The 68,271-nt window shown below is 63.5% G+C and overlaps 11 non-coding genes across 11 annotated transcripts; all 11 read right to left on the reverse strand.

Moving 5' to 3' along the window:
• Positions 1 to 5,511: 5,511 nt before the first annotated feature.
• Positions 5,512 to 5,630, reverse strand: LOC131863486 (5S ribosomal RNA). The gene has a single exon (XR_009362387.1). It is a non-coding gene; the product is annotated as a 5S ribosomal RNA (ribosomal RNA).
• A 5,917-nt stretch (positions 5,631 to 11,547) lies between these two features.
• Positions 11,548 to 11,666, reverse strand: LOC131863487 (5S ribosomal RNA). Its single transcript, XR_009362388.1, has one exon. It is a non-coding gene; the product is annotated as a 5S ribosomal RNA (ribosomal RNA).
• A 5,915-nt stretch (positions 11,667 to 17,581) lies between these two features.
• Positions 17,582 to 17,700, reverse strand: LOC131863489 (5S ribosomal RNA). Its single transcript, XR_009362390.1, has one exon. It is a non-coding gene; the product is annotated as a 5S ribosomal RNA (ribosomal RNA).
• Positions 17,701 to 23,621: 5,921 nt separating this feature from the next.
• LOC131863490 (5S ribosomal RNA) lies at positions 23,622 to 23,740 on the reverse strand. The gene has a single exon (XR_009362391.1). It is a non-coding gene; the product is annotated as a 5S ribosomal RNA (ribosomal RNA).
• A 5,915-nt stretch (positions 23,741 to 29,655) lies between these two features.
• Positions 29,656 to 29,774, reverse strand: LOC131863491 (5S ribosomal RNA). The gene has a single exon (XR_009362392.1). It is a non-coding gene; the product is annotated as a 5S ribosomal RNA (ribosomal RNA).
• Positions 29,775 to 35,689: 5,915 nt separating this feature from the next.
• LOC131863492 (5S ribosomal RNA) lies at positions 35,690 to 35,808 on the reverse strand. The gene has a single exon (XR_009362393.1). It is a non-coding gene; the product is annotated as a 5S ribosomal RNA (ribosomal RNA).
• Positions 35,809 to 41,723: 5,915 nt separating this feature from the next.
• Positions 41,724 to 41,842, reverse strand: LOC131863493 (5S ribosomal RNA). The gene has a single exon (XR_009362394.1). It is a non-coding gene; the product is annotated as a 5S ribosomal RNA (ribosomal RNA).
• A 5,915-nt stretch (positions 41,843 to 47,757) lies between these two features.
• On the reverse strand, positions 47,758 to 47,876 carry LOC131863494 (5S ribosomal RNA). Its single transcript, XR_009362395.1, has one exon. It is a non-coding gene; the product is annotated as a 5S ribosomal RNA (ribosomal RNA).
• A 5,896-nt stretch (positions 47,877 to 53,772) lies between these two features.
• On the reverse strand, positions 53,773 to 53,891 carry LOC131863495 (5S ribosomal RNA). The gene has a single exon (XR_009362396.1). It is a non-coding gene; the product is annotated as a 5S ribosomal RNA (ribosomal RNA).
• Positions 53,892 to 59,807: 5,916 nt separating this feature from the next.
• On the reverse strand, positions 59,808 to 59,926 carry LOC131863496 (5S ribosomal RNA). Its single transcript, XR_009362397.1, has one exon. It is a non-coding gene; the product is annotated as a 5S ribosomal RNA (ribosomal RNA).
• Positions 59,927 to 65,841: 5,915 nt separating this feature from the next.
• LOC131863497 (5S ribosomal RNA) lies at positions 65,842 to 65,960 on the reverse strand. Its single transcript, XR_009362398.1, has one exon. It is a non-coding gene; the product is annotated as a 5S ribosomal RNA (ribosomal RNA).
• Positions 65,961 to 68,271: the final 2,311 nt, after the last annotated feature.

A 68,271-nucleotide genomic window follows, 5' to 3' on the forward strand; every position in this document is an offset into this window, starting at 1 on the left:
AGGGATCAAGCACCAAAACACAAGTTTCGGGATGCAAAATGGGACCCAAGGACCACAAATGCGTTCCAAGACCCATGATGGGTCCACGAGAACAAAAATGTGTTCCGAGACTTAATAAACAAATATTGGGTTTTAGGAGAAGAAACATGCTCTGATGCCCAAAACGAGAATCGACCCCGAAAAGGCCACAGGCCAAAAGTGGGATGCGAGACAAAAAAAAATGGGACCCGAGGACCAAAATTGGGTTCCCAGGTCGAAGACAGGGCAACCGGACAAGAAACGACCTCTAAGGCTCGAAATGAGTCCCGACGACTAAAACTTGACAAGAAGCACCCATCAGGCACCCAACTCGACACCCATGGGATGCCGACCCACCCGGGCTTCCACCTAGCACACCTTGGCACCCACCCACCCTCGCACCCAACCTCGCACCCAACTTAGCACCTTTGAACCCACATTGGCACTCACCCTGACCCTGGCACCTTGGAACCCACATTGGCACTCACCTTGACCCTGGCACCCACCTTTGCACTCACCTTGGGACCCACCCTGGCTCCCACCTCGGCACCCACCCAGACACCCACCTTGGTTCCTTGGCACCCACCTTGGATCCTTGGCACCCACCCCGACACCCACCTTGGCACGCAACTTGGCTACTTGCCACCCACCTTGGCTCCTTGACGCCCACCCCGACAACCACCCCGTGACCTACCCTGGCTAGGGTTGGTGCACACCCACCCTGGTGCCCACCTTGGCACCCACCCCATGACCCACCTTGGCACGCACCTTAGTACCCACCCCGTTACCCACCCTAGGACCCACCCCGTGACCCACCTTGGCCAGGGTGGGTGCCTTGGTGCGCACAACTTGCCTGGGCTGCACACCAGGGCGGGCTCAAGATGGCACCCGCGTTCCGTTTTTTTCACTATCTTTCAAAACGGAAATTTTAAAATCTCGTTTTTTTTTTTTTTTTGCCTTTTCTGGAAATTAGTGAAGGCAGCGCATCAAAGGTGCGCAATGCTGGTGCGAACCCGGGAGCGCTCCGATGTGTGCTCCAAGGTGCGGCGTGCACGAAGTCCGAGCCCGGCTTGCCCCGGGTGCGCACCTCGCGTGCACCTTCGCCGGGGTGAGCACCTTGGCTGGGTTGCGCGCCCTGGTGCGCACCAAGGAGCGCTCTGAAGTGTGCTCCAAGGTGCGGCGTGCACGAAGTCGGAGCTCGGTTTGCCCCGGGTGTGCACCTCGGGTGCGCACCTCGCGTGCACCTTCGCTGCGGTGGGCACCTTGGCTGGGTTGCGCGCCTTGGTGGGCACCATGCAGTGCACGAAGTCGGAGCCCGGTTTGCCCCGGGCGCGCACCTCCGCCAGGGTGGGCACCTTGGTGCGCACAACTTGCCTGGGCTGCGCACCAGGAAGGGCTCAAGATGGCACCCGCGTTCCGTTTTTTTCACTATCTTTCAGAACGGAAATTTTAAAATATCGTTTTTTTTTGCCTTTTCTGGAAATTAGTGAAGGCAGCGCATCAAAGGTGCGCAACGCTGGTGCGAACCTGGGAGCGCTCCGATGTGTGCTCCAAGGTGCGGCGTGCACGAAGTCGGAGCCCGGTTTGCCCCGGGTGCGCCCTGGTGGGCACCATGGTGCGCACCAAGGAGCGCTCCGAAGTGTGCTCCAAGGTGCGGCCTGCACGAAGTCGGAGCCCGGTTTGCCCCGGGCGTGCACCGCGGGTGGGCACCTTGGTGCGCATGCCTTGCCTGGGCTGCGCACCAGGGCGGGCTCAAGATGGCACCCGCGTTCCGTTTTTTTCACTATCTTTCAAAACGGAAATTTTAAAATCTCATTTTTTTTTGCCTTTTCTGGAAATTAGTGAAGGCAGCGCATCAAAGGTGCGCACCTCGCTGCCCACCACGGTGCGCAACGCCGGTGGGCACCCGGGAGTGCTTCGAAGTGTGCTCCAAGGTGCTGCGTGCACGTTGTCGGAGCCCGGTTTGCCCCGGGTGCGCACCTCGCGTGCACCTTCGTCGGGGTGGGCACCTTGGCTGGGTTTGCCCCGGCTGCGCTCCGAAGCGGGGTTATTGGAGCGCCGCCTCTTTTTTTGTCGGAGCGTTTGGTGGGGTTTCTCGCATTGGCTCTTCCCAGGCCCGGTTGCCACCCTGGCGCGCACGAAGTCGGAAGTAGGGTTAATTGCCCGGGTGCGCACCTTTGCCAGGGTGGGCACCTTACCTGGGCTGTGCACCAGGGCGGGCTCAAGATGGCACCCGCGTTCCGTTTTTTTCACTATCTTTCAAAACGGAAATTTTAAAATCTCCTCTTTTTTTTGCCTTTTCTGGAAATTAGTGAAGGCAGCGCATCAAAGGTGCGCACCTCGCTGCCCACCTTGGTGTGCTCTGAGGTGCGCACCCGGGAGCGCTACGAAGTGTGCTCCAAGGTGCGGCGTGCACGTTGTCGGAGCCCGGTTTGCCCCGGGTGCGCACCTCGCCTGCACCTTGGCCGGGGTGGGCACCCTGGCTGGGTTTGCCCAGGGTGCGCTCCGAAGCGGGGTTACTGGAGCGCCCCCTCTTTTTTTGTCAGAGCGTTTGGTGGGGTTTCTCGCATTGGCTCTTCCCAGGCCCGGTTGTTGGGTGCGCTCCCACCCTGGCGCGCGCGAAGTTGGAAGTTGGGTTAATTGCCCGGGCGCGCACCTTCGCCAGGGTGGGCACCTTGGTGCGCACACCTTGGCTGGGCTGCGCACCAGGGCGGGCTCAAGATGGCACCAGCATTCCCTTTTTCTCACTATCTTTCAAAACGGAAATTTTAAAATCTCGTTTTTTTTTGCCTTTTATGGAAATTAGTGAAGGCATCGCATCAAAGGTGCGCACCTCGCTGCCCACCTTGGTGTGCTCCGAGGTGCCCACCACGGTGCGCTCCGAGGTGCCCACCACGGTGCGCAACGCCGGTGCGAACCCGGGAGCGCCCCGATGTGTGCTCCAAGGTGCGGCGTGCACGAAGCCGGACCCCGGTTTGCCCCGGGTGCGCACCTCGCGTGCACCTTGGTGCGCACACCTTGGCTGGGTTGCGCGGCCTGGTGGGCACCATGGTGCGCACCAAGGAGCGCTCCAAAGTGTGCTCCAAGGTGCGGCGTGCACGAAGTCCTAGCCCGGTTTGCCCCGGGTGCGCACCTTCGCCGCGGTGGGCACCATGGCGTGCACGAAGTCGGAGCCCGGTTTGCCCCGGGTGCGCACCTCGCGTGCACCTTCGCCGGGGTGGGCACCTCGGCTGGGTTGCGCGCCCTGGTGCGCACCAAGGAGCGCTCCGAAGTGTGCTCCAAGGTGCGGCGTGCACGAAGTCGGAGCCCGGTTTGCCCCGGGTGCGCACCTTCGCCGCGGTGGGCACCCTGGTGCGCACCATGGCGTGCACGAAGTCGGAGCCCGGTTTGCCCCGGGTGCGCACCTCGCGTGCACCTTCGGCGGGGTTGCGCGCCCTGGTGCGCACCAAGGAGCGCTCCGAAGTGTGCTCCAAGGTGCGGCGTGCACGAAGTCGGAGCCCGGTTTGCCCCGGGTGCGCACCTCGCGTGCACCTTCGGCGGGGTTGCGCGCCCTGGTGGGCACCATGGTGCGCACCAAGGAGCGCTCCGAAGTGTGCTCCAAGGTGCGGCGTGCACGAAGTCGGAGCCCGGTTTGCCCCGGGTGCGCACCTCGCGTGCACCTTCGCCGCGGTGGGCACCATGGCGTGCACGAAGTCGGAGCCCGGTTTGCCCCGGGTGCGCACCTCGCGTGCACCTTCGCCGGGGTGGGCACCTCGGCTGGGTTGCGCGCCCTGGTGCGCACCAAGGAGCGCTCCGAAGTGTGCTCCAAGGTGCGGCGTGCACGAAGTCGGAGCCCGGTTTGCCCCGGGTGCGCACCTCGCGTGCACCTTCGCCGCGGTGGGCACCATGGCGTGCACGAAGTCGGAGCCCGGTTTGCCCCGGGTGCGCACCCCGCGTGCACCTTCGCCGGGGTGGGCACCTCGGCTGGGTTGCGCGCCCTGGTGCGCACCAAGGAGCGCTCCGAAGTGTGCTCCAAGGTGCGGCGTGCACGAAGTCGGAGCCCGGTTTGCCCCGGGTGCGCACCTCGCGTGCACCTTCGCCGCGGTGGGCACCTTGGCTGGGTTGGGCACCATTGAGCGCTCCGAAGTGTGCTCCAAGGTGCGCACCATGGCCCTCCAAGGTGCGCAGCATGGCGTGCACGAAGTCGGAGCCCGGTTTGCCCCGGGTGCGCACCTCGCGTGCACCTTCGCCAGGGTGGGCACCTCGGTGCGCACACCTTCTCAATGTTTTCTTGCCTTTTCTGGAAATTGGTGAAGGCAGCGCATCAAAGGTGCGCACCTCGGTGTGCTCCGAGGTGCGAACCCGAGAGCGCTCCGAGGTGCCCACGAAGTCGAAAGTCGGGTTAATTGCATTGTTTTCCCCGGGTGCGCTCCGAGGTGCGCAACATCGGTGCGCACCAAGGAGGGCTCCGAAGTGTGCTCCACCGATGTGCGCACATCGGAGCTCGTTGCCCGGGGCGAAACAACTGCAATTACCGACTTTCGACTCTCCTGTGGCGCACCTGCGCACGAAGCGGATCTCGGGTTGCCCTCGGGTGCACACCTCGCCAGGGTGCGCACCTTTGATGCGCACGCCTTGGCTGGGCTGCGCACCTTGGTGGGCGCCATGGTGCGCACCTTTCGTGCGCTCCAAGGTGCGCACGAAGTCGGAGCTCGGTTTGCCCCGGGTGCGCACCTTGGTGGGCGCCATGGTGCACTCCGAGGTGCCCAAGATTGGTGCGCACCAAGGAGCGCTCCGAAGTGCGCTCCAAGGTGCGCAGGTGCGCGCGAAGTCGAAAGTTGGGTTAATTGTCCGGTTTGCCTCGGGTGCGCACCTTGCGTGCACCTTCGCCAGGGTGGGCGCCTTGGTGCGCACACCTTGGCTGGGCTGCGCACCCGGGCGCGCACACCTTGGCACCCGCGTTTCCTTCATTTTAAATTTTTTTTTTTTACAATCTCTCAAGTGGGAAATTCTATAATCTCAACTTTTTTTGCCTTTTCAGGAAACTTTTGAATGGAGCGCATCATTGGTGCGCTCCGAAGTGTGCTCCAAGGTGCGCACCTCTGGTGTGCTCCAAAGCTCTCTCCAGCTGCGTGCACCTGCCCCGGCCGCGCACCCGGCCCCGCCCAGCTTCGCTCACCTGTCCCGGGCGTCTGGTGCGGAACCTTAGAGTAAGAAACATCACCGTGCACCTTGGCCAACGTGCGCGACTCGACCGAGCGCGCACTGGCCGAGGTGCACACCGATTTCACCTGGGTGCGCGCGCAGCACCTCGGGCGCACCGGGGTGCGCGCACAACGCCCGGGTTGCACCGTGGCCTGTGTGCTCGGGGCGCCTCGGGTGCGCGCTCGGTGTCGCCCCCGCGCGCGCGGTAGTGCGGGCAGCGCACCCCGGCCCGGCCCGGCCCCGACGAGAACGCAAACGGGCAAAAGGTTTATTCAAATAGCATTGCGACGCCCGGCGAAAAACTAAGAAAGGGTGCAACACCGGGACTTCCCGGGAGGTCACCCATCCCAGTACTACTCCGGCCCAAGCGCGCTTAACTGCGGAGTTCTGATGGGATCCGGTGCACTAACGCTGGTATGATCGCACCCGTTATGAGCTTGTCGCAGTGTGTACTTAGCAAACCGCGACCCACGTGCGAATCCACCCCGGCCACCCACCCCCGTCGAGGTGCACACCCTCCCTCGCGAAGTGCGCCCCGTTCGCCAAGTGTGAGCCCTGCCCGGGTGCGCGCACCTTGCTAGGGCGTCGGGTGTGCACCCGGCCCGGCCTACGTGCGTGCACCTGGACGGGGCGTCGTGTGCGTGCAGTGTCCCGTCTGCAACGCGGTGCCCACACACCACCTCGGGCGCAACGACCTGCGCTCACATGTGGGCCGAGTGCACCTTGGTGCATGTTCGGGGCGCCTCGGGTGCACGCTCGATCTTGCCCCGGTGCACCAAGGCGCTCGGTTTGCCCCGGGTGCGCACTTGGTGCAAGGTGGGCACCCAAAATAGGGATCAAGCACCAAAACACAAGTTTCGGGATGCAAAATGGGACCCAAGGACCACAAATGCGTTCCAAGACCCATGATGGGTCCACGAGAACAAAAATGTGTTCCGAGACTTAATAAACAAATATTGGGTTTTAGGAGAAGAAACATGCTCTGATGCCCAAAACGAGAATCGACCCCGAAAAGGCCACAGGCCAAAAGTGGGATGCGAGACAAAAAAAAATGGGACCCGAGGACCAAAATTGGGTTCCCAGGTCGAAGACAGGGCAACCGGACAAGAAACGACCTCTAAGGCTCGAAATGAGTCCCGACGACTAAAACTTGACAAGAAGCACCCATCAGGCACCCAACTCGACACCCATGGGATGCCGACCCACCCGGGCTTCCACCTAGCACACCTTGGCACCCACCCACCCTCGCACCCAACCTCGCACCCAACTTAGCACCTTTGAACCCACATTGGCACTCACCCTGACCCTGGCACCTTGGAACCCACATTGGCACTCACCTTGACCCTGGCACCCACCTTTGCACTCACCTTGGGACCCACCCTGGCTCCCACCTCGGCACCCACCCAGACACCCACCTTGGTTCCTTGGCACCCACCTTGGATCCTTGGCACCCACCCCGACACCCACCTTGGCACGCAACTTGGCTACTTGCCACCCACCTTGGCTCCTTGACGCCCACCCCGACAACCACCCCGTGACCTACCCTGGCTAGGGTTGGTGCACACCCACCCTGGTGCCCACCTTGGCACCCACCCCATGACCCACCTTGGCACGCACCTTAGTACCCACCCCGTTACCCACCCTAGGACCCACCCCGTGACCCACCTTGGCCAGGGTGGGTGCCTTGGTGCGCACAACTTGCCTGGGCTGCACACCAGGGCGGGCTCAAGATGGCACCCGCGTTCCGTTTTTTTCACTATCTTTCAAAACGGAAATTTTAAAATCTCGTTTTTTTTTTTTTTTTTGCCTTTTCTGGAAATTAGTGAAGGCAGCGCATCAAAGGTGCGCAATGCTGGTGCGAACCCGGGAGCGCTCCGATGTGTGCTCCAAGGTGCGGCGTGCACGAAGTCCGAGCCCGGCTTGCCCCGGGTGCGCACCTCGCGTGCACCTTCGCCGGGGTGAGCACCTTGGCTGGGTTGCGCGCCCTGGTGCGCACCAAGGAGCGCTCTGAAGTGTGCTCCAAGGTGCGGCGTGCACGAAGTCGGAGCTCGGTTTGCCCCGGGTGTGCACCTCGGGTGCGCACCTCGCGTGCACCTTCGCTGCGGTGGGCACCTTGGCTGGGTTGCGCGCCTTGGTGGGCACCATGCAGTGCACGAAGTCGGAGCCCGGTTTGCCCCGGGCGCGCACCTCCGCCAGGGTGGGCACCTTGGTGCGCACAACTTGCCTGGGCTGCGCACCAGGAAGGGCTCAAGATGGCACCCGCGTTCCGTTTTTTTCACTATCTTTCAGAACGGAAATTTTAAAATATCGTTTTTTTTTGCCTTTTCTGGAAATTAGTGAAGGCAGCGCATCAAAGGTGCGCAACGCTGGTGCGAACCTGGGAGCGCTCCGATGTGTGCTCCAAGGTGCGGCGTGCACGAAGTCGGAGCCCGGTTTGCCCCGGGTGCGCCCTGGTGGGCACCATGGTGCGCACCAAGGAGCGCTCCGAAGTGTGCTCCAAGGTGCGGCCTGCACGAAGTCGGAGCCCGGTTTGCCCCGGGCGTGCACCGCGGGTGGGCACCTTGGTGCGCATGCCTTGCCTGGGCTGCGCACCAGGGCGGGCTCAAGATGGCACCCGCGTTCCGTTTTTTTCACTATCTTTCAAAACGGAAATTTTAAAATCTCATTTTTTTTTGCCTTTTCTGGAAATTAGTGAAGGCAGCGCATCAAAGGTGCGCACCTCGCTGCCCACCACGGTGCGCAACGCCGGTGGGCACCCGGGAGTGCTTCGAAGTGTGCTCCAAGGTGCTGCGTGCACGTTGTCGGAGCCCGGTTTGCCCCGGGTGCGCACCTCGCGTGCACCTTCGTCGGGGTGGGCACCTTGGCTGGGTTTGCCCCGGCTGCGCTCCGAAGCGGGGTTATTGGAGCGCCGCCTCTTTTTTTGTCGGAGCGTTTGGTGGGGTTTCTCGCATTGGCTCTTCCCAGGCCCGGTTGCCACCCTGGCGCGCACGAAGTCGGAAGTAGGGTTAATTGCCCGGGTGCGCACCTTTGCCAGGGTGGGCACCTTACCTGGGCTGTGCACCAGGGCGGGCTCAAGATGGCACCCGCGTTCCGTTTTTTTCACTATCTTTCAAAACGGAAATTTTAAAATCTCCTCTTTTTTTTGCCTTTTCTGGAAATTAGTGAAGGCAGCGCATCAAAGGTGCGCACCTCGCTGCCCACCTTGGTGTGCTCTGAGGTGCGCACCCGGGAGCGCTACGAAGTGTGCTCCAAGGTGCGGCGTGCACGTTGTCGGAGCCCGGTTTGCCCCGGGTGCGCACCTCGCCTGCACCTTGGCCGGGGTGGGCACCCTGGCTGGGTTTGCCCAGGGTGCGCTCCGAAGCGGGGTTACTGGAGCGCCCCCTCTTTTTTTGTCAGAGCGTTTGGTGGGGTTTCTCGCATTGGCTCTTCCCAGGCCCGGTTGTTGGGTGCGCTCCCACCCTGGCGCGCGCGAAGTTGGAAGTTGGGTTAATTGCCCGGGCGCGCACCTTCGCCAGGGTGGGCACCTTGGTGCGCACACCTTGGCTGGGCTGCGCACCAGGGCGGGCTCAAGATGGCACCAGCATTCCCTTTTTCTCACTATCTTTCAAAACGGAAATTTTAAAATCTCGTTTTTTTTTGCCTTTTATGGAAATTAGTGAAGGCATCGCATCAAAGGTGCGCACCTCGCTGCCCACCTTGGTGTGCTCCGAGGTGCCCACCACGGTGCGCTCCGAGGTGCCCACCACGGTGCGCAACGCCGGTGCGAACCCGGGAGCGCCCCGATGTGTGCTCCAAGGTGCGGCGTGCACGAAGCCGGACCCCGGTTTGCCCCGGGTGCGCACCTCGCGTGCACCTTGGTGCGCACACCTTGGCTGGGTTGCGCGGCCTGGTGGGCACCATGGTGCGCACCAAGGAGCGCTCCGAAGTGTGCTCCAAGGTGCGGCGTGCACGAAGTCCTAGCCCGGTTTGCCCCGGGTGCGCACCTTCGCCGCGGTGGGCACCATGGCGTGCACGAAGTCGGAGCCCGGTTTGCCCCGGGTGCGCACCTCGCGTGCACCTTCGCCGGGGTGGGCACCTCGGCTGGGTTGCGCGCCCTGGTGCGCACCAAGGAGCGCTCCGAAGTGTGCTCCAAGGTGCGGCGTGCACGAAGTCGGAGCCCGGTTTGCCCCGGGTGCGCACCTTCGCCGCGGTGGGCACCCTGGTGCGCACCATGGCGTGCACGAAGTCGGAGCCCGGTTTGCCCCGGGTGCGCACCTCGCGTGCACCTTCGGCGGGGTTGCGCGCCCTGGTGCGCACCAAGGAGCGCTCCGAAGTGTGCTCCAAGGTGCGGCGTGCACGAAGTCGGAGCCCGGTTTGCCCCGGGTGCGCACCTCGCGTGCACCTTCGGCGGGGTTGCGCGCCCTGGTGGGCACCATGGTGCGCACCAAGGAGCGCTCCGAAGTGTGCTCCAAGGTGCGGCGTGCACGAAGTCGGAGCCCGGTTTGCCCCGGGTGCGCACCTCGCGTGCACCTTCGCCGCGGTGGGCACCATGGCGTGCACGAAGTCGGAGCCCGGTTTGCCCCGGGTGCGCACCTCGCGTGCACCTTCGCCGGGGTGGGCACCTCGGCTGGGTTGCGCGCCCTGGTGCGCACCAAGGAGCGCTCCGAAGTGTGCTCCAAGGTGCGGCGTGCACGAAGTCGGAGCCCGGTTTGCCCCGGGTGCGCACCTCGCGTGCACCTTCGCCGCGGTGGGCACCATGGCTGTGCACGAAGTCGGAGCCCGGTTTGCCCCGGGTGCGCACCCCGCGTGCACCTTCGCCGGGGTGGGCACCTCGGCTGGGTTGCGCGCCCTGGTGCGCACCAAGGAGCGCTCCGAAGTGTGCTCCAAGGTGCGGCGTGCACGAAGTCGGAGCCCGGTTTGCCCCGGGTGCGCACCTCGCGTGCACCTTCGCCGCGGTGGGCACCTTGGCTGGGTTGGGCACCATTGAGCGCTCCGAAGTGTGCTCCAAGGTGCGCACCATGGCCCTCCAAGGTGCGCAGCATGGCGTGCACGAAGTCGGAGCCCGGTTTGCCCCGGGTGCGCACCTCGCGTGCACCTTCGCCAGGGTGGGCACCTCGGTGCGCACACCTTCTCAATGTTTTCTTGCCTTTTCTGGAAATTGGTGAAGGCAGCGCATCAAAGGTGCGCACCTCGGTGTGCTCCGAGGTGCGAACCCGAGAGCGCTCCGAGGTGCCCACGAAGTCGAAAGTCGGGTTAATTGCATTGTTTTCCCCGGGTGCGCTCCGAGGTGCGCAACATCGGTGCGCACCAAGGAGGGCTCCGAAGTGTGCTCCAAGGTGCGCACGATTCGGAGCTCGGTTTGCCCGGGGTGCGCACACCTTGGCTGGGTTGCGCACCCTTTGTGCGCTCCAAGGTGCGCACGAAGTCGGAGCTCGGTTTGCCCCGGGTGCGCACCTTCGCCAGGGTGCGCACCTTGATGCGCACGCCTTGGCTGGGCTGCGCACCTTGGTGGGCGCCATGGTGCGCACCTTTCGTGCGCTCCAAGGTGCGCACGAAGTCGGAGCTCGGTTTGCCCCGGGTGCGCACCTTGGTGGGCGCCATGGTGCACTCCGAGGTGCCCAAGATTGGTGCGCACCAAGGAGCGCTCCGAAGTGCGCTCCAAGGTGCGCAGGTGCGCGCGAAGTCGAAAGTTGGGTTAATTGTCCGGTTTGCCTCGGGTGCGCACCTTGCGTGCACCTTCGCCAGGGTGGGCGCCTTGGTGCGCACACCTTGGCTGGGCTGCGCACCCGGGCGCGCACACCTTGGCACCCGCGTTTCCTTCATTTTAAATTTTTTTTTTTTACAATCTCTCAAGTGGGAAATTCTATAATCTCAACTTTTTTTGCCTTTTCAGGAAACTTTTGAATGGAGCGCATCATTGGTGCGCTCCGAAGTGTGCTCCAAGGTGCGCACCTCTGGTGTGCTCCAAAGCTCTCTCCAGCTGCGTGCACCTGCCCCGGCCGCGCACCCGGCCCCGCCCAGCTTCGCTCACCTGTCCCGGGCGTCTGGTGCGGAACCTTAGAGTAAGAAACATCACCGTGCACCTTGGCCAACGTGCGCGACTCGACCGAGCGCGCACTGGCCGAGGTGCACACCGATTTCACCTGGGTGCGCGCGCAGCACCTCGGGCGCACCGGGGTGCGCGCACAACGCCCGGGTTGCACCGTGGCCTGTGTGCTCGGGGCGCCTCGGGTGCGCGCTCGGTGTCGCCCCCGCGCGCGCGGTAGTGCGGGCAGCGCACCCCGGCCCGGCCCGGCCCCGACGAGAACGCAAACGGGCAAAAGGTTTATTCAAATAGCATTGCGACGCCCGGCGAAAAACTAAAAAAGGGTGCAACACCGGGACTTCCCGGGAGGTCACCCATCCCAGTACTACTCCGGCCCAAGCGCGCTTAACTGCGGAGTTCTGATGGGATCCGGTGCACTAACGCTGGTATGATCGCACCCGTTATGAGCTTGTCGCAGTGTGTACTTAGCAAACCGCGACCCACGTGCGAATCCACCCCGGCCACCCACCCCCGTCGAGGTGCACACCCTCCCTCGCGAAGTGCGCCCCGTTCGCCAAGTGTGAGCCCTGCCCGGGTGCGCGCACCTTGCTAGGGCGTCGGGTGTGCACCCGGCCCGGCCTACGTGCGTGCACCTGGACGGGGCGTCGTGTGCGTGCAGTGTCCCGTCTGCAACGCGGTGCCCACACACCACCTCGGGCGCAACGACCTGCGCTCACATGTGGGCCGAGTGCACCTTGGTGCATGTTCGGGGCGCCTCGGGTGCACGCTCGATCTTGCCCCGGTGCACCAAGGCGCTCGGTTTGCCCCGGGTGCGCACTTGGTGCAAGGTGGGCACCCAAAATAGGGATCAAGCACCAAAACACAAGTTTCGGGATGCAAAATGGGACCCAAGGACCACAAATGCGTTCCAAGACCCATGATGGGTCCACGAGAACAAAAATGTGTTCCGAGACTTAATAAACAAATATTGGGTTTTAGGAGAAGAAACATGCTCTGATGCCCAAAACGAGAATCGACCCCGAAAAGGCCACAGGCCAAAAGTGGGATGCGAGACAAAAAAAAATGGGACCCGAGGACCAAAATTGGGTTCCCAGGTCGAAGACAGGGCAACCGGACAAGAAACGACCTCTAAGGCTCGAAATGAGTCCCGACGACTAAAACTTGACAAGAAGCACCCATCAGGCACCCAACTCGACACCCATGGGATGCCGACCCACCCGGGCTTCCACCTAGCACACCTTGGCACCCACCCACCCTCGCACCCAACCTCGCACCCAACTTAGCACCTTTGAACCCACATTGGCACTCACCCTGACCCTGGCACCTTGGAACCCACATTGGCACTCACCTTGACCCTGGCACCCACCTTTGCACTCACCTTGGGACCCACCCTGGCTCCCACCTCGGCACCCACCCAGACACCCACCTTGGTTCCTTGGCACCCACCTTGGATCCTTGGCACCCACCCCGACACCCACCTTGGCACGCAACTTGGCTACTTGCCACCCACCTTGGCTCCTTGACGCCCACCCCGACAACCACCCCGTGACCTACCCTGGCTAGGGTTGGTGCACACCCACCCTGGTGCCCACCTTGGCACCCACCCCATGACCCACCTTGGCACGCACCTTAGTACCCACCCCGTTACCCACCCTAGGACCCACCCCGTGACCCACCTTGGCCAGGGTGGGTGCCTTGGTGCGCACAACTTGCCTGGGCTGCACACCAGGGCGGGCTCAAGATGGCACCCGCGTTCCGTTTTTTTCACTATCTTTCAAAACGGAAATTTTAAAATCTCGTTTTTTTTTTTTTTTTGCCTTTTCTGGAAATTAGTGAAGGCAGCGCATCAAAGGTGCGCAATGCTGGTGCGAACCCGGGAGCGCTCCGATGTGTGCTCCAAGGTGCGGCGTGCACGAAGTCCGAGCCCGGCTTGCCCCGGGTGCGCACCTCGCGTGCACCTTCGCCGGGGTGAGCACCTTGGCTGGGTTGCGCGCCCTGGTGCGCACCAAGGAGCGCTCTGAAGTGTGCTCCAAGGTGCGGCGTGCACGAAGTCGGAGCTCGGTTTGCCCCGGGTGTGCACCTCGGGTGCGCACCTCGCGTGCACCTTCGCTGCGGTGGGCACCTTGGCTGGGTTGCGCGCCTTGGTGGGCACCATGCAGTGCACGAAGTCGGAGCCCGGTTTGCCCCGGGCGCGCACCTCCGCCAGGGTGGGCACCTTGGTGCGCACAACTTGCCTGGGCTGCGCACCAGGAAGGGCTCAAGATGGCACCCGCGTTCCGTTTTTTTCACTATCTTTCAGAACGGAAATTTTAAAATATCGTTTTTTTTTGCCTTTTCTGGAAATTAGTGAAGGCAGCGCATCAAAGGTGCGCAACGCTGGTGCGAACCTGGGAGCGCTCCGATGTGTGCTCCAAGGTGCGGCGTGCACGAAGTCGGAGCCCGGTTTGCCCCGGGTGCGCCCTGGTGGGCACCATGGTGCGCACCAAGGAGCGCTCCGAAGTGTGCTCCAAGGTGCGGCCTGCACGAAGTCGGAGCCCGGTTTGCCCCGGGTGTGCACCGCGAGTGGGCACCTTGGTGCGCATGCCTTGCCTGGGCTGCGCACCAGGGCGGGCTCAAGATGGCACCCGCGTTCCGTTTTTTTCACTATCTTTCAAAACGGAAATTTTAAAATCTCATTTTTTTTTGCCTTTTCTGGAAATTAGTGAAGGCAGCGCATCAAAGGTGCGCACCTCGCTGCCCACCACGGTGCGCAACGCCGGTGGGCACCCGGGAGTGCTTCGAAGTGTGCTCCAAGGTGCTGCGTGCACGTTGTCGGAGCCCGGTTTGCCCCGGGTGCGCACCTCGCGTGCACCTTCGTCGGGGTGGGCACCTTGGCTGGGTTTGCCCCGGCTGCGCTCCGAAGCGGGGTTATTGGAGCGCCGCCTCTTTTTTTGTCGGAGCGTTTGGTGGGGTTTCTCGCATTGGCTCTTCCCAGGCCCGGTTGCCACCCTGGCGCGCACGAAGTCGGAAGTAGGGTTAATTGCCCGGGTGCGCACCTTTGCCAGGGTGGGCACCTTACCTGGGCTGTGCACCAGGGCGGGCTCAAGATGGCACCCGCGTTCCGTTTTTTTCACTATCTTTCAAAACGGAAATTTTAAAATCTCCTCTTTTTTTTGCCTTTTCTGGAAATTAGTGAAGGCAGCGCATCAAAGGTGCGCACCTCGCTGCCCACCTTGGTGTGCTCTGAGGTGCGCACCCGGGAGCGCTACGAAGTGTGCTCCAAGGTGCGGCGTGCACGTTGTCGGAGCCCGGTTTGCCCCGGGTGCGCACCTCGCCTGCACCTTGGCCGGGGTGGGCACCCTGGCTGGGTTTGCCCAGGGTGCGCTCCGAAGCGGGGTTACTGGAGCGCCCCCTCTTTTTTTGTCAGAGCGTTTGGTGGGGTTTCTCGCATTGGCTCTTCCCAGGCCCGGTTGTTGGGTGCGCTCCCACCCTGGCGCGCGCGAAGTTGGAAGTTGGGTTAATTGCCCGGGCGCGCACCTTCGCCAGGGTGGGCACCTTGGTGCGCACACCTTGGCTGGGCTGCGCACCAGGGCGGGCTCAAGATGGCACCAGCATTCCCTTTTTCTCACTATCTTTCAAAACGGAAATTTTAAAATCTCGTTTTTTTTTGCCTTTTATGGAAATTAGTGAAGGCATCGCATCAAAGGTGCGCACCTCGCTGCCCACCTTGGTGTGCTCCGAGGTGCCCACCACGGTGCGCTCCGAGGTGCCCACCACGGTGCGCAACGCCGGTGCGAACCCGGGAGCGCCCCGATGTGTGCTCCAAGGTGCGGCGTGCACGAAGCCGGACCCCGGTTTGCCCCGGGTGCGCACCTCGCGTGCACCTTGGTGCGCACACCTTGGCTGGGTTGCGCGGCCTGGTGGGCACCATGGTGCGCACCAAGGAGCGCTCCGAAGTGTGCTCCAAGGTGCGGCGTGCACGAAGTCCTAGCCCGGTTTGCCCCGGGTGCGCACCTTCGCCGCGGTGGGCACCATGGCGTGCACGAAGTCGGAGCCCGGTTTGCCCCGGGTGCGCACCTCGCGTGCACCTTCGCCGGGGTGGGCACCTCGGCTGGGTTGCGCGCCCTGGTGCGCACCAAGGAGCGCTCCGAAGTGTGCTCCAAGGTGCGGCGTGCACGAAGTCGGAGCCCGGTTTGCCCCGGGTGCGCACCTTCGCCGCGGTGGGCACCCTGGTGCGCACCATGGCGTGCACGAAGTCGGAGCCCGGTTTGCCCCGGGTGCGCACCTCGCGTGCACCTTCGGCGGGGTTGCGCGCCCTGGTGCGCACCAAGGAGCGCTCCGAAGTGTGCTCCAAGGTGCGGCGTGCACGAAGTCGGAGCCCGGTTTGCCCCGGGTGCGCACCTCGCGTGCACCTTCGGCGGGGTTGCGCGCCCTGGTGGGCACCATGGTGCGCACCAAGGAGCGCTCCGAAGTGTGCTCCAAGGTGCGGCGTGCACGAAGTCGGAGCCCGGTTTGCCCCGGGTGCGCACCTCGCGTGCACCTTCGCCGCGGTGGGCACCATGGCGTGCACGAAGTCGGAGCCCGGTTTGCCCCGGGTGCGCACCTCGCGTGCACCTTCGCCGGGGTGGGCACCTCGGCTGGGTTGCGCGCCCTGGTGCGCACCAAGGAGCGCTCCGAAGTGTGCTCCAAGGTGCGGCGTGCACGAAGTCGGAGCCCGGTTTGCCCCGGGTGCGCACCTCGCGTGCACCTTCGCCGCGGTGGGCACCATGGCGTGCACGAAGTCGGAGCCCGGTTTGCCCCGGGTGCGCACCCCGCGTGCACCTTCGCCGGGGTGGGCACCTCGGCTGGGTTGCGCGCCCTGGTGCGCACCAAGGAGCGCTCCGAAGTGTGCTCCAAGGTGCGGCGTGCACGAAGTCGGAGCCCGGTTTGCCCCGGGTGCGCACCTCGCGTGCACCTTCGCCGCGGTGGGCACCTTGGCTGGGTTGGGCACCATTGAGCGCTCCGAAGTGTGCTCCAAGGTGCGCACCATGGCCCTCCAAGGTGCGCAGCATGGCGTGCACGAAGTCGGAGCCCGGTTTGCCCCGGGTGCGCACCTCGCGTGCACCTTCGCCAGGGTGGGCACCTCGGTGCGCACACCTTCTCAATGTTTTCTTGCCTTTTCTGGAAATTGGTGAAGGCAGCGCATCAAAGGTGCGCACCTCGGTGTGCTCCGAGGTGCGAACCCGAGAGCGCTCCGAGGTGCCCACGAAGTCGAAAGTCGGGTTAATTGCATTGTTTTCCCCGGGTGCGCTCCGAGGTGCGCAACATCGGTGCGCACCAAGGAGGGCTCCGAAGTGTGCTCCAAGGTGCGCACGATTCGGAGCTCGGTTTGCCCGGGGTGCGCACACCTTGGCTGGGTTGCGCACCCTTTGTGCGCTCCAAGGTGCGCACGAAGTCGGAGCTCGGTTTGCCCCGGGTGCGCACCTTCGCCAGGGTGCGCACCTTGATGCGCACGCCTTGGCTGGGCTGCGCACCTTGGTGGGCGCCATGGTGCGCACCTTTCGTGCGCTCCAAGGTGCGCACGAAGTCGGAGCTCGGTTTGCCCCGGGTGCGCACCTTGGTGGGCGCCATGGTGCACTCCGAGGTGCCCAAGATTGGTGCGCACCAAGGAGCGCTCCGAAGTGCGCTCCAAGGTGCGCAGGTGCGCGCGAAGTCGAAAGTTGGGTTAATTGTCCGGTTTGCCTCGGGTGCGCACCTTGCGTGCACCTTCGCCAGGGTGGGCGCCTTGGTGCGCACACCTTGGCTGGGCTGCGCACCCGGGCGCGCACACCTTGGCACCCGCGTTTCCTTCATTTTAAATTTTTTTTTTTTACAATCTCTCAAGTGGGAAATTCTATAATCTCAACTTTTTTTGCCTTTTCAGGAAACTTTTGAATGGAGCGCATCATTGGTGCGCTCCGAAGTGTGCTCCAAGGTGCGCACCTCTGGTGTGCTCCAAAGCTCTCTCCAGCTGCGTGCACCTGCCCCGGCCGCGCACCCGGCCCCGCCCAGCTTCGCTCACCTGTCCCGGGCGTCTGGTGCGGAACCTTAGAGTAAGAAACATCACCGTGCACCTTGGCCAACGTGCGCGACTCGACCGAGCGCGCACTGGCCGAGGTGCACACCGATTTCACCTGGGTGCGCGCGCAGCACCTCGGGCGCACCGGGGTGCGCGCACAACGCCCGGGTTGCACCGTGGCCTGTGTGCTCGGGGCGCCTCGGGTGCGCGCTCGGTGTCGCCCCCGCGCGCGCGGTAGTGCGGGCAGCGCACCCCGGCCCGGCCCGGCCCCGACGAGAACGCAAACGGGCAAAAGGTTTATTCAAATAGCATTGCGACGCCCGGCGAAAAACTAAAAAAGGGTGCAACACCGGGACTTCCCGGGAGGTCACCCATCCCAGTACTACTCCGGCCCAAGCGCGCTTAACTGCGGAGTTCTGATGGGATCCGGTGCACTAACGCTGGTATGATCGCACCCGTTATGAGCTTGTCGCAGTGTGTACTTAGCAAACCGCGACCCACGTGCGAATCCACCCCGGCCACCCACCCCCGTCGAGGTGCACACCCTCCCTCGCGAAGTGCGCCCCGTTCGCCAAGTGTGAGCCCTGCCCGGGTGCGCGCACCTTGCTAGGGCGTCGGGTGTGCACCCGGCCCGGCCTACGTGCGTGCACCTGGACGGGGCGTCGTGTGCGTGCAGTGTCCCGTCTGCAACGCGGTGCCCACACACCACCTCGGGCGCAACGACCTGCGCTCACATGTGGGCCGAGTGCACCTTGGTGCATGTTCGGGGCGCCTCGGGTGCACGCTCGATCTTGCCCCGGTGCACCAAGGCGCTCGGTTTGCCCCGGGTGCGCACTTGGTGCAAGGTGGGCACCCAAAATAGGGATCAAGCACCAAAACACAAGTTTCGGGATGCAAAATGGGACCCAAGGACCACAAATGCGTTCCAAGACCCATGATGGGTCCACGAGAACAAAAATGTGTTCCGAGACTTAATAAACAAATATTGGGTTTTAGGAGAAGAAACATGCTCTGATGCCCAAAACGAGAATCGACCCCGAAAAGGCCACAGGCCAAAAGTGGGATGCGAGACAAAAAAAAATGGGACCCGAGGACCAAAATTGGGTTCCCAGGTCGAAGACAGGGCAACCGGACAAGAAACGACCTCTAAGGCTCGAAATGAGTCCCGACGACTAAAACTTGACAAGAAGCACCCATCAGGCACCCAACTCGACACCCATGGGATGCCGACCCACCCGGGCTTCCACCTAGCACACCTTGGCACCCACCCACCCTCGCACCCAACCTCGCACCCAACTTAGCACCTTTGAACCCACATTGGCACTCACCCTGACCCTGGCACCTTGGAACCCACATTGGCACTCACCTTGACCCTGGCACCCACCTTTGCACTCACCTTGGGACCCACCCTGGCTCCCACCTCGGCACCCACCCAGACACCCACCTTGGTTCCTTGGCACCCACCTTGGATCCTTGGCACCCACCCCGACACCCACCTTGGCACGCAACTTGGCTACTTGCCACCCACCTTGGCTCCTTGACGCCCACCCCGACAACCACCCCGTGACCTACCCTGGCTAGGGTTGGTGCACACCCACCCTGGTGCCCACCTTGGCACCCACCCCATGACCCACCTTGGCACGCACCTTAGTACCCACCCCGTTACCCACCCTAGGACCCACCCCGTGACCCACCTTGGCCAGGGTGGGTGCCTTGGTGCGCACAACTTGCCTGGGCTGCACACCAGGGCGGGCTCAAGATGGCACCCGCGTTCCGTTTTTTTCACTATCTTTCAAAACGGAAATTTTAAAATCTCGTTTTTTTTTTTTTTTTGCCTTTTCTGGAAATTAGTGAAGGCAGCGCATCAAAGGTGCGCAATGCTGGTGCGAACCCGGGAGCGCTCCGATGTGTGCTCCAAGGTGCGGCGTGCACGAAGTCCGAGCCCGGCTTGCCCCGGGTGCGCACCTCGCGTGCACCTTCGCCGGGGTGAGCACCTTGGCTGGGTTGCGCGCCCTGGTGCGCACCAAGGAGCGCTCTGAAGTGTGCTCCAAGGTGCGGCGTGCACGAAGTCGGAGCTCGGTTTGCCCCGGGTGTGCACCTCGGGTGCGCACCTCGCGTGCACCTTCGCTGCGGTGGGCACCTTGGCTGGGTTGCGCGCCTTGGTGGGCACCATGCAGTGCACGAAGTCGGAGCCCGGTTTGCCCCGGGCGCGCACCTCCGCCAGGGTGGGCACCTTGGTGCGCACAACTTGCCTGGGCTGCGCACCAGGAAGGGCTCAAGATGGCACCCGCGTTCCGTTTTTTTCACTATCTTTCAGAACGGAAATTTTAAAATATCGTTTTTTTTTGCCTTTTCTGGAAATTAGTGAAGGCAGCGCATCAAAGGTGCGCAACGCTGGTGCGAACCTGGGAGCGCTCCGATGTGTGCTCCAAGGTGCGGCGTGCACGAAGTCGGAGCCCGGTTTGCCCCGGGTGCGCCCTGGTGGGCACCATGGTGCGCACCAAGGAGCGCTCCGAAGTGTGCTCCAAGGTGCGGCCTGCACGAAGTCGGAGCCCGGTTTGCCCCGGGCGTGCACCGCGGGTGGGCACCTTGGTGCGCATGCCTTGCCTGGGCTGCGCACCAGGGCGGGCTCAAGATGGCACCCGCGTTCCGTTTTTTTCACTATCTTTCAAAACGGAAATTTTAAAATCTCATTTTTTTTTGCCTTTTCTGGAAATTAGTGAAGGCAGCGCATCAAAGGTGCGCACCTCGCTGCCCACCACGGTGCGCAACGCCGGTGGGCACCCGGGAGTGCTTCGAAGTGTGCTCCAAGGTGCTGCGTGCACGTTGTCGGAGCCCGGTTTGCCCCGGGTGCGCACCTCGCGTGCACCTTCGTCGGGGTGGGCACCTTGGCTGGGTTTGCCCCGGCTGCGCTCCGAAGCCGGGGTTATTGGAGCGCCGCCTCTTTTTTTGTCGGAGCGTTTGGTGGGGTTTCTCGCATTGGCTCTTCCCAGGCCCGGTTGCCACCCTGGCGCGCACGAAGTCGGAAGTAGGGTTAATTGCCCGGGTGCGCACCTTTGCCAGGGTGGGCACCTTACCTGGGCTGTGCACCAGGGCGGGCTCAAGATGGCACCCGCGTTCCGTTTTTTTCACTATCTTTCAAAACGGAAATTTTAAAATCTCCTCTTTTTTTTGCCTTTTCTGGAAATTAGTGAAGGCAGCGCATCAAAGGTGCGCACCTCGCTGCCCACCTTGGTGTGCTCTGAGGTGCGCACCCGGGAGCGCTACGAAGTGTGCTCCAAGGTGCGGCGTGCACGTTGTCGGAGCCCGGTTTGCCCCGGGTGCGCACCTCGCCTGCACCTTGGCCGGGGTGGGCACCCTGGCTGGGTTTGCCCAGGGTGCGCTCCGAAGCGGGGTTACTGGAGCGCCCCCTCTTTTTTTGTCAGAGCGTTTGGTGGGGTTTCTCACATTGGCTCTTCCCAGGCCCGGTTGTTGGGTGCGCTCCCACCCTGGGCGCGCGCGAAGTTGGAAGTTGGGTTAATTGCCCGGGCGCGCACCTTCGCCAGGGTGGGCACCTTGGTGCGCACACCTTGGCTGGGCTGCGCACCAGGGCGGGCTCAAGATGGCACCAGCATTCCCTTTTTCTCACTATCTTTCAAAACGGAAATTTTAAAATCTCGTTTTCTTTTGCCTTTTATGGAAATTAGTGAAGGCATCGCATCAAAGGTGCGCACCTCGCTGCCCACCTTGGTGTGCTCCGAGGTGCCCACCACGGTGCGCTCCGAGGTGCCCACCACGGTGCGCAACGCCGGTGCGAACCCGGGAGCGCCCCGATGTGTGCTCCAAGGTGCGGCGTGCACGAAGCCGGACCCCGGTTTGCCCCGGGTGCGCACCTCGCGTGCACCTTGGTGCGCACACCTTGGCTGGGTTGCGCGGCCTGGTGGGCACCATGGTGCGCACCAAGGAGCGCTCCGAAGTGTGCTCCAAGGTGCGGCGTGCACGAAGTCCTAGCCCGGTTTGCCCCGGGTGCGCACCTTCGCCGCGGTGGGCACCATGGCGTGCACGAAGTCGGAGCCCGGTTTGCCCCGGGTGCGCACCTCGCGTGCACCTTCGCCGGGGTGGGGCACCTCGGCTGGGTTGCGCGCCCTGGTGCGCACCAAGGAGCGCTCCGAAGTGTGCTCCAAGGTGCGGCGTGCACGAAGTCGGAGCCCGGTTTGCCCCGGGTGCGCACCTTCGCCGCGGTGGGCACCCTGGTGCGCACCATGGCGTGCACGAAGTCGGAGCCCGGTTTGCCCCGGGTGCGCACCTCGCGGTTGCACCTTCGGCGGGGTTGCGCGCCCTGGTGCGCACCAAGGAGCGCTCCGAAGTGTGCTCCAAGGTGCGGCGTGCACGAAGTCGGAGCCCGGTTTGCCCCGGGTGCGCACCTCGCGTGCACCTTCGGCGGGGTTGCGCGCCCTGGTGGGCACCATGGTGCGCACCAAGGAGCGCTCCGAAGTGTGCTCCAAGGTGCGGCGTGCACGAAGTCGGAGCCCGGTTTGCCCCGGGTGCGCACCTCGCGTGCACCTTCGCCGCGGTGGGCACCATGGCGTGCACGAAGTCGGAGCCCGGTTTTGCCCCGGGTGCGCACCTCGCGTGCACCTTCGCCGGGGTGGGCACCTCGGCTGGGTTGCGCGCCCTGGTGCGCACCAAGGAGCGCTCCGAAGTGTGCTCCAAGGTGCGGCGTGCACGAAGTCGGAGCCCGGTTTGCCCCGGGTGCGCACCTCGCGTGCACCTTCGCCGCGGTGGGCACCATGGCGTGCACGAAGTCGGAGCCCGGTTTGCCCCGGGTGCGCACCCCGCGTGCACCTTCGCCGGGGTGGGCACCTCGGCTGGGTTGCGCGCCCTGGTGCGCACCAAGGAGCGCTCCGAAGTGTGCTCCAAGGTGCGGCGTGCACGAAGTCGGAGCCCGGTTTGCCCCGGGTGCGCACCTCGCGTGCACCTTCGCCGCGGTGGGCACCTTGGCTGGGTTGGGCACCATGAGCGCTCCGAAGTGTGCTCCAAGGTGCGCACCATGGCCCTCCAAGGTGCGCAGCATGGCGTGCACGAAGTCGGAGCCCGGTTTGCCCCGGGTGCGCACCTCGCGTGCACCTTCGCCAGGGTGGGCACCTCGGTGCGCACACCTTCTCAATGTTTTCTTGCCTTTTCTGGAAATTGGTGAAGGCAGCGCATCAAAGGTGCGCACCTCGGTGTGCTCCGAGGTGCGAACCCGAGAGCGCTCCGAGGTGCCCACGAAGTCGAAAGTCGGGTTAATTGCATTGTTTTCCCCGGGTGCGCTCCGAGGTGCGCAACATCGGTGCGCACCAAGGAGGGCTCCGAAGTGTGCTCCAAGGTGCGCACGATTCGGAGCTCGGTTTGCCCGGGGTGCGCACACCTTGGCTGGGTTGCGGCACCCTTTGTGCGCTCCAAGGTGCGCACGAAGTCGGAGCTCGGTTTGCCCCGGGTGCGCACCTTCGCCAGGGTGCGCACCTTGATGCGCACGCCTTGGCTGGGCTGCGCACCTTGGTGGGCGCCATGGTGCGCACCTTTCGTGCGCTCCAAGGTGCGCACGAAGTCGGAGCTCGGTTTGCCCCGGGTGCGCACCTTGGTGGGCGCCATGGTGCACTCCGAGGTGCCCAAGATTGGTGCGCACCAAGGAGCGCTCCGAAGTGCGCTCCAAGGTGCGCAGGTGCGCGCGAAGTCGAAAGTTGGGTTAATTGTCCGGTTTGCCTCGGGTGCGCACCTTGCGTGCACCTTCGCCAGGGTGGGCGCCTTGGTGCGCACACCTTGGCTGGGCTGCGCACCCGGGCGCGCACACCTTGGCACCCGCGTTTCCTTCATTTTAAATTTTTTTTTTTTACAATCTCTCAAGTGGGAAATTCTATAATCTCAACTTTTTTTGCCTTTTCAGGAAACTTTTGAATGGAGCGCATCATTGGTGCGCTCCGAAGTGTGCTCCAAGGTGCGCACCTCTGGTGTGCTCCAAAGCTCTCTCCAGCTGCGTGCACCTGCCCCGGCCGCGCACCCGGCCCCGCCCAGCTTCGCTCACCTGTCCCGGGCGTCTGGTGCGGAACCTTAGAGTAAGAAACATCACCGTGCACCTTGGCCAACGTGCGCGACTCGACCGAGCGCGCACTGGCCGAGGTGCACACCGATTTCACCTGGGTGCGCGCGCAGCACCTCGGGCGCACCGGGGTGCGCGCACAACGCCCGGGTTGCACCGTGGCCTGTGTGCTCGGGGCGCCTCGGGTGCGCGCTCGGTGTCGCCCCCGCGCGCGCGGTAGTGCGGGCAGCGCACCCCGGCCCGGCCCGGCCCCGACGAGAACGCAAACGGGCAAAAGGTTTATTCAAATAGCATTGCGACGCCCGGCGAAAAACTAAAAAAGGGTGCAACACCGGGACTTCCCGGGAGGTCACCCATCCCAGTACTACTCCGGCCCAAGCGCGCTTAACTGCGGAGTTCTGATGGGATCCGGTGCACTAACGCTGGTATGATCGCACCCGTTATGAGCTTGTCGCAGTGTGTACTTAGCAAACCGCGACCCACGTGCGAATCCACCCCGGCCACCCACCCCCGTCGAGGTGCACACCCTCCCTCGCGAAGTGCGCCCCGTTCGCCAAGTGTGAGCCCTGCCCGGGTGCGCGCACCTTGCTAGGGCGTCGGGTGTGCACCCGGCCCGGCCTACGTGCGTGCACCTGGACGGGGCGTCGTGTGCGTGCAGTGTCCCGTCTGCAACGCGGTGCCCACACACCACCTCGGGCGCAACGACCTGCGCTCACATGTGGGCCGAGTGCACCTTGGTGCATGTTCGGGGCGCCTCGGGTGCACGCTCGATCTTGCCCCGGTGCACCAAGGCGCTCGGTTTGCCCCGGGTGCGCACTTGGTGCAAGGTGGGCACCCAAAATAGGGATCAAGCACCAAAACACAAGTTTCGGGATGCAAAATGGGACCCAAGGACCACAAATGCGTTCCAAGACCCATGATGGGTCCACGAGAACAAAAATGTGTTCCGAGACTTAATAAACAAATATTGGGTTTTAGGAGAAGAAACATGCTCTGATGCCCAAAACGAGAATCGACCCCGAAAAGGCCACAGGCCAAAAGTGGGATGCGAGACAAAAAAAAATGGGACCCGAGGACCAAAATTGGGTTCCCAGGTCGAAGACAGGGCAACCGGACAAGAAACGACCTCTAAGGCTCGAAATGAGTCCCGACGACTAAAACTTGACAAGAAGCACCCATCAGGCACCCAACTCGACACCCATGGGATGCCGACCCACCCGGGCTTCCACCTAGCACACCTTGGCACCCACCCACCCTCGCACCCAACCTCGCACCCAACTTAGCACCTTTGAACCCACATTGGCACTCACCCTGACCCTGGCACCTTGGAACCCACATTGGCACTCACCTTGACCCTGGCACCCACCTTTGCACTCACCTTGGGACCCACCCTGGCTCCCACCTCGGCACCCACCCAGACACCCACCTTGGTTCCTTGGCACCCACCTTGGATCCTTGGCACCCACCCCGACACCCACCTTGGCACGCAACTTGGCTACTTGCCACCCACCTTGGCTCCTTGACGCCCACCCCGACAACCACCCCGTGACCTACCCTGGCTAGGGTTGGTGCACACCCACCCTGGTGCCCACCTTGGCACCCACCCCATGACCCACCTTGGCACGCACCTTAGTACCCACCCCGTTACCCACCCTAGGACCCACCCCGTGACCCACCTTGGCCAGGGTGGGTGCCTTGGTGCGCACAACTTGCCTGGGCTGCACACCAGGGCGGGCTCAAGATGGCACCCGCGTTCCGTTTTTTTCACTATCTTTCAAAACGGAAATTTTAAAATCTCGTTTTTTTTTTTTTTTTGCCTTTTCTGGAAATTAGTGAAGGCAGCGCATCAAAGGTGCGCAATGCTGGTGCGAACCCGGGAGCGCTCCGATGTGTGCTCCAAGGTGCGGCGTGCACGAAGTCCGAGCCCGGCTTGCCCCGGGTGCGCACCTCGCGTGCACCTTCGCCGGGGTGAGCACCTTGGCTGGGTTGCGCGCCCTGGTGCGCACCAAGGAGCGCTCTGAAGTGTGCTCCAAGGTGCGGCGTGCACGAAGTCGGAGCTCGGTTTGCCCCGGGTGTGCACCTCGGGTGCGCACCTCGCGTGCACCTTCGCTGCGGTGGGCACCTTGGCTGGGTTGCGCGCCTTGGTGGGCACCATGCAGTGCACGAAGTCGGAGCCCGGTTTGCCCCGGGCGCGCACCTCCGCCAGGGTGGGCACCTTGGTGCGCACAACTTGCCTGGGCTGCGCACCAGGAAGGGCTCAAGATGGCACCCGCGTTCCGTTTTTTTCACTATCTTTCAGAACGGAAATTTTAAAATATCGTTTTTTTTTGCCTTTTCTGGAAATTAGTGAAGGCAGCGCATCAAAGGTGCGCAACGCTGGTGCGAACCTGGGAGCGCTCCGATGTGTGCTCCAAGGTGCGGCGTGCACGAAGTCGGAGCCCGGTTTGCCCCGGGTGCGCCCTGGTGGGCACCATGGTGCGCACCAAGGAGCGCTCCGAAGTGTGCTCCAAGGTGCGGCCTGCACGAAGTCGGAGCCCGGTTTGCCCCGGGCGTGCACCGCGGGTGGGCACCTTGGTGCGCATGCCTTGCCTGGGCTGCGCACCAGGGCGGGCTCAAGATGGCACCCGCGTTCCGTTTTTTTCACTATCTTTCAAAACGGAAATTTTAAAATCTCATTTTTTTTTGCCTTTTCTGGAAATTAGTGAAGGCAGCGCATCAAAGGTGCGCACCTCGCTGCCCACCACGGTGCGCAACGCCGGTGGGCACCCGGGAGTGCTTCGAAGTGTGCTCCAAGGTGCTGCGTGCACGTTGTCGGAGCCCGGTTTGCCCCGGGTGCGCACCTCGCGTGCACCTTCGTCGGGGTGGGCACCTTGGCTGGGTTTGCCCCGGCTGCGCTCCGAAGCGGGGTTATTGGAGCGCCGCCTCTTTTTTTGTCGGAGCGTTTGGTGGGGTTTCTCGCATTGGCTCTTCCCAGGCCCGGTTGCCACCCTGGCGCGCACGAAGTCGGAAGTAGGGTTAATTGCCCGGGTGCGCACCTTTGCCAGGGTGGGCACCTTACCTGGGCTGTGCACCAGGGCGGGCTCAAGATGGCACCCGCGTTCCGTTTTTTTCACTATCTTTCAAAACGGAAATTTTAAAATCTCCTCTTTTTTTTGCCTTTTCTGGAAATTAGTGAAGGCAGCGCATCAAAGGTGCGCACCTCGCTGCCCACCTTGGTGTGCTCTGAGGTGCGCACCCGGGAGCGCTACGAAGTGTGCTCCAAGGTGCGGCGTGCACGTTGTCGGAGCCCGGTTTGCCCCGGGTGCGCACCTCGCCTGCACCTTGGCCGGGGTGGGCACCCTGGCTGGGTTTGCCCAGGGTGCGCTCCGAAGCGGGGTTACTGGAGCGCCCCCTCTTTTTTTGTCAGAGCGTTTGGTGGGGTTTCTCGCATTGGCTCTTCCCAGGCCCGGTTGTTGGGTGCGCTCCCACCCTGGCGCGCGCGAAGTTGGAAGTTGGGTTAATTGCCCGGGCGCGCACCTTCGCCAGGGTGGGCACCTTGGTGCGCACACCTTGGCTGGGCTGCGCACCAGGGCGGGCTCAAGATGGCACCAGCATTCCCTTTTTCTCACTATCTTTCAAAACGGAAATTTTAAAATCTCGTTTTGTTTTGCCTTTTATGGAAATTAGTGAAGGCATCGCATCAAAGGTGCGCACCTCGCTGCCCACCTTGGTGTGCTCCGAGGTGCCCACCACGGTGCGCTCCGAGGTGCCCACCACGGTGCGCAACGCCGGTGCGAACCCGGGAGCGCCCCGATGTGTGCTCCAAGGTGCGGCGTGCACGAAGCCGGACCCCGGTTTGCCCCGGGTGCGCACCTCGCGTGCACCTTGGTGCGCACACCTTGGCTGGGTTGCGCGGCCTGGTGGGCACCATGGTGCGCACCAAGGAGCGCTCCGAAGTGTGCTCCAAGGTGCGGCGTGCACGAAGTCCTAGCCCGGTTTGCCCCGGGTGCGCACCTTCGCCGCGGTGGGCACCATGGCGTGCACGAAGTCGGAGCCCGGTTTGCCCCGGGTGCGCACCTCGCGTGCACCTTCGCCGGGGTGGGCACCTCGGCTGGGTTGCGCGCCCTGGTGCGCACCAAGGAGCGCTCCGAAGTGTGCTCCAAGGTGCGGCGTGCACGAAGTCGGAGCCCGGTTTGCCCCGGGTGCGCACCTTCGCCGCGGTGGGCACCCTGGTGCGCACCATGGCGTGCACGAAGTCGGAGCCCGGTTTGCCCCGGGTGCGCACCTCGCGTGCACCTTCGGCGGGGTTGCGCGCCCTGGTGCGCACCAAGGAGCGCTCCGAAGTGTGCTCCAAGGTGCGGCGTGCACGAAGTCGGAGCCCGGTTTGCCCCGGGTGCGCACCTCGCGTGCACCTTCGGCGGGGTTGCGCGCCCTGGTGGGCACCATGGTGCGCACCAAGGAGCGCTCCGAAGTGTGCTCCAAGGTGCGGCGTGCACGAAGTCGGAGCCCGGTTTGCCCCGGGTGCGCACCTCGCGTGCACCTTCGCCGCGGTGGGCACCATGGCGTGCACGAAGTCGGAGCCCGGTTTGCCCCGGGTGCGCACCTCGCGTGCACCTTCGCCGGGGTGGGCACCTCGGCTGGGTTGCGCGCCCTGGTGCGCACCAAGGAGCGCTCCGAAGTGTGCTCCAAGGTGCGGCGTGCACGAAGTCGGAGCCCGGTTTGCCCCGGGTGCGCACCTCGCGTGCACCTTCGCCGCGGTGGGCACCATGGCGTGCACGAAGTCGGAGCCCGGTTTGCCCCGGGTGCGCACCCCGCGTGCACCTTCGCCGGGGTGGGCACCTCGGCTGGGTTGCGCGCCCTGGTGCGCACCAAGGAGCGCTCCGAAGTGTGCTCCAAGGTGCGGCGTGCACGAAGTCGGAGCCCGGTTTGCCCCGGGTGCGCACCTCGCGTGCACCTTCGCCGCGGTGGGCACCTTGGCTGGGTTGGGCACCATTGAGCGCTCCGAAGTGTGCTCCAAGGTGCGCACCATGGCCCTCCAAGGTGCGCAGCATGGCGTGCACGAAGTCGGAGCCCGGTTTGCCCCGGGTGCGCACCTCGCGTGCACCTTCGCCAGGGTGGGCACCTCGGTGCGCACACCTTCTCAATGTTTTCTTGCCTTTTCTGGAAATTGGTGAAGGCAGCGCATCAAAGGTGCGCACCTCGGTGTGCTCCGAGGTGCGAACCCGAGAGCGCTCCGAGGTGCCCACGAAGTCGAAAGTCGGGTTAATTGCATTGTTTTCCCCGGGTGCGCTCCGAGGTGCGCAACATCGGTGCGCACCAAGGAGGGCTCCGAAGTGTGCTCCAAGGTGCGCACGATTCGGAGCTCGGTTTGCCCGGGGTGCGCACACCTTGGCTGGGTTGCGCACCCTTTGTGCGCTCCAAGGTGCGCACGAAGTCGGAGCTCGGTTTGCCCCGGGTGCGCACCTTCGCCAGGGTGCGCACCTTGATGCGCACGCCTTGGCTGGGCTGCGCACCTTGGTGGGCGCCATGGTGCGCACCTTTCGTGCGCTCCAAGGTGCGCACGAAGTCGGAGCTCGGTTTGCCCCGGGTGCGCACCTTGGTGGGCGCCATGGTGCACTCCGAGGTGCCCAAGATTGGTGCGCACCAAGGAGCGCTCCGAAGTGCGCTCCAAGGTGCGCAGGTGCGCGCGAAGTCGAAAGTTGGGTTAATTGTCCGGTTTGCCTCGGGTGCGCACCTTGCGTGCACCTTCGCCAGGGTGGGCGCCTTGGTGCGCACACCTTGGCTGGGCTGCGCACCCGGGCGCGCACACCTTGGCACCCGCGTTTCCTTCATTTTAAATTTTTTTTTTTTACAATCTCTCAAGTGGGAAATTCTATAATCTCAACTTTTTTTGCCTTTTCAGGAAACTTTTGAATGGAGCGCATCATTGGTGCGCTCCGAAGTGTGCTCCAAGGTGCGCACCTCTGGTGTGCTCCAAAGCTCTCTCCAGCTGCGTGCACCTGCCCCGGCCGCGCACCCGGCCCCGCCCAGCTTCGCTCACCTGTCCCGGGCGTCTGGTGCGGAACCTTAGAGTAAGAAACATCACCGTGCACCTTGGCCAACGTGCGCGACTCGACCGAGCGCGCACTGGCCGAGGTGCACACCGATTTCACCTGGGTGCGCGCGCAGCACCTCGGGCGCACCGGGGTGCGCGCACAACGCCCGGGTTGCACCGTGGCCTGTGTGCTCGGGGCGCCTCGGGTGCGCGCTCGGTGTCGCCCCCGCGCGCGCGGTAGTGCGGGCAGCGCACCCCGGCCCGGCCCGGCCCCGACGAGAACGCAAACGGGCAAAAGGTTTATTCAAATAGCATTGCGACGCCCGGCGAAAAACTAAAAAAGGGTGCAACACCGGGACTTCCCGGGAGGTCACCCATCCCAGTACTACTCCGGCCCAAGCGCGCTTAACTGCGGAGTTCTGATGGGATCCGGTGCACTAACGCTGGTATGATCGCACCCGTTATGAGCTTGTCGCAGTGTGTACTTAGCAAACCGCGACCCACGTGCGAATCCACCCCGGCCACCCACCCCCGTCGAGGTGCACACCCTCCCTCGCGAAGTGCGCCCCGTTCGCCAAGTGTGAGCCCTGCCCGGGTGCGCGCACCTTGCTAGGGCGTCGGGTGTGCACCCGGCCCGGCCTACGTGCGTGCACCTGGACGGGGCGTCGTGTGCGTGCAGTGTCCCGTCTGCAACGCGGTGCCCACACACCACCTCGGGCGCAACGACCTGCGCTCACATGTGGGCCGAGTGCACCTTGGTGCATGTTCGGGGCGCCTCGGGTGCACGCTCGATCTTGCCCCGGTGCACCAAGGCGCTCGGTTTGCCCCGGGTGCGCACTTGGTGCAAGGTGGGCACCCAAAATAGGGATCAAGCACCAAAACACAAGTTTCGGGATGCAAAATGGGACCCAAGGACCACAAATGCGTTCCAAGACCCATGATGGGTCCACGAGAACAAAAATGTGTTCCGAGACTTAATAAACAAATATTGGGTTTTAGGAGAAGAAACATGCTCTGATGCCCAAAACGAGAATCGACCCCGAAAAGGCCACAGGCCAAAAGTGGGATGCGAGACAAAAAAAAATGGGACCCGAGGACCAAAATTGGGTTCCCAGGTCGAAGACAGGGCAACCGGACAAGAAACGACCTCTAAGGCTCGAAATGAGTCCCGACGACTAAAACTTGACAAGAAGCACCCATCAGGCACCCAACTCGACACCCATGGGATGCCGACCCACCCGGGCTTCCACCTAGCACACCTTGGCACCCACCCACCCTCGCACCCAACCTCGCACCCAACTTAGCACCTTTGAACCCACATTGGCACTCACCCTGACCCTGGCACCTTGGAACCCACATTGGCACTCACCTTGACCCTGGCACCCACCTTTGCACTCACCTTGGGACCCACCCTGGCTCCCACCTCGGCACCCACCCAGACACCCACCTTGGTTCCTTGGCACCCACCTTGGATCCTTGGCACCCACCCCGACACCCACCTTGGCACGCAACTTGGCTACTTGCCACCCACCTTGGCTCCTTGACGCCCACCCCGACAACCACCCCGTGACCTACCCTGGCTAGGGTTGGTGCACACCCACCCTGGTGCCCACCTTGGCACCCACCCCATGACCCACCTTGGCACGCACCTTAGTACCCACCCCGTTACCCACCCTAGGACCCACCCCGTGACCCACCTTGGCCAGGGTGGGTGCCTTGGTGCGCACAACTTGCCTGGGCTGCACACCAGGGCGGGCTCAAGATGGCACCCGCGTTCCGTTTTTTTCACTATCTTTCAAAACGGAAATTTTAAAATCTCGTTTTTTTTTTTTTTTTGCCTTTTCTGGAAATTAGTGAAGGCAGCGCATCAAAGGTGCGCAATGCTGGTGCGAACCCGGGAGCGCTCCGATGTGTGCTCCAAGGTGCGGCGTGCACGAAGTCCGAGCCCGGCTTGCCCCGGGTGCGCACCTCGCGTGCACCTTCGCCGGGGTGAGCACCTTGGCTGGGTTGCGCGCCCTGGTGCGCACCAAGGAGCGCTCTGAAGTGTGCTCCAAGGTGCGGCGTGCACGAAGTCGGAGCTCGGTTTGCCCCGGGTGTGCACCTCGGGTGCGCACCTCGCGTGCACCTTCGCTGCGGTGGGCACCTTGGCTGGGTTGCGCGCCTTGGTGGGCACCATGCAGTGCACGAAGTCGGAGCCCGGTTTGCCCCGGGCGCGCACCTCCGCCAGGGTGGGCACCTTGGTGCGCACAACTTGCCTGGGCTGCGCACCAGGAAGGGCTCAAGATGGCACCCGCGTTCCGTTTTTTTCACTATCTTTCAGAACGGAAATTTTAAAATATCGTTTTTTTTTGCCTTTTCTGGAAATTAGTGAAGGCAGCGCATCAAAGGTGCGCAACGCTGGTGCGAACCTGGGAGCGCTCCGATGTGTGCTCCAAGGTGCGGCGTGCACGAAGTCGGAGCCCGGTTTGCCCCGGGTGCGCCCTGGTGGGCACCATGGTGCGCACCAAGGAGCGCTCCGAAGTGTGCTCCAAGGTGCGGCCTGCACGAAGTCGGAGCCCGGTTTGCCCCGGGCGTGCACCGCGGGTGGGCACCTTGGTGCGCATGCCTTGCCTGGGCTGCGCACCAGGGCGGGCTCAAGATGGCACCCGCGTTCCGTTTTTTTCACTATCTTTCAAAACGGAAATTTTAAAATCTCATTTTTTTTTGCCTTTTCTGGAAATTAGTGAAGGCAGCGCATCAAAGGTGCGCACCTCGCTGCCCACCACGGTGCGCAACGCCGGTGGGCACCCGGGAGTGCTTCGAAGTGTGCTCCAAGGTGCTGCGTGCACGTTGTCGGAGCCCGGTTTGCCCCGGGTGCGCACCTCGCGTGCACCTTCGTCGGGGTGGGCACCTTGGCTGGGTTTGCCCCGGCTGCGCTCCGAAGCGGGGTTATTGGAGCGCCGCCTCTTTTTTTGTCGGAGCGTTTGGTGGGGTTTCTCGCATTGGCTCTTCCCAGGCCCGGTTGCCACCCTGGCGCGCACGAAGTCGGAAGTAGGGTTAATTGCCCGGGTGCGCACCTTTGCCAGGGTGGGCACCTTACCTGGGCTGTGCACCAGGGCGGGCTCAAGATGGCACCCGCGTTCCGTTTTTTTCACTATCTTTCAAAACGGAAATTTTAAAATCTCCTCTTTTTTTTGCCTTTTCTGGAAATTAGTGAAGGCAGCGCATCAAAGGTGCGCACCTCGCTGCCCACCTTGGTGTGCTCTGAGGTGCGCACCCGGGAGCGCTACGAAGTGTGCTCCAAGGTGCGGCGTGCACGTTGTCGGAGCCCGGTTTGCCCCGGGTGCGCACCTCGCCTGCACCTTGGCCGGGGTGGGCACCCTGGCTGGGTTTGCCCAGGGTGCGCTCCGAAGCGGGGTTACTGGAGCGCCCCCTCTTTTTTTGTCAGAGCGTTTGGTGGGGTTTCTCGCATTGGCTCTTCCCAGGCCCGGTTGTTGGGTGCGCTCCCACCCTGGCGCGCGCGAAGTTGGAAGTTGGGTTAATTGCCCGGGCGCGCACCTTCGCCAGGGTGGGCACCTTGGTGCGCACACCTTGGCTGGGCTGCGCACCAGGGCGGGCTCAAGATGGCACCAGCATTCCCTTTTTCTCACTATCTTTCAAAACGGAAATTTTAAAATCTCGTTTTGTTTTGCCTTTTATGGAAATTAGTGAAGGCATCGCATCAAAGGTGCGCACCTCGCTGCCCACCTTGGTGTGCTCCGAGGTGCCCACCACGGTGCGCTCCGAGGTGCCCACCACGGTGCGCAACGCCGGTGCGAACCCGGGAGCGCCCCGATGTGTGCTCCAAGGTGCGGCGTGCACGAAGCCGGACCCCGGTTTGCCCCGGGTGCGCACCTCGCGTGCACCTTGGTGCGCACACCTTGGCTGGGTTGCGCGGCCTGGTGGGCACCATGGTGCGCACCAAGGAGCGCTCCGAAGTGTGCTCCAAGGTGCGGCGTGCACGAAGTCCTAGCCCGGTTTGCCCCGGGTGCGCACCTTCGCCGCGGTGGGCACCATGGCGTGCACGAAGTCGGAGCCCGGTTTGCCCCGGGTGCGCACCTCGCGTGCACCTTCGCCGGGGTGGGCACCTCGGCTGGGTTGCGCGCCCTGGTGCGCACCAAGGAGCGCTCCGAAGTGTGCTCCAAGGTGCGGCGTGCACGAAGTCGGAGCCCGGTTTGCCCCGGGTGCGCACCTTCGCCGCGGTGGGCACCCTGGTGCGCACCATGGCGTGCACGAAGTCGGAGCCCGGTTTGCCCCGGGTGCGCACCTCGCGTGCACCTTCGGCGGGGTTGCGCGCCCTGGTGCGCACCAAGGAGCGCTCCGAAGTGTGCTCCAAGGTGCGGCGTGCACGAAGTCGGAGCCCGGTTTGCCCCGGGTGCGCACCTCGCGTGCACCTTCGGCGGGGTTGCGCGCCCTGGTGGGCACCATGGTGCGCACCAAGGAGCGCTCCGAAGTGTGCTCCAAGGTGCGGCGTGCACGAAGTCGGAGCCCGGTTTGCCCCGGGTGCGCACCTCGCGTGCACCTTCGCCGCGGTGGGCACCATGGCGTGCACGAAGTCGGAGCCCGGTTTGCCCCGGGTGCGCACCTCGCGTGCACCTTCGCCGGGGTGGGCACCTCGGCTGGGTTGCGCGCCCTGGTGCGCACCAAGGAGCGCTCCGAAGTGTGCTCCAAGGTGCGGCGTGCACGAAGTCGGAGCCCGGTTTGCCCCGGGTGCGCACCTCGCGTGCACCTTCGCCGCGGTGGGCACCATGGCGTGCACGAAGTCGGAGCCCGGTTTGCCCCGGGTGCGCACCCCGCGTGCACCTTCGCCGGGGTGGGCACCTCGGCTGGGTTGCGCGCCCTGGTGCGCACCAAGGAGCGCTCCGAAGTGTGCTCCAAGGTGCGGCGTGCACGAAGTCGGAGCCCGGTTTGCCCCGGGTGCGCACCTCGCGTGCACCTTCGCCGCGGTGGGCACCTTGGCTGGGTTGGGCACCATTGAGCGCTCCGAAGTGTGCTCCAAGGTGCGCACCATGGCCCTCCAAGGTGCGCAGCATGGCGTGCACGAAGTCGGAGCCCGGTTTGCCCCGGGTGCGCACCTCGCGTGCACCTTCGCCAGGGTGGGCACCTCGGTGCGCACACCTTCTCAATGTTTTCTTGCCTTTTCTGGAAATTGGTGAAGGCAGCGCATCAAAGGTGCGCACCTCGGTGTGCTCCGAGGTGCGAACCCGAGAGCGCTCCGAGGTGCCCACGAAGTCGAAAGTCGGGTTAATTGCATTGTTTTCCCCGGGTGCGCTCCGAGGTGCGCAACATCGGTGCGCACCAAGGAGGGCTCCGAAGTGTGCTCCAAGGTGCGCACGATTCGGAGCTCGGTTTGCCCGGGGTGCGCACACCTTGGCTGGGTTGCGCACCCTTTGTGCGCTCCAAGGTGCGCACGAAGTCGGAGCTCGGTTTGCCCCGGGTGCGCACCTTCGCCAGGGTGCGCACCTTGATGCGCACGCCTTGGCTGGGCTGCGCACCTTGGTGGGCGCCATGGTGCGCACCTTTCGTGCGCTCCAAGGTGCGCACGAAGTCGGAGCTCGGTTTGCCCCGGGTGCGCACCTTGGTGGGCGCCATGGTGCACTCCGAGGTGCCCAAGATTGGTGCGCACCAAGGAGCGCTCCGAAGTGCGCTCCAAGGTGCGCAGGTGCGCGCGAAGTCGAAAGTTGGGTTAATTGTCCGGTTTGCCTCGGGTGCGCACCTTGCGTGCACCTTCGCCAGGGTGGGCGCCTTGGTGCGCACACCTTGGCTGGGCTGCGCACCCGGGCGCGCACACCTTGGCACCCGCGTTTCCTTCATTTTAAATTTTTTTTTTTTACAATCTCTCAAGTGGGAAATTCTATAATCTCAACTTTTTTTGCCTTTTCAGGAAACTTTTGAATGGAGCGCATCATTGGTGCGCTCCGAAGTGTGCTCCAAGGTGCGCACCTCTGGTGTGCTCCAAAGCTCTCTCCAGCTGCGTGCACCTGCCCCGGCCGCGCACCCGGCCCCGCCCAGCTTCGCTCACCTGTCCCGGGCGTCTGGTGCGGAACCTTAGAGTAAGAAACATCACCGTGCACCTTGGCCAACGTGCGCGACTCGACCGAGCGCGCACTGGCCGAGGTGCACACCGATTTCACCTGGGTGCGCGCGCAGCACCTCGGGCGCACCGGGGTGCGCGCACAACGCCCGGGTTGCACCGTGGCCTGTGTGCTCGGGGCGCCTCGGGTGCGCGCTCGGTGTCGCCCCCGCGCGCGCGGTAGTGCGGGCAGCGCACCCCGGCCCGGCCCGGCCCCGACGAGAACGCAAACGGGCAAAAGGTTTATTCAAATAGCATTGCGACGCCCGGCGAAAAACTAAAAAAGGGTGCAACACCGGGACTTCCCGGGAGGTCACCCATCCCAGTACTACTCCGGCCCAAGCGCGCTTAACTGCGGAGTTCTGATGGGATCCGGTGCACTAACGCTGGTATGATCGCACCCGTTATGAGCTTGTCGCAGTGTGTACTTAGCAAACCGCGACCCACGTGCGAATCCACCCCGGCCACCCACCCCCGTCGAGGTGCACACCCTCCCTCGCGAAGTGCGCCCCGTTCGCCAAGTGTGAGCCCTGCCCGGGTGCGCGCACCTTGCTAGGGCGTCGGGTGTGCACCCGGCCCGGCCTACGTGCGTGCACCTGGACGGGGCGTCGTGTGCGTGCAGTGTCCCGTCTGCAACGCGGTGCCCACACACCACCTCGGGCGCAACGACCTGCGCTCACATGTGGGCCGAGTGCACCTTGGTGCATGTTCGGGGCGCCTCGGGTGCACGCTCGATCTTGCCCCGGTGCACCAAGGCGCTCGGTTTGCCCCGGGTGCGCACTTGGTGCAAGGTGGGCACCCAAAATAGGGATCAAGCACCAAAACACAAGTTTCGGGATGCAAAATGGGACCCAAGGACCACAAATGCGTTCCAAGACCCATGATGGGTCCACGAGAACAAAAATGTGTTCCGAGACTTAATAAACAAATATTGGGTTTTAGGAGAAGAAACATGCTCTGATGCCCAAAACGAGAATCGACCCCGAAAAGGCCACAGGCCAAAAGTGGGATGCGAGACAAAAAAAAATGAGACCCGAGGACCAAAATTGGGTTCCCAGGTCGAAGACAGGGCAACCGGACAAGAAACGACCTCTAAGGCTCGAAATGAGTCCCGACGACTAAAACTTGACAAGAAGCACCCATCAGGCACCCAACTCGACACCCATGGGATGCCGACCCACCCGGGCTTCCACCTAGCACACCTTGGCACCCACCCACCCTCGCACCCAACCTCGCACCCAACTTAGCACCTTTGAACCCACATTGGCACTCACCCTGACCCTGGCACCTTGGAACCCACATTGGCACTCACCTTGACCCTGGCACCCACCTTTGCACTCACCTTGGGACCCACCCTGGCTCCCACCTCGGCACCCACCCAGACACCCACCTTGGTTCCTTGGCACCCACCTTGGATCCTTGGCACCCACCCCGACACCCACCTTGGCACGCAACTTGGCTACTTGCCACCCACCTTGGCTCCTTGACGCCCACCCCGACAACCACCCCGTGACCTACCCTGGCTAGGGTTGGTGCACACCCACCCTGGTGCCCACCTTGGCACCCACCCCATGACCCACCTTGGCACGCACCTTAGTACCCACCCCGTTACCCACCCTAGGACCCACCCCGTGACCCACCTTGGCCAGGGTGGGTGCCTTGGTGCGCACAACTTGCCTGGGCTGCACACCAGGGCGGGCTCAAGATGGCACCCGCGTTCCGTTTTTTTCACTATCTTTCAAAACGGAAATTTTAAAATCTCGTTTTTTTTTTTTTTTTGCCTTTTCTGGAAATTAGTGAAGGCAGCGCATCAAAGGTGCGCAATGCTGGTGCGAACCCGGGAGCGCTCCGATGTGTGCTCCAAGGTGCGGCGTGCACGAAGTCCGAGCCCGGCTTGCCCCGGGTGCGCACCTCGCGTGCACCTTCGCCGGGGTGAGCACCTTGGCTGGGTTGCGCGCCCTGGTGCGCACCAAGGAGCGCTCTGAAGTGTGCTCCAAGGTGCGGCGTGCACGAAGTCGGAGCTCGGTTTGCCCCGGGTGTGCACCTCGGGTGCGCACCTCGCGTGCACCTTCGCTGCGGTGGGCACCTTGGCTGGGTTGCGCGCCTTGGTGGGCACCATGCAGTGCACGAAGTCGGAGCCCGGTTTGCCCCGGGCGCGCACCTCCGCCAGGGTGGGCACCTTGGTGCGCACAACTTGCCTGGGCTGCGCACCAGGAAGGGCTCAAGATGGCACCCGCGTTCCGTTTTTTTCACTATCTTTCAGAACGGAAATTTTAAAATATCGTTTTTTTTTGCCTTTTCTGGAAATTAGTGAAGGCAGCGCATCAAAGGTGCGCAACGCTGGTGCGAACCTGGGAGCGCTCCGATGTGTGCTCCAAGGTGCGGCGTGCACGAAGTCGGAGCCCGGTTTGCCCCGGGTGCGCCCTGGTGGGCACCATGGTGCGCACCAAGGAGCGCTCCGAAGTGTGCTCCAAGGTGCGGCCTGCACGAAGTCGGAGCCCGGTTTGCCCCGGGCGTGCACCGCGGGTGGGCACCTTGGTGCGCATGCCTTGCCTGGGCTGCGCACCAGGGCGGGCTCAAGATGGCACCCGCGTTCCGTTTTTTTCACTATCTTTCAAAACGGAAATTTTAAAATCTCATTTTTTTTTGCCTTTTCTGGAAATTAGTGAAGGCAGCGCATCAAAGGTGCGCACCTCGCTGCCCACCACGGTGCGCAACGCCGGTGGGCACCCGGGAGTGCTTCGAAGTGTGCTCCAAGGTGCTGCGTGCACGTTGTCGGAGCCCGGTTTGCCCCGGGTGCGCACCTCGCGTGCACCTTCGTCGGGGTGGGCACCTTGGCTGGGTTTGCCCCGGCTGCGCTCCGAAGCGGGGTTATTGGAGCGCCGCCTCTTTTTTTGTCGGAGCGTTTGGTGGGGTTTCTCGCATTGGCTCTTCCCAGGCCCGGTTGCCACCCTGGCGCGCACGAAGTCGGAAGTAGGGTTAATTGCCCGGGTGCGCACCTTTGCCAGGGTGGGCACCTTACCTGGGCTGTGCACCAGGGCGGGCTCAAGATGGCACCCGCGTTCCGTTTTTTTCACTATCTTTCAAAACGGAAATTTTAAAATCTCCTCTTTTTTTTGCCTTTTCTGGAAATTAGTGAAGGCAGCGCATCAAAGGTGCGCACCTCGCTGCCCACCTTGGTGTGCTCTGAGGTGCGCACCCGGGAGCGCTACGAAGTGTGCTCCAAGGTGCGGCGTGCACGTTGTCGGAGCCCGGTTTGCCCCGGGTGCGCACCTCGCCTGCACCTTGGCCGGGGTGGGCACCCTGGCTGGGTTTGCCCAGGGTGCGCTCCGAAGCGGGGTTACTGGAGCGCCCCCTCTTTTTTTGTCAGAGCGTTTGGTGGGGTTTCTCGCATTGGCTCTTCCCAGGCCCGGTTGTTGGGTGCGCTCCCACCCTGGCGCGCGCGAAGTTGGAAGTTGGGTTAATTGCCCGGGCGCGCACCTTCGCCAGGGTGGGCACCTTGGTGCGCACACCTTGGCTGGGCTGCGCACCAGGGCGGGCTCAAGATGGCACCAGCATTCCCTTTTTCTCACTATCTTTCAAAACGGAAATTTTAAAATCTCGTTTTGTTTTGCCTTTTATGGAAATTAGTGAAGGCATCGCATCAAAGGTGCGCACCTCGCTGCCCACCTTGGTGTGCTCCGAGGTGCCCACCACGGTGCGCTCCGAGGTGCCCACCACGGTGCGCAACGCCGGTGCGAACCCGGGAGCGCCCCGATGTGTGCTCCAAGGTGCGGCGTGCACGAAGCCGGACCCCGGTTTGCCCCGGGTGCGCACCTCGCGTGCACCTTGGTGCGCACACCTTGGCTGGGTTGCGCGGCCTGGTGGGCACCATGGTGCGCACCAAGGAGCGCTCCGAAGTGTGCTCCAAGGTGCGGCGTGCACGAAGTCCTAGCCCGGTTTGCCCCGGGTGCGCACCTTCGCCGCGGTGGGCACCATGGCGTGCACGAAGTCGGAGCCCGGTTTGCCCCGGGTGCGCACCTCGCGTGCACCTTCGCCGGGGTGGGCACCTCGGCTGGGTTGCGCGCCCTGGTGCGCACCAAGGAGCGCTCCGAAGTGTGCTCCAAGGTGCGGCGTGCACGAAGTCGGAGCCCGGTTTGCCCCGGGTGCGCACCTTCGCCGCGGTGGGCACCCTGGTGCGCACCATGGCGTGCACGAAGTCGGAGCCCGGTTTGCCCCGGGTGCGCACCTCGCGTGCACCTTCGGCGGGGTTGCGCGCCCTGGTGCGCACCAAGGAGCGCTCCGAAGTGTGCTCCAAGGTGCGGCGTGCACGAAGTCGGAGCCCGGTTTGCCCCGGGTGCGCACCTCGCGTGCACCTTCGGCGGGGTTGCGCGCCCTGGTGGGCACCATGGTGCGCACCAAGGAGCGCTCCGAAGTGTGCTCCAAGGTGCGGCGTGCACGAAGTCGGAGCCCGGTTTGCCCCGGGTGCGCACCTCGCGTGCACCTTCGCCGCGGTGGGCACCATGGCGTGCACGAAGTCGGAGCCCGGTTTGCCCCGGGTGCGCACCTCGCGTGCACCTTCGCCGGGGTGGGCACCTCGGCTGGGTTGCGCGCCCTGGTGCGCACCAAGGAGCGCTCCGAAGTGTGCTCCAAGGTGCGGCGTGCACGAAGTCGGAGCCCGGTTTGCCCCGGGTGCGCACCTCGCGTGCACCTTCGCCGCGGTGGGCACCATGGCGTGCACGAAGTCGGAGCCCGGTTTGCCCCGGGTGCGCACCCCGCGTGCACCTTCGCCGGGGTGGGCACCTCGGCTGGGTTGCGCGCCCTGGTGCGCACCAAGGAGCGCTCCGAAGTGTGCTCCAAGGTGCGGCGTGCACGAAGTCGGAGCCCGGTTTGCCCCGGGTGCGCACCTCGCGTGCACCTTCGCCGCGGTGGGCACCTTGGCTGGGTTGGGCACCATTGAGCGCTCCGAAGTGTGCTCCAAGGTGCGCACCATGGCCCTCCAAGGTGCGCAGCATGGCGTGCACGAAGTCGGAGCCCGGTTTGCCCCGGGTGCGCACCTCGCGTGCACCTTCGCCAGGGTGGGCACCTCGGTGCGCACACCTTCTCAATGTTTTCTTGCCTTTTCTGGAAATTGGTGAAGGCAGCGCATCAAAGGTGCGCACCTCGGTGTGCTCCGAGGTGCGAACCCGAGAGCGCTCCGAGGTGCCCACGAAGTCGAAAGTCGGGTTAATTGCATTGTTTTCCCCGGGTGCGCTCCGAGGTGCGCAACATCGGTGCGCACCAAGGAGGGCTCCGAAGTGTGCTCCAAGGTGCGCACGATTCGGAGCTCGGTTTGCCCGGGGTGCGCACACCTTGGCTGGGTTGCGCACCCTTTGTGCGCTCCAAGGTGCGCACGAAGTCGGAGCTCGGTTTGCCCCGGGTGCGCACCTTCGCCAGGGTGCGCACCTTGATGCGCACGCCTTGGCTGGGCTGCGCACCTTGGTGGGCGCCATGGTGCGCACCTTTCGTGCGCTCCAAGGTGCGCACGAAGTCGGAGCTCGGTTTGCCCCGGGTGCGCACCTTGGTGGGCGCCATGGTGCACTCCGAGGTGCCCAAGATTGGTGCGCACCAAGGAGCGCTCCGAAGTGCGCTCCAAGGTGCGCAGGTGCGCGCGAAGTCGAAAGTTGGGTTAATTGTCCGGTTTGCCTCGGGTGCGCACCTTGCGTGCACCTTCGCCAGGGTGGGCGCCTTGGTGCGCACACCTTGGCTGGGCTGCGCACCCGGGCGCGCACACCTTGGCACCCGCGTTTCCTTCATTTTAAATTTTTTTTTTTTACAATCTCTCAAGTGGGAAATTCTATAATCTCAACTTTTTTTGCCTTTTCAGGAAACTTTTGAATGGAGCGCATCATTGGTGCGCTCCGAAGTGTGCTCCAAGGTGCGCACCTCTGGTGTGCTCCAAAGCTCTCTCCAGCTGCGTGCACCTGCCCCGGCCGCGCACCCGGCCCCGCCCAGCTTCGCTCACCTGTCCCGGGCGTCTGGTGCGGAACCTTAGAGTAAGAAACATCACCGTGCACCTTGGCCAACGTGCGCGACTCGACCGAGCGCGCACTGGCCGAGGTGCACACCGATTTCACCTGGGTGCGCGCGCAGCACCTCGGGCGCACCGGGGTGCGCGCACAACGCCCGGGTTGCACCGTGGCCTGTGTGCTCGGGGCGCCTCGGGTGCGCGCTCGGTGTCGCCCCCGCGCGCGCGGTAGTGCGGGCAGCGCACCCCGGCCCGGCCCGGCCCCGACGAGAACGCAAACGGGCAAAAGGTTTATTCAAATAGCATTGCGACGCCCGGCGAAAAACTAAAAAAGGGTGCAACACCGGGACTTCCCGGGAGGTCACCCATCCCAGTACTACTCCGGCCCAAGCGCGCTTAACTGCGGAGTTCTGATGGGATCCGGTGCACTAACGCTGGTATGATCGCACCCGTTATGAGCTTGTCGCAGTGTGTACTTAGCAAACCGCGACCCACGTGCGAATCCACCCCGGCCACCCACCCCCGTCGAGGTGCACACCCTCCCTCGCGAAGTGCGCCCCGTTCGCCAAGTGTGAGCCCTGCCCGGGTGCGCGCACCTTGCTAGGGCGTCGGGTGTGCACCCGGCCCGGCCTACGTGCGTGCACCTGGACGGGGCGTCGTGTGCGTGCAGTGTCCCGTCTGCAACGCGGTGCCCACACACCACCTCGGGCGCAACGACCTGCGCTCACATGTGGGCCGAGTGCACCTTGGTGCATGTTCGGGGCGCCTCGGGTGCACGCTCGATCTTGCCCCGGTGCACCAAGGCGCTCGGTTTGCCCCGGGTGCGCACTTGGTGCAAGGTGGGCACCCAAAATAGGGATCAAGCACCAAAACACAAGTTTCGGGATGCAAAATGGGACCCAAGGACCACAAATGCGTTCCAAGACCCATGATGGGTCCACGAGAACAAAAATGTGTTCCGAGACTTAATAAACAAATATTGGGTTTTAGGAGAAGAAACATGCTCTGATGCCCAAAACGAGAATCGACCCCGAAAAGGCCACAGGCCAAAAGTGGGATGCGAGACAAAAAAAAATGGGACCCGAGGACCAAAATTGGGTTCCCAGGTCGAAGACAGGGCAACCGGACAAGAAACGACCTCTAAGGCTCGAAATGAGTCCCGACGACTAAAACTTGACAAGAAGCACCCATCAGGCACCCAACTCGACACCCATGGGATGCCGACCCACCCGGGCTTCCACCTAGCACACCTTGGCACCCACCCACCCTCGCACCCAACCTCGCACCCAACTTAGCACCTTTGAACCCACATTGGCACTCACCCTGACCCTGGCACCTTGGAACCCACATTGGCACTCACCTTGACCCTGGCACCCACCTTTGCACTCACCTTGGGACCCACCCTGGCTCCCACCTCGGCACCCACCCAGACACCCACCTTGGTTCCTTGGCACCCACCTTGGATCCTTGGCACCCACCCCGACACCCACCTTGGCACGCAACTTGGCTACTTGCCACCCACCTTGGCTCCTTGACGCCCACCCCGACAACCACCCCGTGACCTACCCTGGCTAGGGTTGGTGCACACCCACCCTGGTGCCCACCTTGGCACCCACCCCATGACCCACCTTGGCACGCACCTTAGTACCCACCCCGTTACCCACCCTAGGACCCACCCCGTGACCCACCTTGGCCAGGGTGGGTGCCTTGGTGCGCACAACTTGCCTGGGCTGCACACCAGGGCGGGCTCAAGATGGCACCCGCGTTCCGTTTTTTTCACTATCTTTCAAAACGGAAATTTTAAAATCTCGTTTTTTTTTTTTTTTTGCCTTTTCTGGAAATTAGTGAAGGCAGCGCATCAAAGGTGCGCAATGCTGGTGCGAACCCGGGAGCGCTCCGATGTGTGCTCCAAGGTGCGGCGTGCACGAAGTCCGAGCCCGGCTTGCCCCGGGTGCGCACCTCGCGTGCACCTTCGCCGGGGTGAGCACCTTGGCTGGGTTGCGCGCCCTGGTGCGCACCAAGGAGCGCTCTGAAGTGTGCTCCAAGGTGCGGCGTGCACGAAGTCGGAGCTCGGTTTGCCCCGGGTGTGCACCTCGGGTGCGCACCTCGCGTGCACCTTCGCTGCGGTGGGCACCTTGGCTGGGTTGCGCGCCTTGGTGGGCACCATGCAGTGCACGAAGTCGGAGCCCGGTTTGCCCCGGGCGCGCACCTCCGCCAGGGTGGGCACCTTGGTGCGCACAACTTGCCTGGGCTGCGCACCAGGAAGGGCTCAAGATGGCACCCGCGTTCCGTTTTTTTCACTATCTTTCAGAACGGAAATTTTAAAATATCGTTTTTTTTTGCCTTTTCTGGAAATTAGTGAAGGCAGCGCATCAAAGGTGCGCAACGCTGGTGCGAACCTGGGAGCGCTCCGATGTGTGCTCCAAGGTGCGGCGTGCACGAAGTCGGAGCCCGGTTTGCCCCGGGTGCGCCCTGGTGGGCACCATGGTGCGCACCAAGGAGCGCTCCGAAGTGTGCTCCAAGGTGCGGCCTGCACGAAGTCGGAGCCCGGTTTGCCCCGGGCGTGCACCGCGGGTGGGCACCTTGGTGCGCATGCCTTGCCTGGGCTGCGCACCAGGGCGGGCTCAAGATGGCACCCGCGTTCCGTTTTTTTCACTATCTTTCAAAACGGAAATTTTAAAATCTCATTTTTTTTTGCCTTTTCTGGAAATTAGTGAAGGCAGCGCATCAAAGGTGCGCACCTCGCTGCCCACCACGGTGCGCAACGCCGGTGGGCACCCGGGAGTGCTTCGAAGTGTGCTCCAAGGTGCTGCGTGCACGTTGTCGGAGCCCGGTTTGCCCCGGGTGCGCACCTCGCGTGCACCTTCGTCGGGGTGGGCACCTTGGCTGGGTTTGCCCCGGCTGCGCTCCGAAGCGGGGTTATTGGAGCGCCGCCTCTTTTTTTGTCGGAGCGTTTGGTGGGGTTTCTCGCATTGGCTCTTCCCAGGCCCGGTTGCCACCCTGGCGCGCACGAAGTCGGAAGTAGGGTTAATTGCCCGGGTGCGCACCTTTGCCAGGGTGGGCACCTTACCTGGGCTGTGCACCAGGGCGGGCTCAAGATGGCACCCGCGTTCCGTTTTTTTCACTATCTTTCAAAACGGAAATTTTAAAATCTCCTCTTTTTTTTGCCTTTTCTGGAAATTAGTGAAGGCAGCGCATCAAAGGTGCGCACCTCGCTGCCCACCTTGGTGTGCTCTGAGGTGCGCACCCGGGAGCGCTACGAAGTGTGCTCCAAGGTGCGGCGTGCACGTTGTCGGAGCCCGGTTTGCCCCGGGTGCGCACCTCGCCTGCACCTTGGCCGGGGTGGGCACCCTGGCTGGGTTTGCCCAGGGTGCGCTCCGAAGCGGGGTTACTGGAGCGCCCCCTCTTTTTTTGTCAGAGCGTTTGGTGGGGTTTCTCGCATTGGCTCTTCCCAGGCCCGGTTGTTGGGTGCGCTCCCACCCTGGCGCGCGCGAAGTTGGAAGTTGGGTTAATTGCCCGGGCGCGCACCTTCGCCAGGGTGGGCACCTTGGTGCGCACACCTTGGCTGGGCTGCGCACCAGGGCGGGCTCAAGATGGCACCAGCATTCCCTTTTTCTCACTATCTTTCAAAACGGAAATTTTAAAATCTCGTTTTGTTTTGCCTTTTATGGAAATTAGTGAAGGCATCGCATCAAAGGTGCGCACCTCGCTGCCCACCTTGGTGTGCTCCGAGGTGCCCACCACGGTGCGCTCCGAGGTGCCCACCACGGTGCGCAACGCCGGTGCGAACCCGGGAGCGCCCCGATGTGTGCTCCAAGGTGCGGCGTGCACGAAGCCGGACCCCGGTTTGCCCCGGGTGCGCACCTCGCGTGCACCTTGGTGCGCACACCTTGGCTGGGTTGCGCGGCCTGGTGGGCACCATGGTGCGCACCAAGGAGCGCTCCGAAGTGTGCTCCAAGGTGCGGCGTGCACGAAGTCCTAGCCCGGTTTGCCCCGGGTGCGCACCTTCGCCGCGGTGGGCACCATGGCGTGCACGAAGTCGGAGCCCGGTTTGCCCCGGGTGCGCACCTCGCGTGCACCTTCGCCGGGGTGGGCACCTCGGCTGGGTTGCGCGCCCTGGTGCGCACCAAGGAGCGCTCCGAAGTGTGCTCCAAGGTGCGGCGTGCACGAAGTCGGAGCCCGGTTTGCCCCGGGTGCGCACCTTCGCCGCGGTGGGCACCCTGGTGCGCACCATGGCGTGCACGAAGTCGGAGCCCGGTTTGCCCCGGGTGCGCACCTCGCGTGCACCTTCGGCGGGGTTGCGCGCCCTGGTGCGCACCAAGGAGCGCTCCGAAGTGTGCTCCAAGGTGCGGCGTGCACGAAGTCGGAGCCCGGTTTGCCCCGGGTGCGCACCTCGCGTGCACCTTCGGCGGGGTTGCGCGCCCTGGTGGGCACCATGGTGCGCACCAAGGAGCGCTCCGAAGTGTGCTCCAAGGTGCGGCGTGCACGAAGTCGGAGCCCGGTTTGCCCCGGGTGCGCACCTCGCGTGCACCTTCGCCGCGGTGGGCACCATGGCGTGCACGAAGTCGGAGCCCGGTTTGCCCCGGGTGCGCACCTCGCGTGCACCTTCGCCGGGGTGGGCACCTCGGCTGGGTTGCGCGCCCTGGTGCGCACCAAGGAGCGCTCCGAAGTGTGCTCCAAGGTGCGGCGTGCACGAAGTCGGAGCCCGGTTTGCCCCGGGTGCGCACCTCGCGTGCACCTTCGCCGCGGTGGGCACCATGGCGTGCACGAAGTCGGAGCCCGGTTTGCCCCGGGTGCGCACCCCGCGTGCACCTTCGCCGGGGTGGGCACCTCGGCTGGGTTGCGCGCCCTGGTGCGCACCAAGGAGCGCTCCGAAGTGTGCTCCAAGGTGCGGCGTGCACGAAGTCGGAGCCCGGTTTGCCCCGGGTGCGCACCTCGCGTGCACCTTCGCCGCGGTGGGCACCTTGGCTGGGTTGGGCACCATTGAGCGCTCCGAAGTGTGCTCCAAGGTGCGCACCATGGCCCTCCAAGGTGCGCAGCATGGCGTGCACGAAGTCGGAGCCCGGTTTGCCCCGGGTGCGCACCTCGCGTGCACCTTCGCCAGGGTGGGCACCTCGGTGCGCACACCTTCTCAATGTTTTCTTGCCTTTTCTGGAAATTGGTGAAGGCAGCGCATCAAAGGTGCGCACCTCGGTGTGCTCCGAGGTGCGAACCCGAGAGCGCTCCGAGGTGCCCACGAAGTCGAAAGTCGGGTTAATTGCATTGTTTTCCCCGGGTGCGCTCCGAGGTGCGCAACATCGGTGCGCACCAAGGAGGGCTCCGAAGTGTGCTCCAAGGTGCGCACGATTCGGAGCTCGGTTTGCCCGGGGTGCGCACACCTTGGCTGGGTTGCGCACCCTTTGTGCGCTCCAAGGTGCGCACGAAGTCGGAGCTCGGTTTGCCCCGGGTGCGCACCTTCGCCAGGGTGCGCACCTTGATGCGCACGCCTTGGCTGGGCTGCGCACCTTGGTGGGCGCCATGGTGCGCACCTTTCGTGCGCTCCAAGGTGCGCACGAAGTCGGAGCTCGGTTTGCCCCGGGTGCGCACCTTGGTGGGCGCCATGGTGCACTCCGAGGTGCCCAAGATTGGTGCGCACCAAGGAGCGCTCCGAAGTGCGCTCCAAGGTGCGCAGGTGCGCGCGAAGTCGAAAGTTGGGTTAATTGTCCGGTTTGCCTCGGGTGCGCACCTTGCGTGCACCTTCGCCAGGGTGGGCGCCTTGGTGCGCACACCTTGGCTGGGCTGCGCACCCGGGCGCGCACACCTTGGCACCCGCGTTTCCTTCATTTTAAATTTTTTTTTTTTACAATCTCTCAAGTGGGAAATTCTATAATCTCAACTTTTTTTGCCTTTTCAGGAAACTTTTGAATGGAGCGCATCATTGGTGCGCTCCGAAGTGTGCTCCAAGGTGCGCACCTCTGGTGTGCTCCAAAGCTCTCTCCAGCTGCGTGCACCTGCCCCGGCCGCGCACCCGGCCCCGCCCAGCTTCGCTCACCTGTCCCGGGCGTCTGGTGCGGAACCTTAGAGTAAGAAACATCACCGTGCACCTTGGCCAACGTGCGCGACTCGACCGAGCGCGCACTGGCCGAGGTGCACACCGATTTCACCTGGGTGCGCGCGCAGCACCTCGGGCGCACCGGGGTGCGCGCACAACGCCCGGGTTGCACCGTGGCCTGTGTGCTCGGGGCGCCTCGGGTGCGCGCTCGGTGTCGCCCCCGCGCGCGCGGTAGTGCGGGCAGCGCACCCCGGCCCGGCCCGGCCCCGACGAGAACGCAAACGGGCAAAAGGTTTATTCAAATAGCATTGCGACGCCCGGCGAAAAACTAAAAAAGGGTGCAACACCGGGACTTCCCGGGAGGTCACCCATCCCAGTACTACTCCGGCCCAAGCGCGCTTAACTGCGGAGTTCTGATGGGATCCGGTGCACTAACGCTGGTATGATCGCACCCGTTATGAGCTTGTCGCAGTGTGTACTTAGCAAACCGCGACCCACGTGCGAATCCACCCCGGCCACCCACCCCCGTCGAGGTGCACACCCTCCCTCGCGAAGTGCGCCCCGTTCGCCAAGTGTGAGCCCTGCCCGGGTGCGCGCACCTTGCTAGGGCGTCGGGTGTGCACCCGGCCCGGCCTACGTGCGTGCACCTGGACGGGGCGTCGTGTGCGTGCAGTGTCCCGTCTGCAACGCGGTGCCCACACACCACCTCGGGCGCAACGACCTGCGCTCACATGTGGGCCGAGTGCACCTTGGTGCATGTTCGGGGCGCCTCGGGTGCACGCTCGATCTTGCCCCGGTGCACCAAGGCGCTCGGTTTGCCCCGGGTGCGCACTTGGTGCAAGGTGGGCACCCAAAATAGGGATCAAGCACCAAAACACAAGTTTCGGGATGCAAAATGGGACCCAAGGACCACAAATGCGTTCCAAGACCCATGATGGGTCCACGAGAACAAAAATGTGTTCCGAGACTTAATAAACAAATATTGGGTTTTAGGAGAAGAAACATGCTCTGATGCCCAAAACGAGAATCGACCCCGAAAAGGCCACAGGCCAAAAGTGGGATGCGAGACAAAAAAAAATGGGACCCGAGGACCAAAATTGGGTTCCCAGGTCGAAGACAGGGCAACCGGACAAGAAACGACCTCTAAGGCTCGAAATGAGTCCCGACGACTAAAACTTGACAAGAAGCACCCATCAGGCACCCAACTCGACACCCATGGGATGCCGACCCACCCGGGCTTCCACCTAGCACACCTTGGCACCCACCCACCCTCGCACCCAACCTCGCACCCAACTTAGCACCTTTGAACCCACATTGGCACTCACCCTGACCCTGGCACCTTGGAACCCACATTGGCACTCACCTTGACCCTGGCACCCACCTTTGCACTCACCTTGGGACCCACCCTGGCTCCCACCTCGGCACCCACCCAGACACCCACCTTGGTTCCTTGGCACCCACCTTGGATCCTTGGCACCCACCCCGACACCCACCTTGGCACGCAACTTGGCTACTTGCCACCCACCTTGGCTCCTTGACGCCCACCCCGACAACCACCCCGTGACCTACCCTGGCTAGGGTTGGTGCACACCCACCCTGGTGCCCACCTTGGCACCCACCCCATGACCCACCTTGGCACGCACCTTAGTACCCACCCCGTTACCCACCCTAGGACCCACCCCGTGACCCACCTTGGCCAGGGTGGGTGCCTTGGTGCGCACAACTTGCCTGGGCTGCACACCAGGGCGGGCTCAAGATGGCACCCGCGTTCCGTTTTTTTCACTATCTTTCAAAACGGAAATTTTAAAATCTCGTTTTTTTTTTTTTTTTGCCTTTTCTGGAAATTAGTGAAGGCAGCGCATCAAAGGTGCGCAATGCTGGTGCGAACCCGGGAGCGCTCCGATGTGTGCTCCAAGGTGCGGCGTGCACGAAGTCCGAGCCCGGCTTGCCCCGGGTGCGCACCTCGCGTGCACCTTCGCCGGGGTGAGCACCTTGGCTGGGTTGCGCGCCCTGGTGCGCACCAAGGAGCGCTCTGAAGTGTGCTCCAAGGTGCGGCGTGCACGAAGTCGGAGCTCGGTTTGCCCCGGGTGTGCACCTCGGGTGCGCACCTCGCGTGCACCTTCGCTGCGGTGGGCACCTTGGCTGGGTTGCGCGCCTTGGTGGGCACCATGCAGTGCACGAAGTCGGAGCCCGGTTTGCCCCGGGCGCGCACCTCCGCCAGGGTGGGCACCTTGGTGCGCACAACTTGCCTGGGCTGCGCACCAGGAAGGGCTCAAGATGGCACCCGCGTTCCGTTTTTTTCACTATCTTTCAGAACGGAAATTTTAAAATATCGTTTTTTTTTGCCTTTTCTGGAAATTAGTGAAGGCAGCGCATCAAAGGTGCGCAACGCTGGTGCGAACCTGGGAGCGCTCCGATGTGTGCTCCAAGGTGCGGCGTGCACGAAGTCGGAGCCCGGTTTGCCCCGGGTGCGCCCTGGTGGGCACCATGGTGCGCACCAAGGAGCGCTCCGAAGTGTGCTCCAAGGTGCGGCCTGCACGAAGTCGGAGCCCGGTTTGCCCCGGGTGTGCACCGCGGGTGGGCACCTTGGTGCGCATGCCTTGCCTGGGCTGCGCACCAGGGCGGGCTCAAGATGGCACCCGCGTTCCGTTTTTTTCACTATCTTTCAAAACGGAAATTTTAAAATCTCATTTTTTTTTGCCTTTTCTGGAAATTAGTGAAGGCAGCGCATCAAAGGTGCGCACCTCGCTGCCCACCACGGTGCGCAACGCCGGTGGGCACCCGGGAGTGCTTCGAAGTGTGCTCCAAGGTGCTGCGTGCACGTTGTCGGAGCCCGGTTTGCCCCGGGTGCGCACCTCGCGTGCACCTTCGTCGGGGTGGGCACCTTGGCTGGGTTTGCCCCGGCTGCGCTCCGAAGCGGGGTTATTGGAGCGCCGCCTCTTTTTTTGTCGGAGCGTTTGGTGGGGTTTCTCGCATTGGCTCTTCCCAGGCCCGGTTGCCACCCTGGCGCGCACGAAGTCGGAAGTAGGGTTAATTGCCCGGGTGCGCACCTTTGCCAGGGTGGGCACCTTACCTGGGCTGTGCACCAGGGCGGGCTCAAGATGGCACCCGCGTTCCGTTTTTTTCACTATCTTTCAAAACGGAAATTTTAAAATCTCCTCTTTTTTTTGCCTTTTCTGGAAATTAGTGAAGGCAGCGCATCAAAGGTGCGCACCTCGCTGCCCACCTTGGTGTGCTCTGAGGTGCGCACCCGGGAGCGCTACGAAGTGTGCTCCAAGGTGCGGCGTGCACGTTGTCGGAGCCCGGTTTGCCCCGGGTGCGCACCTCGCCTGCACCTTGGCCGGGGTGGGCACCCTGGCTGGGTTTGCCCAGGGTGCGCTCCGAAGCGGGGTTACTGGAGCGCCCCCTCTTTTTTTGTCAGAGCGTTTGGTGGGGTTTCTCGCATTGGCTCTTCCCAGGCCCGGTTGTTGGGTGCGCTCCCACCCTGGCGCGCGCGAAGTTGGAAGTTGGGTTAATTGCCCGGGCGCGCACCTTCGCCAGGGTGGGCACCTTGGTGCGCACACCTTGGCTGGGCTGCGCACCAGGGCGGGCTCAAGATGGCACCAGCATTCCCTTTTTCTCACTATCTTTCAAAACGGAAATTTTAAAATCTCGTTTTTTTTTGCCTTTTATGGAAATTAGTGAAGGCATCGCATCAAAGGTGCGCACCTCGCTGCCCACCTTGGTGTGCTCCGAGGTGCCCACCACGGTGCGCTCCGAGGTGCCCACCACGGTGCGCAACGCCGGTGCGAACCCGGGAGCGCCCCGATGTGTGCTCCAAGGTGCGGCGTGCACGAAGCCGGACCCCGGTTTGCCCCGGGTGCGCACCTCGCGTGCACCTTGGTGCGCACACCTTGGCTGGGTTGCGCGGCCTGGTGGGCACCATGGTGCGCACCAAGGAGCGCTCCGAAGTGTGCTCCAAGGTGCGGCGTGCACGAAGTCCTAGCCCGGTTTGCCCCGGGTGCGCACCTTCGCCGCGGTGGGCACCATGGCGTGCACGAAGTCGGAGCCCGGTTTGCCCCGGGTGCGCACCTCGCGTGCACCTTCGCCGGGGTGGGCACCTCGGCTGGGTTGCGCGCCCTGGTGCGCACCAAGGAGCGCTCCGAAGTGTGCTCCAAGGTGCGGCGTGCACGAAGTCGGAGCCCGGTTTGCCCCGGGTGCGCACCTTCGCCGCGGTGGGCACCCTGGTGCGCACCATGGCGTGCACGAAGTCGGAGCCCGGTTTGCCCCGGGTGCGCACCTCGCGTGCACCTTCGGCGGGGTTGCGCGCCCTGGTGCGCACCAAGGAGCGCTCCGAAGTGTGCTCCAAGGTGCGGCGTGCACGAAGTCGGAGCCCGGTTTGCCCCGGGTGCGCACCTCGCGTGCACCTTCGGCGGGGTTGCGCGCCCTGGTGGGCACCATGGTGCGCACCAAGGAGCGCTCCGAAGTGTGCTCCAAGGTGCGGCGTGCACGAAGTCGGAGCCCGGTTTGCCCCGGGTGCGCACCTCGCGTGCACCTTCGCCGCGGTGGGCACCATGGCGTGCACGAAGTCGGAGCCCGGTTTGCCCCGGGTGCGCACCTCGCGTGCACCTTCGCCGGGGTGGGCACCTCGGCTGGGTTGCGCGCCCTGGTGCGCACCAAGGAGCGCTCCGAAGTGTGCTCCAAGGTGCGGCGTGCACGAAGTCGGAGCCCGGTTTGCCCCGGGTGCGCACCTCGCGTGCACCTTGGCGCGGTGGGCACCATGGCGTGCACGAAGTCGGAGCCCGGTTTGCCCCGGGTGCGCACCCCGCGTGCACCTTCGCCGGGGTGGGCACCTCGGCTGGGTTGCGCGCCCTGGTGCGCACCAAGGAGCGCTCCGAAGTGTGCTCCAAGGTGCGGCGTGCACGAAGTCGGAGCCCGGTTTGCCCCGGGTGCGCACCTCGCGTGCACCTTCGCCGCGGTGGGCACCTTGGCTGGGTTGGGCACCATTGAGCGCTCCGAAGTGTGCTCCAAGGTGCGCACCATGGCCCTCCAAGGTGCGCAGCATGGCGTGCACGAAGTCGGAGCCCGGTTTGCCCCGGGTGCGCACCTCGCGTGCACCTTCGCCAGGGTGGGCACCTCGGTGCGCACACCTTCTCAATGTTTTCTTGCCTTTTCTGGAAATTGGTGAAGGCAGCGCATCAAAGGTGCGCACCTCGGTGTGCTCCGAGGTGCGAACCCGAGAGCGCTCCGAGGTGCCCACGAAGTCGAAAGTCGGGTTAATTGCATTGTTTTCCCCGGGTGCGCTCCGAGGTGCGCAACATCGGTGCGCACCAAGGAGGGCTCCGAAGTGTGCTCCAAGGTGCGCACGATTCGGAGCTCGGTTTGCCCGGGGTGCGCACACCTTGGCTGGGTTGCGCACCCTTTGTGCGCTCCAAGGTGCGCACGAAGTCGGAGCTCGGTTTGCCCCGGGTGCGCACCTTGATGCGCACGCCTTGGCTGGGCTGCGCACCTTGGTGGGCGCCATGGTGCGCACCTTTCGTGCGCTCCAAGGTGCGCACGAAGTCGGAGCTCGGTTTGCCCCGGGTGCGCACCTTGGTGGGCGCCATGGTGCACTCCGAGGTGCCCAAGATTGGTGCGCACCAAGGAGCGCTCCGAAGTGCGCTCCAAGGTGCGCAGGTGCGCGCGAAGTCGAAAGTTGGGTTAATTGTCCGGTTTGCCTCGGGTGCGCACCTTGCGTGCACCTTCGCCAGGGTGGGCGCCTTGGTGCGCACACCTTGGCTGGGCTGCGCACCCGGGCGCGCACACCTTGGCACCCGCGTTTCCTTCATTTTAAATTTTTTTTTTTTACAATCTCTCAAGTGGGAAATTCTATAATCTCAACTTTTTTTGCCTTTTCAGGAAACTTTTGAATGGAGCGCATCATTGGTGCGCTCCGAAGTGTGCTCCAAGGTGCGCACCTCTGGTGTGCTCCAAAGCTCTCTCCAGCTGCGTGCACCTGCCCCGGCCGCGCACCCGGCCCCGCCCAGCTTCGCTCACCTGTCCCGGGCGTCTGGTGCGGAACCTTAGAGTAAGAAACATCACCGTGCACCTTGGCCAACGTGCGCGACTCGACCGAGCGCGCACTGGCCGAGGTGCACACCGATTTCACCTGGGTGCGCGCGCAGCACCTCGGGCGCACCGGGGTGCGCGCACAACGCCCGGGTTGCACCGTGGCCTGTGTGCTCGGGGCGCCTCGGGTGCGCGCTCGGTGTCGCCCCCGCGCGCGCGGTAGTGCGGGCAGCGCACCCCGGCCCGGCCCGGCCCCGACGAGAACGCAAACGGGCAAAAGGTTTATTCAAATAGCATTGCGACGCCCGGCGAAAAACTAAAAAAGGGTGCAACACCGGGACTTCCCGGGAGGTCACCCATCCCAGTACTACTCCGGCCCAAGCGCGCTTAACTGCGGAGTTCTGATGGGATCCGGTGCACTAACGCTGGTATGATCGCACCCGTTATGAGCTTGTCGCAGTGTGTACTTAGCAAACCGCGACCCACGTGCGAATCCACCCCGGCCACCCACCCCCGTCGAGGTGCACACCCTCCCTCGCGAAGTGCGCCCCGTTCGCCAAGTGTGAGCCCTGCCCGGGTGCGCGCACCTTGCTAGGGCGTCGGGTGTGCACCCGGCCCGGCCTACGTGCGTGCACCTGGACGGGGCGTCGTGTGCGTGCAGTGTCCCGTCTGCAACGCGGTGCCCACACACCACCTCGGGCGCAACGACCTGCGCTCACATGTGGGCCGAGTGCACCTTGGTGCATGTTCGGGGCGCCTCGGGTGCACGCTCGATCTTGCCCCGGTGCACCAAGGCGCTCGGTTTGCCCCGGGTGCGCACTTGGTGCAAGGTGGGCACCCAAAATAGGGATCAAGCACCAAAACACAAGTTTCGGGATGCAAAATGGGACCCAAGGACCACAAATGCGTTCCAAGACCCATGATGGGTCCACGAGAACAAAAATGTGTTCCGAGACTTAATAAACAAATATTGGGTTTTAGGAGAAGAAACATGCTCTGATGCCCAAAACGAGAATCGACCCCGAAAAGGCCACAGGCCAAAAGTGGGATGCGAGACAAAAAAAAATGGGACCCGAGGACCAAAATTGGGTTCCCAGGTCGAAGACAGGGCAACCGGACAAGAAACGACCTCTAAGGCTCGAAATGAGTCCCGACGACTAAAACTTGACAAGAAGCACCCATCAGGCACCCAACTCGACACCCATGGGATGCCGACCCACCCGGGCTTCCACCTAGCACACCTTGGCACCCACCCACCCTCGCACCCAACCTCGCACCCAACTTAGCACCTTTGAACCCACATTGGCACTCACCCTGACCCTGGCACCTTGGAACCCACATTGGCACTCACCTTGACCCTGGCACCCACCTTTGCACTCACCTTGGGACCCACCCTGGCTCCCACCTCGGCACCCACCCAGACACCCACCTTGGTTCCTTGGCACCCACCTTGGATCCTTGGCACCCACCCCGACACCCACCTTGGCACGCAACTTGGCTACTTGCCACCCACCTTGGCTCCTTGACGCCCACCCCGACAACCACCCCGTGACCTACCCTGGCTAGGGTTGGTGCACACCCACCCTGGTGCCCACCTTGGCACCCACCCCATGACCCACCTTGGCACGCACCTTAGTACCCACCCCGTTACCCACCCTAGGACCCACCCCGTGACCCACCTTGGCCAGGGTGGGTGCCTTGGTGCGCACAACTTGCCTGGGCTGCACACCAGGGCGGGCTCAAGATGGCACCCGCGTTCCGTTTTTTTCACTATCTTTCAAAACGGAAATTTTAAAATCTCGTTTTTTTTTTTTTTTTTGCCTTTTCTGGAAATTAGTGAAGGCAGCGCATCAAAGGTGCGCAATGCTGGTGCGAACCCGGGAGCGCTCCGATGTGTGCTCCAAGGTGCGGCGTGCACGAAGTCCGAGCCCGGCTTGCCCCGGGTGCGCACCTCGCGTGCACCTTCGCCGGGGTGAGCACCTTGGCTGGGTTGCGCGCCCTGGTGCGCACCAAGGAGCGCTCTGAAGTGTGCTCCAAGGTGCGGCGTGCACGAAGTCGGAGCTCGGTTTGCCCCGGGTGTGCACCTCGGGTGCGCACCTCGCGTGCACCTTCGCTGCGGTGGGCACCTTGGCTGGGTTGCGCGCCTTGGTGGGCACCATGCAGTGCACGAAGTCGGAGCCCGGTTTGCCCCGGGCGCGCACCTCCGCCAGGGTGGGCACCTTGGTGCGCACAACTTGCCTGGGCTGCGCACCAGGAAGGGCTCAAGATGGCACCCGCGTTCCGTTTTTTTCACTATCTTTCAGAACGGAAATTTTAAAATATCGTTTTTTTTTGCCTTTTCTGGAAATTAGTGAAGGCAGCGCATCAAAGGTGCGCAACGCTGGTGCGAACCTGGGAGCGCTCCGATGTGTGCTCCAAGGTGCGGCGTGCACGAAGTCGGAGCCCGGTTTGCCCCGGGTGCGCCCTGGTGGGCACCATGGTGCGCACCAAGGAGCGCTCCGAAGTGTGCTCCAAGGTGCGGCCTGCACGAAGTCGGAGCCCGGTTTGCCCCGGGTGTGCACCGCGGGTGGGCACCTTGGTGCGCATGCCTTGCCTGGGCTGCGCACCAGGGCGGGCTCAAGATGGCACCCGCGTTCCGTTTTTTTCACTATCTTTCAAAACGGAAATTTTAAAATCTCATTTTTTTTTGCCTTTTCTGGAAATTAGTGAAGGCAGCGCATCAAAGGTGCGCACCTCGCTGCCCACCACGGTGCGCAACGCCGGTGGGCACCCGGGAGTGCTTCGAAGTGTGCTCCAAGGTGCTGCGTGCACGTTGTCGGAGCCCGGTTTGCCCCGGGTGCGCACCTCGCGTGCACCTTCGTCGGGGTGGGCACCTTGGCTGGGTTTGCCCCGGCTGCGCTCCGAAGCGGGGTTATTGGAGCGCCGCCTCTTTTTTTGTCGGAGCGTTTGGTGGGGTTTCTCGCATTGGCTCTTCCCAGGCCCGGTTGCCACCCTGGCGCGCACGAAGTCGGAAGTAGGGTTAATTGCCCGGGTGCGCACCTTTGCCAGGGTGGGCACCTTACCTGGGCTGTGCACCAGGGCGGGCTCAAGATGGCACCCGCGTTCCGTTTTTTTCACTATCTTTCAAAACGGAAATTTTAAAATCTCCTCTTTTTTTTGCCTTTTCTGGAAATTAGTGAAGGCAGCGCATCAAAGGTGCGCACCTCGCTGCCCACCTTGGTGTGCTCTGAGGTGCGCACCCGGGAGCGCTACGAAGTGTGCTCCAAGGTGCGGCGTGCACGTTGTCGGAGCCCGGTTTGCCCCGGGTGCGCACCTCGCCTGCACCTTGGCCGGGGTGGGCACCCTGGCTGGGTTTGCCCAGGGTGCGCTCCGAAGCGGGGTTACTGGAGCGCCCCCTCTTTTTTTGTCAGAGCGTTTGGTGGGGTTTCTCGCATTGGCTCTTCCCAGGCCCGGTTGTTGGGTGCGCTCCCACCCTGGCGCGCGCGAAGTTGGAAGTTGGGTTAATTGCCCGGGCGCGCACCTTCGCCAGGGTGGGCACCTTGGTGCGCACACCTTGGCTGGGCTGCGCACCAGGGCGGGCTCAAGATGGCACCAGCATTCCCTTTTTCTCACTATCTTTCAAAACGGAAATTTTAAAATCTCGTTTTTTTTTGCCTTTTATGGAAATTAGTGAAGGCATCGCATCAAAGGTGCGCACCTCGCTGCCCACCTTGGTGTGCTCCGAGGTGCCCACCACGGTGCGCTCCGAGGTGCCCACCACGGTGCGCAATGCCGGTGCGAACCCGGGAGCGCCCCGATGTGTGCTCCAAGGTGCGGCGTGCACGAAGCCGGACCCCGGTTTGCCCCGGGTGCGCACCTCGCGTGCACCTTGGTGCGCACACCTTGGCTGGGTTGCGCGGCCTGGTGGGCACCATGGTGCGCACCAAGGAGCGCTCCGAAGTGTGCTCCAAGGTGCGGCGTGCACGAAGTCCTAGCCCGGTTTGCCCCGGGTGCGCACCTTCGCCGCGGTGGGCACCATGGCGTGCACGAAGTCGGAGCCCGGTTTGCCCCGGGTGCGCACCTCGCGTGCACCTTCGCCGGGGTGGGCACCTCGGCTGGGTTGCGCGCCCTGGTGCGCACCAAGGAGCGCTCCGAAGTGTGCTCCAAGGTGCGGCGTGCACGAAGTCGGAGCCCGGTTTGCCCCGGGTGCGCACCTTCGCCGCGGTGGGCACCCTGGTGCGCACCATGGCGTGCACGAAGTCGGAGCCCGGTTTGCCCCGGGTGCGCACCTCGCGTGCACCTTCGGCGGGGTTGCGCGCCCTGGTGCGCACCAAGGAGCGCTCCGAAGTGTGCTCCAAGGTGCGGCGTGCACGAAGTCGGAGCCCGGTTTGCCCCGGGTGCGCACCTCGCGTGCACCTTCGGCGGGGTTGCGCGCCCTGGTGGGCACCATGGTGCGCACCAAGGAGCGCTCCGAAGTGTGCTCCAAGGTGCGGCGTGCACGAAGTCGGAGCCCGGTTTGCCCCGGGTGCGCACCTCGCGTGCACCTTCGCCGCGGTGGGCACCATGGCGTGCACGAAGTCGGAGCCCGGTTTGCCCCGGGTGCGCACCTCGCGTGCACCTTCGCCGGGGTGGGCACCTCGGCTGGGTTGCGCGCCCTGGTGCGCACCAAGGAGCGCTCCGAAGTGTGCTCCAAGGTGCGGCGTGCACGAAGTCGGAGCCCGGTTTGCCCCGGGTGCGCACCTCGCGTGCACCTTCGCCGCGGTGGGCACCATGGCGTGCACGAAGTCGGAGCCCGGTTTGCCCCGGGTGCGCACCCCGCGTGCACCTTCGCCGGGGTGGGCACCTCGGCTGGGTTGCGCGCCCTGGTGCGCACCAAGGAGCGCTCCGAAGTGTGCTCCAAGGTGCGGCGTGCACGAAGTCGGAGCCCGGTTTGCCCCGGGTGCGCACCTCGCGTGCACCTTCGCCGCGGTGGGCACCTTGGCTGGGTTGGGCACCATTGAGCGCTCCGAAGTGTGCTCCAAGGTGCGCACCATGGCCCTCCAAGGTGCGCAGCATGGCGTGCACGAAGTCGGAGCCCGGTTTGCCCCGGGTGCGCACCTCGCGTGCACCTTCGCCAGGGTGGGCACCTCGGTGCGCACACCTTCTCAATGTTTTCTTGCCTTTTCTGGAAATTGGTGAAGGCAGCGCATCAAAGGTGCGCACCTCGGTGTGCTCCGAGGTGCGAACCCGAGAGCGCTCCGAGGTGCCCACGAAGTCGAAAGTCGGGTTAATTGCATTGTTTTCCCCGGGTGCGCTCCGAGGTGCGCAACATCGGTGCGCACCAAGGAGGGCTCCGAAGTGTGCTCCAAGGTGCGCACGATTCGGAGCTCGGTTTGCCCGGGGTGCGCACACCTTGGCTGGGTTGCGCACCCTTTGTGCGCTCCAAGGTGCGCACGAAGTCGGAGCTCGGTTTGCCCCGGGTGCGCACCTTCGCCAGGGTGCGCACCTTGATGCGCACGCCTTGGCTGGGCTGCGCACCTTGGTGGGCGCCATGGTGCGCACCTTTCGTGCGCTCCAAGGTGCGCACGAAGTCGGAGCTCGGTTTGCCCCGGGTGCGCACCTTGGTGGGCGCCATGGTGCACTCCGAGGTGCCCAAGATTGGTGCGCACCAAGGAGCGCTCCGAAGTGCGCTCCAAGGTGCGCAGGTGCGCGCGAAGTCGAAAGTTGGGTTAATTGTCCGGTTTGCCTCGGGTGCGCACCTTGCGTGCACCTTCGCCAGGGTGGGCGCCTTGGTGCGCACACCTTGGCTGGGCTGCGCACCCGGGCGCGCACACCTTGGCACCCGCGTTTCCTTCATTTTAAATTTTTTTTTTTTACAATCTCTCAAGTGGGAAATTCTATAATCTCAACTTTTTTTGCCTTTTCAGGAAACTTTTGAATGGAGCGCATCATTGGTGCGCTCCGAAGTGTGCTCCAAGGTGCGCACCTCTGGTGTGCTCCAAAGCTCTCTCCAGCTGCGTGCACCTGCCCCGGCCGCGCACCCGGCCCCGCCCAGCTTCGCTCACCTGTCCCGGGCGTCTGGTGCGGAACCTTAGAGTAAGAAACATCACCGTGCACCTTGGCCAACGTGCGCGACTCGACCGAGCGCGCACTGGCCGAGGTGCACACCGATTTCACCTGGGTGCGCGCGCAGCACCTCGGGCGCACCGGGGTGCGCGCACAACGCCCGGGTTGCACCGTGGCCTGTGTGCTCGGGGCGCCTCGGGTGCGCGCTCGGTGTCGCCCCCGCGCGCGCGGTAGTGCGGGCAGCGCACCCCGGCCCGGCCCGGCCCCGACGAGAACGCAAACGGGCAAAAGGTTTATTCAAATAGCATTGCGACGCCCGGCGAAAAACTAAAAAAGGGTGCAACACCGGGACTTCCCGGGAGGTCACCCATCCCAGTACTACTCCGGCCCAAGCGCGCTTAACTGCGGAGTTCTGATGGGATCCGGTGCACTAACGCTGGTATGATCGCACCCGTTATGAGCTTGTCGCAGTGTGTACTTAGCAAACCGCGACCCACGTGCGAATCCACCCCGGCCACCCACCCCCGTCGAGGTGCACACCCTCCCTCGCGAAGTGCGCCCCGTTCGCCAAGTGTGAGCCCTGCCCGGGTGCGCGCACCTTGCTAGGGCGTCGGGTGTGCACCCGGCCCGGCCTACGTGCGTGCACCTGGACGGGGCGTCGTGTGCGTGCAGTGTCCCGTCTGCAACGCGGTGCCCACACACCACCTCGGGCGCAACGACCTGCGCTCACATGTGGGCCGAGTGCACCTTGGTGCATGTTCGGGGCGCCTCGGGTGCACGCTCGATCTTGCCCCGGTGCACCAAGGCGCTCGGTTTGCCCCGGGTGCGCACTTGGTGCAAGGTGGGCACCCAAAATAGGGATCAAGCACCAAAACACAAGTTTCGGGATGCAAAATGGGACCCAAGGACCACAAATGCGTTCCAAGACCCATGATGGGTCCACGAGAACAAAAATGTGTTCCGAGACTTAATAAACAAATATTGGGTTTTAGGAGAAGAAACATGCTCTGATGCCCAAAACGAGAATCGACCCCGAAAAGGCCACAGGCCAAAAGTGGGATGCGAGACAAAAAAAAATGGGACCCGAGGACCAAAATTGGGTTCCCAGGTCGAAGACAGGGCAACCGGACAAGAAACGACCTCTAAGGCTCGAAATGAGTCCCGACGACTAAAACTTGACAAGAAGCACCCATCAGGCACCCAACTCGACACCCATGGGATGCCGACCCACCCGGGCTTCCACCTAGCACACCTTGGCACCCACCCACCCTCGCACCCAACCTCGCACCCAACTTAGCACCTTTGAACCCACATTGGCACTCACCCTGACCCTGGCACCTTGGAACCCACATTGGCACTCACCTTGACCCTGGCACCCACCTTTGCACTCACCTTGGGACCCACCCTGGCTCCCACCTCGGCACCCACCCAGACACCCACCTTGGTTCCTTGGCACCCACCTTGGATCCTTGGCACCCACCCCGACACCCACCTTGGCACGCAACTTGGCTACTTGCCACCCACCTTGGCTCCTTGACGCCCACCCCGACAACCACCCCGTGACCTACCCTGGCTAGGGTTGGTGCACACCCACCCTGGTGCCCACCTTGGCACCCACCCCATGACCCACCTTGGCACGCACCTTAGTACCCACCCCGTTACCCACCCTAGGACCCACCCCGTGACCCACCTTGGCCAGGGTGGGTGCCTTGGTGCGCACAACTTGCCTGGGCTGCACACCAGGGCGGGCTCAAGATGGCACCCGCGTTCCGTTTTTTTCACTATCTTTCAAAACGGAAATTTTAAAATCTCGTTTTTTTTTTTTTTTTGCCTTTTCTGGAAATTAGTGAAGGCAGCGCATCAAAGGTGCGCAATGCTGGTGCGAACCCGGGAGCGCTCCGATGTGTGCTCCAAGGTGCGGCGTGCACGAAGTCCGAGCCCGGCTTGCCCCGGGTGCGCACCTCGCGTGCACCTTCGCCGGGGTGAGCACCTTGGCTGGGTTGCGCGCCCTGGTGCGCACCAAGGAGCGCTCTGAAGTGTGCTCCAAGGTGCGGCGTGCACGAAGTCGGAGCTCGGTTTGCCCCGGGTGTGCACCTCGGGTGCGCACCTCGCGTGCACCTTCGCTGCGGTGGGCACCTTGGCTGGGTTGCGCGCCTTGGTGGGCACCATGCAGTGCACGAAGTCGGAGCCCGGTTTGCCCCGGGCGCGCACCTCCGCCAGGGTGGGCACCTTGGTGCGCACAACTTGCCTGGGCTGCGCACCAGGAAGGGCTCAAGATGGCACCCGCGTTCCGTTTTTTTCACTATCTTTCAGAACGGAAATTTTAAAATATCGTTTTTTTTTGCCTTTTCTGGAAATTAGTGAAGGCAGCGCATCAAAGGTGCGCAACGCTGGTGCGAACCTGGGAGCGCTCCGATGTGTGCTCCAAGGTGCGGCGTGCACGAAGTCGGAGCCCGGTTTGCCCCGGGTGCGCCCTGGTGGGCACCATGGTGCGCACCAAGGAGCGCTCCGAAGTGTGCTCCAAGGTGCGGCCTGCACGAAGTCGGAGCCCGGTTTGCCCCGGGCGTGCACCGCGGGTGGGCACCTTGGTGCGCATGCCTTGCCTGGGCTGCGCACCAGGGCGGGCTCAAGATGGCACCCGCGTTCCGTTTTTTTCACTATCTTTCAAAACGGAAATTTTAAAATCTCATTTTTTTTTGCCTTTTCTGGAAATTAGTGAAGGCAGCGCATCAAAGGTGCGCACCTCGCTGCCCACCACGGTGCGCAACGCCGGTGGGCACCCGGGAGTGCTTCGAAGTGTGCTCCAAGGTGCTGCGTGCACGTTGTCGGAGCCCGGTTTGCCCCGGGTGCGCACCTCGCGTGCACCTTCGTCGGGGTGGGCACCTTGGCTGGGTTTGCCCCGGCTGCGCTCCGAAGCGGGGTTATTGGAGCGCCGCCTCTTTTTTTGTCGGAGCGTTTGGTGGGGTTTCTCGCATTGGCTCTTCCCAGGCCCGGTTGCCACCCTGGCGCGCACGAAGTCGGAAGTAGGGTTAATTGCCCGGGTGCGCACCTTTGCCAGGGTGGGCACCTTACCTGGGCTGTGCACCCGGGCGGGCTCAAGATGGCACCCGCGTTCCGTTTTTTTCACTATCTTTCAAAACGGAAATTTTAAAATCTCCTCTTTTTTTTGCCTTTTCTGGAAATTAGTGAAGGCAGCGCATCAAAGGTGCGCACCTCGCTGCCCACCTTGGTGTGCTCTGAGGTGCGCACCCGGGAGCGCTACGAAGTGTGCTCCAAGGTGCGGCGTGCACGTTGTCGGAGCCCGGTTTGCCCCGGGTGCGCACCTCGCCTGCACCTTGGCCGGGGTGGGCACCCTGGCTGGGTTTGCCCAGGGTGCGCTCCGAAGCGGGGTTACTGGAGCGCCCCCTCTTTTTTTGTCAGAGCGTTTGGTGGGGTTTCTCGCATTGGCTCTTCCCAGGCCCGGTTGTTGGGTGCGCTCCCACCCTGGCGCGCGCGAAGTTGGAAGTTGGGTTAATTGCCCGGGCGCGCACCTTCGCCAGGGTGGGCACCTTGGTGCGCACACCTTGGCTGGGCTGCGCACCAGGGCGGGCTCAAGATGGCACCAGCATTCCCTTTTTCTCACTATCTTTCAAAACGGAAATTTTAAAATCTCGTTTTCTTTTGCCTTTTATGGAAATTAGTGAAGGCATCGCATCAAAGGTGCGCACCTCGCTGCCCACCTTGGTGTGCTCCGAGGTGCCCACCACGGTGCGCTCCGAGGTGCCCACCACGGTGCGCAACGCCGGTGCGAACCCGGGAGCGCCCCGATGTGTGCTCCAAGGTGCGGCGTGCACGAAGCCGGACCCCGGTTTGCCCCGGGTGCGCACCTCGCGTGCACCTTGGTGCGCACACCTTGGCTGGGTTGCGCGGCCTGGTGGGCACCATGGTGCGCACCAAGGAGCGCTCCGAAGTGTGCTCCAAGGTGCGGCGTGCACGAAGTCCTAGCCCGGTTTGCCCCGGGTGCGCACCTTCGCCGCGGTGGGCACCATGGCGTGCACGAAGTCGGAGCCCGGTTTGCCCCGGGTGCGCACCTCGCGTGCACCTTCGCCGGGGTGGGCACCTCGGCTGGGTTGCGCGCCCTGGTGCGCACCAAGGAGCGCTCCGAAGTGTGCTCCAAGGTGCGGCGTGCACGAAGTCGGAGCCCGGTTTGCCCCGGGTGCGCACCTTCGCCGCGGTGGGCACCCTGGTGCGCACCATGGCGTGCATGAAGTCGGAGCCCGGTTTGCCCCGGGTGCGCACCTCGCGTGCACCTTCGGCGGGGTTGCGCGCCCTGGTGCGCACCAAGGAGCGCTCCGAAGTGTGCTCCAAGGTGCGGCGTGCACGAAGTCGGAGCCCGGTTTGCCCCGGGTGCGCACCTCGCGTGCACCTTCGGCGGGGTTGCGCGCCCTGGTGGGCACCATGGTGCGCACCAAGGAGCGCTCCGAAGTGTGCTCCAAGGTGCGGCGTGCACGAAGTCGGAGCCCGGTTTGCCCCGGGTGCGCACCTCGCGTGCACCTTCGCCGCGGTGGGCACCATGGCGTGCACGAAGTCGGAGCCCGGTTTGCCCCGGGTGCGCACCTCGCGTGCACCTTCGCCGGGGTGGGCACCTCGGCTGGGTTGCGCGCCCTGGTGCGCACCAAGGAGCGCTCCGAAGTGTGCTCCAAGGTGCGGCGTGCACGAAGTCGGAGCCCGGTTTGCCCCGGGTGCGCACCTCGCGTGCACCTTCGCCGCGGTGGGCACCATGGCGTGCACGAAGTCGGAGCCCGGTTTGCCTCGGGTGCGCACCCCGCGTGCACCTTCGCCGGGGTGGGCACCTCGGCTGGGTTGCGCGCCCTGGTGCGCACCAAGGAGCGCTCCGAAGTGTGCTCCAAGGTGCGGCGTGCACGAAGTCGGAGCCCGGTTTGCCCCGGGTGCGCACCTCGCGTGCACCTTCGCCGCGGTGGGCACCTTGGCTGGGTTGGGCACCATTGAGCGCTCCGAAGTGTGCTCCAAGGTGCGCACCATGGCCCTCCAAGGTGCGCAGCATGGCGTGCACGAAGTCGGAGCCCGGTTTGCCCCGGGTGCGCACCTCGCGTGCACCTTCGCCAGGGTGGGCACCTCGGTGCGCACACCTTCTCAATGTTTTCTTGCCTTTTCTGGAAATTGGTGAAGGCAGCGCATCAAAGGTGCGCACCTCGGTGTGCTCCGAGGTGCGAACCCGAGAGCGCTCCGAGGTGCCCACGAAGTCGAAAGTCGGGTTAATTGCATTGTTTTCCCCGGGTGCGCTCCGAGGTGCGCAACATCGGTGCGCACCAAGGAGGGCTCCGAAGTGTGCTCCAAGGTGCGCACGATTCGGAGCTCGGTTTGCCCGGGGTGCGCACACCTTGGCTGGGTTGCGCACCCTTTGTGCGCTCCAAGGTGCGCACGAAGTCGGAGCTCGGTTTGCCCCGGGTGCGCACCTTCGCCAGGGTGCGCACCTTGATGCGCACGCCTTGGCTGGGCTGCGCACCTTGGTGGGCGCCATGGTGCGCACCTTTCGTGCGCTCCAAGGTGCGCACGAAGTCGGAGCTCGGTTTGCCCCGGGTGCGCACCTTGGTGGGCGCCATGGTGCACTCCGAGGTGCCCAAGATTGGTGCGCAACAAGGAGCGCTCCGAAGTGCGCTCCAAGGTGCGCAGGTGCGCGCGAAGTCGAAAGTTGGGTTAATTGTCCGGTTTGCCTCGGGTGCGCACCTTGCGTGCACCTTCGCCAGGGTGGGCGCCTTGGTGCGCACACCTTGGCTGGGCTGCGCACCCGGGCGCGCACACCTTGGCACCCGCGTTTCCTTCATTTTAAATTTTTTTTTTTTACAATCTCTCAAGTGGGAAATTCTATAATCTCAACTTTTTTTGCCTTTTCAGGAAACTTTTGAATGGAGCGCATCATTGGTGCGCTCCGAAGTGTGCTCCAAGGTGCGCACCTCTGGTGTGCTCCAAAGCTCTCTCCAGCTGCGTGCACCTGCCCCGGCCGCGCACCCGGCCCCGCCCAGCTTCGCTCACCTGTCCCGGGCGTCTGGTGCGGAACCTTAGAGTAAGAAACATCACCGTGCACCTTGGCCAACGTGCGCGACTCGACCGAGCGCGCACTGGCCGAGGTGCACACCGATTTCACCTGGGTGCGCGCGCAGCACCTCGGGCGCACCGGGGTGCGCGCACAACGCCCGGGTTGCACCGTGGCCTGTGTGCTCGGGGCGCCTCGGGTGCGCGCTCGGTGTCGCCCCCGCGCGCGCGGTAGTGCGGGCAGCGCACCCCGGCCCGGCCCGGCCCCGACGAGAACGCAAACGGGCAAAAGGTTTATTCAAATAGCATTGCGACGCCCGGCGAAAAACTAAAAAAGGGTGCAACACCGGGACTTCCCGGGAGGTCACCCATCCCAGTACTACTCCGGCCCAAGCGCGCTTAACTGCGGAGTTCTGATGGGATCCGGTGCACTAACGCTGGTATGATCGCACCCGTTATGAGCTTGTCGCAGTGTGTACTTAGCAAACCGCGACCCACGTGCGAATCCACCCCGGCCACCCACCCCCGTCGAGGTGCACACCCTCCCTCGCGAAGTGCGCCCCGTTCGCCAAGTGTGAGCCCTGCCCGGGTGCGCGCACCTTGCTAGGGCGTCGGGTGTGCACCCGGCCCGGCCTACGTGCGTGCACCTGGACGGGGCGTCGTGTGCGTGCAGTGTCCCGTCTGCAACGCGGTGCCCACACACCACCTCGGGCGCAACGACCTGCGCTCACATGTGGGCCGAGTGCACCTTGGTGCATGTTCGGGGCGCCTCGGGTGCACGCTCGATCTTGCCCCGGTGCACCAAGGCGCTCGGTTTGCCCCGGGTGCGCACTTGGTGCAAGGTGGGCACCCAAAATACGGATCAAGCACCAAAACACAAGTTTCGGGATGCAAAATGGGACCCAAGGACCACAAATGCGTTCCAAGACCCATGATGGGTCCACGAGAACAAAAATGTGTTCCGAGACTTAATAAACAAATATTGGGTTTTAGGAGAAGAAACATGCTCTGATGCCCAAAACGAGAATCGACCCCGAAAAGGCCACAGGCCAAAAGTGGGATGCGAGACAAAAAAAAATGGGACCCGAGGACCAAAATTGGGTTCCCAGGTCGAAGACAGGGCAACCGGACAAGAAACGACCTCTAAGGCTCGAAATGAGTCCCAACGACTAAAACTTGACAAGAAGCACCCATCAGGCACCCAACTCGACACCCATGGGATGCCGACCCACCCGGGCTTCCACCTAGCACACCTTGGCACCCACCCACCCTCGCACCCAACCTCGCACCCAACTTAGCACCTTTGAACCCACATTGGCACTCACCCTGACCCTGGCACCTTGGAACCCACATTGGCACTCACCTTGACCCTGGCACCCACCTTTGCACTCACCTTGGGACCCACCCTGGCTCCCACCTCGGCACCCACCCAGACACCCACCTTGGTTCCTTGGCACCCACCTTGGATCCTTGGCACCCACCCCGACACCCACCTTGGCACGCAACTTGGCTACTTGCCACCCACCTTGGCTCCTTGACGCCCACCCCGACAACCACCCCGTGACCTACCCTGGCTAGGGTTGGTGCACACCCACCCTGGTGCCCACCTTGGCACCCACCCCATGACCCACCTTGGCACGCACCTTAGTACCCACCCCGTTACCCACCCTAGGACCCACCCCGTGACCCACCTTGGCCAGGGTGGGTGCACCCACCCTGGTGCCCACCTTGGCACCCACCCATCCTAGCACCCAGCCTGTGACCGGGCTTGGAACCCAACCTTGCACCCGTCTTGGCCAGTGTGGGTGCGCACCCATCCTGGCACCCACGTTGTGACACACCCTTTAACCCACGCACCCTAGCAGCCACGTTGGCACCCACCTTGGAACACAACCTAGCAACTTGGCACCCACCCCGTGACCCACCTTGGCATCCACCATAGCAGTCGCCCACTTGGCACCCACCTTGGAACCCAAGTTGGCACCCACCTCGGCACCCACCTTGACACTTGTGGACCCACCTTGCCACTCACCCTAGCATCGACCCATCCTAGCACCCACCCTGGCACCTTTGCACCCTAGCACTCACCCATCCTAGCACCTAACCTGTGACCCACCTTGACACTCACCCTCGCACCCACCTTGGAACCCAACCTAGCACCCACCCACCCTGACACCAACCCTAGCACCTACCCACCCTTGCACCCACCCTGTGACCCATCTTGGCACCCACCCATCCTACCACTCAACCTATCACCCACCTTCTCACCCACCTTGGCATCCACCTTAGCACCCACCCACACTGGCACCTTGGCACCCACCTCGGGCAAGGTGGGTGCACACCCACCCTGACACCCAATTTAGAACCAACCGAGCATGTTACCCACCTTGGCACCCACATTGCAGCCCACCCTAGTACCCACCCTATGACCCACATTGGCATCCACACCCTAGCACCCAGGCACCTCGACACCCGCCTTGACACGCACCCTAGCACTAAACCTGTGACCCACCTTGGAACTCACCCTAGAACCCACCCACCCTGTGAACCACCTTGGCATCCACCTTAGCACCCACCCACCTTGGCACCCACTCTAGCACTCACCCATCCTAACACCCAACTTGTTACCCACCTTGGCACCCGCCCTCGCGTCCACCTTGAAACCCACCCTAGCACCCACCCACGCAGGAGCCCACCTTGGCACCCAACCTAACACCCACGCATCCTGGCACCCAACTTGTGACCCACCTTGGAACCCACCCTAG

This window comes from Cryptomeria japonica, unplaced genomic scaffold, assembly GCF_030272615.1.
Source record: "Cryptomeria japonica unplaced genomic scaffold, Sugi_1.0 HiC_scaffold_64, whole genome shotgun sequence".
NCBI lineage: Eukaryota > Viridiplantae > Streptophyta > Pinopsida > Cupressales > Cupressaceae > Cryptomeria > Cryptomeria japonica.